The sequence below is a fragment of the Zea mays genome, chromosome 3, assembly GCF_902167145.1.
Source record: "Zea mays cultivar B73 chromosome 3, Zm-B73-REFERENCE-NAM-5.0, whole genome shotgun sequence".
Lineage (NCBI taxonomy): Eukaryota > Viridiplantae > Streptophyta > Magnoliopsida > Poales > Poaceae > Zea > Zea mays.
The window spans coordinates 34,817,431-34,889,283 of record NC_050098.1 but is presented as its reverse complement, the minus strand read 5'-3'; the positions used below and the strand labels follow the sequence as shown (position 1 = coordinate 34,889,283).

General features: G+C 46.9%; 4 protein-coding genes across 4 annotated transcripts; 1 reads left to right on the top strand and 3 right to left on the bottom strand.

The window, feature by feature from the left end:
- Positions 1-31,853: 31,853 nt before the first annotated feature.
- On the top strand, positions 31,854-32,859 carry LOC542405 (MFS18 protein). Its single transcript, NM_001138443.1, has one exon. The coding sequence runs from the start codon at positions 32,015-32,017 to the stop codon at positions 32,399-32,401; it is 387 nt and encodes a 128-aa protein (NP_001131915.1). The 5' UTR covers positions 31,854-32,014; the 3' UTR covers positions 32,402-32,859.
- A 5,591-nt stretch (positions 32,860-38,450) lies between these two features.
- On the bottom strand, positions 38,451-43,810 carry LOC103649949 (protein TRIGALACTOSYLDIACYLGLYCEROL 4, chloroplastic). The gene is made up of 5 exons (XM_008675640.4): positions 43,362-43,810; positions 42,609-42,843; positions 41,987-42,341; positions 39,673-40,010; positions 38,451-39,030 (listed from the first exon to the last, which is right to left on the bottom strand). Exons 1-5 carry the CDS (start codon positions 43,628-43,630, stop codon positions 38,833-38,835), a joined length of 1,395 nt encoding a protein of 464 aa, XP_008673862.1. The 5' UTR covers positions 43,631-43,810; the 3' UTR covers positions 38,451-38,832.
- Positions 43,811-44,883: 1,073 nt separating this feature from the next.
- Positions 44,884-47,936, bottom strand: LOC109944976 (uncharacterized). Its single transcript, XM_020550746.1, has 5 exons — positions 47,663-47,936; positions 45,973-46,322; positions 45,203-45,363; positions 45,006-45,072; positions 44,884-44,925 (listed from the first exon to the last, which is right to left on the bottom strand). Exons 1-5 carry the CDS (start codon positions 47,934-47,936, stop codon positions 44,884-44,886), a joined length of 894 nt encoding a protein of 297 aa, XP_020406335.1.
- A 4-nt stretch (positions 47,937-47,940) lies between these two features.
- Positions 47,941-48,833, bottom strand: LOC103649948 (protein ILITYHIA). The gene is made up of 3 exons (XM_020550684.1): positions 48,745-48,833; positions 48,149-48,300; positions 47,941-48,062 (listed from the first exon to the last, which is right to left on the bottom strand). The coding sequence occupies exons 1-3, from the start codon at positions 48,759-48,761 to the stop codon at positions 47,971-47,973; spliced, it is 261 nt and encodes an 86-aa protein (XP_020406273.1). The 5' UTR covers positions 48,762-48,833; the 3' UTR covers positions 47,941-47,970.
- Between the last annotated feature and the right edge of the window lie 23,020 nt (positions 48,834-71,853).

Below are 71,853 nucleotides of genomic sequence, written 5' to 3'. Positions count from 1 at the left end.
GAAGCTGAAAAGCCAACCAAGCCAACCTTGCTGCCAGAAGTCGCAGAAATGGCCGAAGCGCCAACAAGGATAGAATTGGAAGAACCGAAGATATTGTGTCCTAGAAACCAAAGAGATGGCCGAAGCGCCATCCACAGAAAAAATGGAAGAAGTGAAAAAACCAACTGAGGAAAAAACATCAGAAGTTTTGAGTCCTGCAGCAAATGTTGAGACAGTAAAAAATCAAAAGGTGCCAGCAGCGACTCCAAAAAGAAAGAGAATGGTCAATGTGCTAGATGTTCTGGAAACAATTAAATCTTCAAGCACACCTCCGAAGAAAATTGTTGCCATTCCCGAAGCGAAAACTGAAATTTCTGATACTAAAGCTCCAGAGCAAGAAACTGAAGCCGAAGCTGGGTCCTCAGAGCCCACGAAGATGAAGTCCTTGGAAACCGAGGAAGAAAAAATAACAGAGCCAACTTTTGTTGAAGAAATCAGTGTCATTGCCCCCGAAGCATCCCCCAAAGTCCTTGATTATATTGTTCGTCATGCTTCGGGGAAACAATTATCAGAAAAAGAAAAACAAGAGGCCCAGCTTTACGCCCAAAAACTGAAGTATCCAAAGGGGCGTTAATATTCAATGGCAGTGGAGAAGAAGACTTTTTGTATTGTCTCCCTGACAGCAAGGAGATTTCTGTCTGTCGGGAGATGAGCAAGAGCTTTGGATTCCCAACACTAGAAGACGGGCTTTCGGTGCTGTCGAAAAACGATCTGGCCGACAGCCTGGCATACAATAGCTTAAAGGTACAAAAAATGAGATCTTTGTACTTTTTCTTTGAAACCAAAATGTTTCATTTACTTAAATCTATTGACGCACACATATCCTTCCCCGCAGGGCCTTATACTTAGCAATGCCCTCAGGGCCCAAAAAGATACCGAAGACGAAGGGTGCGCTATTGCCCTGAGCAACCTTCGTTCCGAAGTAATTGAACTAAGGAACGAAGGTCTCGAAAAAGATAAAATATTACATTCATTAATAAATAGAATAAAAGAAGACGAGGCTACTTTTAAGGGTCAAGCTGAGGCTCAGAAACTTGAAATTGAAGATCTTCGAAAACAACTGGCCAGAGCCAAAGAAGAACGCATACTTGAAGAAACGAAGCGAGAACTTAGCGACCAATGGGCAAATCATTTAGAGGGAACTGTTGAAGAGCTTCGTTCGTCCAAGAAAAGATGCTACAACAAATCTATGGAGTGTGTCAAGAAGTTGAAAGCTAGCTTCGCCAGCGTCGGCGCATTCTCAAGCGAAGAAAACTTTACAAGAGGCAACCCCGAAGGTCCCATCGAATGGATCGATCACGAAGCTGAGGCCTTCGAGGAAATTTTAAATAGCCGCGGAGACATATGTGCTTTCTCGGGTGCCAGGGGAATTGCCACCATTTTAGAGAAAAAGGGCTGCGAGCATGTAAAGATTTTAGCGCAATCCGAAGCTGCCTTGTCCTTCGAAGATGCAAGAGATCCTTCGGCCGAAGCTAGCATGGTTGGTGGAAATTTTTTCACCGATGTATGGGATAATGGTGGCCGAGAAATGGCCCGAGAAATTATTCGAAAAAGCGAAAAGGGCATTCACGATGCTAGAGAAGTAGCTGAGGCTGCTGAGAAGAGCGCAGAGCCCGAAGGGCAACTAGGTATTAACTAATGGTTTTTATTGTGTTGTAATTTTTGGTTTTAAACTTCGTTTGCAATTTGTAATAGCAATGTAGCTGTGTCCTGTCCTCCTTCAGATCCTGCTAAAGCGTCTCCGGGCTCTCAGCCGAAAGGAGACGACGAAATTAAAAAGATGGCTGAAGCTATTATGGACGAAGTTGTCAATCGGCTCCTGAATGAGGCTGCAGAAGTTGTTCTGAGAGAAGATTAAATACTATTGTAAAAAAAACTTCTGAAATGTAATATGTGTGACATCTTGTAGCCCTGAATGTAATATACCTGCTTTTATTGCTTAATTCTTTACGATGCATGAAATTTTACATACGTACCGTTTTTGAGTCTTTGACGAAAAAACACCTTCCCTTCTTTTCATGCTTCGTGAAGAATAATTTTCATTTGTCACAACAATATTCGTAGTGTTATGATGAATAATATCCAAGCTTCGTGAAGAAGTTCTCCGAAGCTACACTTCCGAAGATCAATAGTGTATCTGCTTGCAACTTAGCATGATTTTCCCCTTTCAAAACATTCTTCCGAAGATCGATGCCATGTCCCCTTCTTGTGCCATATGCAGCATGATGTATGATGCTTATGCTATGCGAAATGATGCGATGATGTTATGTTGTGTAAGATGGTGTTTATTCCGAAGATACACACACATTCCTGCGATAAAACACATAGTCTTTTTAAATCAGCGTTGTCTTTTTACTATAAGCCTCCCTTAGGAGCTTCTTCGCCTTTTACTTCAGCGGAATCAGCGTTTATTTTTCGCTGTAAGCCTCCCTTAGGAGCTTCTTCGCCTTTTACTTTCAGCGGTATTCGCGTTGACTTTTCGCGCTTCGCCTTTTACTTAGGCGGTATCAGCGTTGACTTTTCGCTGTATGCTCTGCATTCCCTTTGGAACGACTTTGGAGCAGAAAACTTACACTGCGCTCCCTTTGGAACGGCTTTTTGTGACTTCGGCAAACTTACTCTGCGTTCCTTAGAACGACTTTTTGTTGCTTCGAAGAATTTTCGATAATTCGAAGGTCCTCTTTGTTATCACAAATCTTTAAACTTCAACAACTTAAGCCTGTGAAGAAAATATATTTTCCTTGTGGGAATCAACGAAACTATTTACATGAAACCTAAACAATGTCCTTTATTACACAGAAAATAAAACTGAATGAAAAAGATTGCTATTAAGGTAGGATATTTGTCAATAGATGTGCTTTGACTCTGGCACAGTGCTGTTGACTGTGCGAGCTTCGGACTGTTCTCTGAAGTCCCTTTGGTGTGGAGCATATTGGCTCCCTTTTGGCTGCTGGCCTTGTTGCAGCGGTGGTGGAGGCGGAAGCTGTTGCCAGGAAGCTTGAGGTTGACTCGGCGAAGCAACAGAAACTGCAGGGTGATTGCCTACATACTCTGGGATGTAAGGCGAATGATACGAAGCAGTGTGCATGACCTGCTTCGGCTGAGCCTGTTGTGCTGCAGCTTCGGCTATTTCCTTTTGCTTCTGGATGGTAACATGGCACATCCTGGTGGTATGGCCTTTGTTCTCACCACAGAACAAGCAAAAAATTCTTCTTGGCTGATCGCCAAATCTTTCGCCGAAGCCCCTGGCACCTCTGCCTCTCGGAGCTGGTGGTCGGAAGGAGCCTTGCTGTTGCCCCGAAGCCTGTGAGGAACACTGTGGCCTTTGCTGTTGGCTCCCTCTATCATCATTTTGGGTAGAGTTATGAATTGATCTAACGTGCCTCGGATAGAACCTCCCTCCGAAGCCCCTGGTCATTTCAGAAAACCTGAAAGCCTCCTCCCTTCTTTGGCGAAAATCATTATCGGCCCGAATGTACTCGTCCATCTTCTAGAGCAGCTTCTCCAAAGTTTGAGGAGGCTTCCTAGCGAAGTACTGAGCTGACGGTCCTGGCCGAAGCCCCTTGATCATGGCCTCAATGACAATTTCGTTGGGCACTGTTGGTGCCTGTGCCCTCAAACGCAAGAACCTCCGGACGTACGCCTGAAGGTACTCTTTGTGATCCTGGGTGCACTGGAATAGAGCTTGAGCCGTGACCGGCTTCGTCTGGAACCCTTGGAAGCTAGTTAACAACAAATCCTTCAGCTTTTGCCACGAAGTGATCGTTCCTGGTCGAAGGGAGGAGTACCAGGTTTGAGCAACACTCCTGACAGCCATAACAAAAGATTTGGCCATGACCGCAGCATTGCCACCATACGAAGATACTGTTGCTTCGTAACTCATCAAAAACTGCTTCGGGTCTGAGTGGCCATCAAATATGGGAAGCTGAGGCGGCTTGTAGGACGGAGGCCAAGGTGTAGCCTGCAGCTCAGCGGACAGAGGAGAAGCATCATCAAAAACAAAATTCCCATGATGGAAATTGTCATACCAGTCATCTTCATTGAGGAAACCCTCCTGATGAAGGTCTTGGTGCTGAGGCCTTCGGTGTTGCTCATCCTGAGTAAGATGACGAACTTCCTCAGAGGCTTCGTCTATCTGCCTTTGCAGTTCAGCTAGCCTGGCCATCTTTTCCTTCTTCCTTTGCACCTGTTGATGAAGCATCTCCATGTCTCTGATTTCTTGGTCTATCTCATCCTCTGGCGGTGTCGGGCTAACAGCCTTTCTTTTCTGGCTTCGGGCCTCCCGAAGAGAGACAGTCTCCTGATTGTGGTCCAGTGGTTGGAGAGCTGTAGTGCCAGTTGCTGAAGCTTTCTTCGGCGCCATAGCGAAGGTTTATGATCGCCGAAGGTGTTCAAAAACTTAAAGAGTGGAAGTGAGTTCACCGGAGGTGGGCGCCAATGTTGGGGACTTGTTCTCAAATGTTATGAGTTAAGAACAAGGCAACATAGAAAATGTTAATCGATAAAGTCCTTCGTCCTTCGAAGCATTATTTCGCTTAGGATATAATGATTTTCGGACGAAGGTTATGAGGGGCATACCTTCATAAATACACTATACAGTGACGAAGGATGAATCATAAGGAATATGTAGGATAACATAGACAATTGTATATTATTATTAACTTATTTTTGCATTATTATTATGTAGAAACAGAAATAATATCGAATTACAAATGTACCTTCAGCTTGAAGGAGATGAAAGTACAAGCGTGACGCAAAAGCGAATGTCAAAATCAGCGTGAACAGTACGGGGGTACTGTTCACCTATTTATAGGCACGGGACACAGCCCATACAAAATTACATTCATGCCCTTTACATTTGATAATAATTCTATAGTAATTTATCGAGGTCTGAATAGCCTTTTCATCTTTAAGTCGGTTTCATTTTCTGCTACCATGCCGAAGCTTTCTTGTTCACATCTTCGGCGCTGTATCAACCTTCGTATTATTCTGGTCTTCTCCTGCTGTGATACCGAATTGAGTCCGAAGATACCTGCTCACACATTATACTGCAGAAATATTGTTAAATCCTGTTTTTGAGGACCTTCGTAAGCCGAAGGCCCCCAACAGGTGGAATGTCAAATTCCAGACTAAATAACCTACAATATTTTAAGAAATAGTTAGAGACACCCATATAGAGAATATTTTAAAGGAAGATAGTAGAATATATTAGATAGTACAGAAAATGAAAAAAAAATGGAGAGCTGGAGACGGCCTTATAAAGCCCATTATATGAAACTATATTATTAACCTTGCTCTTAGCTGAAACCGCTTCTTAAAGGAGTCAACGCCAATGTTATTTTTAGACGAGCAAAATGAAGCGCTATGAAACAATCTAAGGCTGTTATTACGCTGAGAGTCGCTGACTCCAATTATTCCTCCTAAAAATCTCCCCTCATCAGTATTTTATAATATATTTTACTCTACATTACTTTAAAAGACTCTCCCTCTATATATATACATATGCAAAACTGTTAGCTAGGGTTAACTAGCACCTAGCAACGAATTGAAGACATACGTGCCGGCCAGTCCCCAGCTAGCCTGCTGGCCACAGGCGGAAGAAATGCGAATGAAACACCAGCTCGACGCCTCGACCATCGCTGATGCTGCTGAGGTGGCGTGTTCGGTTAATCCCGTTAACTATGGATTGGATGAGATTGGAAAAAATTGTGAAGAAATTTGACTTTGTTGGGATTTAAACCCACCCAATCTCACTTAATCTACATGGATTGAGAGCTAACCGAACAAGCCCTTAGTTGGCTGGTGACGAGATTGAGGGCGGTAGCTAGCTAGCCGGAAAGCATGAGCACTACTGTTCATCTGCTACACTACACCACTGTTCGTGCTGGGCATATGAACCACTGCTTTCAGCTCGCAGCTGCTCTGCTAGCTGGTAAGTGCAGTGCATGCAGTACGTGGTCACTCACTCACTCACGCGTTTGGCGTTGGCGAGCAATGCAAGCTACGTACTGATGGCGCTTGCACATGCATCCATCCATACGCGGGACGGGAGTTATTCCGATCCACGGATGCATGCACATGGTAGATACAGACGTATATATCACTACCGGAATCCGACCCTATGCCGAGTGCCGGAGTCTTTGTCGAGTGCTTTTTATCGAGCACTCGGCAAAGTCCGCCGCTCGATAAAGAGTTCGTTTACCGAGTGCTGGACACTCGGCACAGCAAAGCACTTGGCAACGACTCCTTTGCCAAGCGTTAAACACTCGACAAAGACGGCTCTCGGCAAAGGTCCGTTAGCGGCCGTCTACAGCTGACGTCCGTCAGTCTTTGCCGAGGGCCGCCAGCCGACAATCGGCAAAGCAGATTCTTTGCCGAGTGCCACATAGCTGGCATTCGGCAAAGAGAGTATTTGCCGAGTGTCTTCTGTGGACACTCGACAAAACATATTTGTATTTATTTATTTTGGCCACCAAACTTTTTGTAGTATGTTTCTACACTATGTAGACCTACATGTACTATTTTGGGATAATTATAACTGTGTTTTCAATAGCTAGTAGATTTAATTCGTTTATTTGAATTTCTTCGGAAAATTCAGATTTGAACTGCAGGTCACTCGAAACTTGGAAAACCATGTATGCAAAAATGATATCCATGCTACTTAGCACAAGTTACGACCGATTTCAGGAGCGGACCGGAAACTTCGAGCACCATGCTCAGTCAACATGCCCGTGAACTTGCCATCCAGGTGTTTAAATTTTTTATAAAACACAAACAAACTCAGAAAATCATGAAACCTGTCCACGTGTCATGATATCGTATGTAGAGGCTGTGATAAATATTTGACAAAGTTCCGAGAAAGCTGTGACGCACTATGTGTACAAACCTAAGAGATCCACATTGAAACTCTATGATTTCATGTGTAGTTCTCTTAGGTTTCTACACATACTGTCTCACAACTTTCTCCAAACATTCTAAATTTTTTATCACAGACTCTACATATGATATCATGACACGTGGATACGTTTCATAATTTTCTGAGTTTGTTTGTGTTTTATAAAATTTTTAAACAACTGGATGGCAAGTTCACGGCCATGTTGAGTGAGCATTATGCTCGAAGTTTCCGGTCCGCTCCTGAAATCGGTCATAACTTGTGCTAAGTAGCATGGATATCATTTTTGCATGCAAGGTTTTCTAAGTTTCGAGTGACTTGCAGTCCAAATCTAAATTTTCCGAAGAAATTCAAATAAACGAACTAAATCTACTAGCTATTGAAAACACAAATATAATTGTCCCAAAATGGTACACGTAGGTCTACATAGTGTAGTAATATACCACAAAAAGTTTGGTAAACAAAATAAAAAAATAAAAATATATTTTGCTGAGTGCCCCAACTTGGACACTTGACAAAGAATGCTTTGTCGAGTGCCTGCCGTGCGGCACTCGGCAAAGTTTTTTTTAAAAACCCTAAGTCTAGTCTTCGTCAAGTGCCAACAGACAGGCACTCGGCAAAGAAGCCTTTGCCGAGTGCCAGATCAAAGGCACTCGGCAAAGTATATTTTTAAATTTTAAAAAAATCTTTGCCGAGTGACAGATCGCGGGCACTCAGCAAAGACGTTAATTATACAGACTGTCAGCCTCTTTTTCTCCTTCCTTCTCCTTTCACTTTCACACCGTGACACCGACGACCGCCGCCGCCCGTCCTCGCCCGAGCGCCACCAACGCCGTCCGCGGCCGCCCCACGCGCTCGGCCGGCCGCCGGCCACCACCCTGCGCCCGCCACCGCTCGGCCGCCGCCCCTCCATCGTCGTCCGACGGCTCCCACGCACTCGGCCCTCCGCCGCCTGGCCGCCTACGCACCTCCCTGCGCCCGGCCGTCCACGCGCAACCGCCGTCCGGCCACCCGCGCGTCCACCATCGTCGCCGGCCCCGGCCTCGAATAGGTATGATTTTTTTTCTTGATCAAAGCTTGTACTACTACTCTATAATTAATTGTATATATGATGTTCGAAATATTGCATATGCATTTTGTTATTCGACTATATCTATAGGAAAATAACAATATTTATGATACTAATTTGAGTCTAAAATTATAAACCATGTGATAGATGTGGTTCGACTACTTGTATATATGATGTCCAATGCATTGCATATATGCCATAGTGTCGTTGATATACTTGTGAATATCAGCCATCGTGCTGCTACTTTTATTTGCAGGTTTTGGAAACCTCCCCGTGCAGGGGAGGTGCTGCCGATTTTTTTGTCGATATATGTTAGAGGATGGAGGACCGTGAGTGGATGTACACGGGCCGTAGAGGAAGGAACGATGTCACCACTGAATGGATTAGAAAGACTGATGATTTCGTGGAACAGGCATATGGCGAAGCTGCTAAAGGAGCGAGTCTAGTCACATGCCCTTGCAGCAAATGTGTCAACCGGAAAAGAAAACCAAAGAAGGCCATGGTAGAACATGTTTGGAAGAATGGATTTACGCTGGGCTATACTCGGTGGATATTTCATGGTGAAGCGCATCGTACGAGAGAGGAGGTGCTGAGACAACGTGTCAAGGATTATGACGCGGATGCGGGGGTAGCGGATATGTTGAACGACTATCAGGAGGCACAGTACACGGGAGGATGTATGGATGACGAGCCAGAGCCGACTACAAAGGCGTTCTACGACATGTTCGATGCGGCATAGAAGCCCCTTCATGGCCAGACAAAGGTTTCTCAATTGGATGCCATTGGGCGTGTAATGGTGTTCAAGTCGCAGTATAGCATGAGTAGAGACGCATTCGATGGCTTGTTGACGGTTATTGGGAGCCTGCTTCCGGATGATCACGTTATGCCAAAGAGAATGTACGAGGAACAAAAACTTCTTCGTGCACTCAAGATGACGTATGAGCAGATTCATGCTTGTCCGAAGGACTGCGTGCTATTTAGGAAAGAATACGCGGAGGCAAAGTACTGTCCCAAGTGTTCATCGTCTAGGTTCATGGAGGTAGACTCTAGTGATGGACAGAAGAGGCAGCTCGACATCCCCTTGACAATCCTACGACACCTTCCGTTCATACCGAGGATCCAGCGTCTGTACATGACAGAGGAATCCGCGAAATAGATGACATGGCACAAAAATGGAAAACGATACAATCCTGACAAGATGGTGCACGCATCCGATGGTGAAGCATGAAAACACTTTGATGCCATTCACCGTGAGAAAGCCGAAGAGGCTCGTAATGTGCGTGTTACGTTGGCCACAGATGGGTTCAATCCCTATGGAATGAGCGCTGCCCCGTACACATGTTGGCCCGTGTTTGTTATCCCAATCAATCTCCCCCCTGGTGTGTGCTTTCAAAGGCAGAATATATTCGTGTCGTTGATAATTCCCGAACACTCGGTGAATAAAATGGGCGTGTACATGGAGCCTTTGATAGATGAATTGGTACGTGCCTGAGAGGAAGGGGTATGGACGTATGCCCGAGCTACGAAGACAAACTTCAGAATGCATATTTGGTACCAGTACTCCATGCATGACTTACCGGCGTATGGGCTATTCTGCGCCTGGTGTGTTCACGGTAAGTTCCCATGCCCAATTTGCAAGGAAGCTCTCAGGTTCATTTGGTTGAAAAAGTGTGGCAAATATTCGTCCTTCGATAAACATCGACAATTTCTCCCTGCTGACCATCCATTCCGCCTAGACATCAAGAACTTTACAAAAGGTGTCGTAGTGACAGACCGCCCACCTGCAACGATAGACCAAACCTAGAGATGAAGCCGCCAAGTAGCGGAAAGACGTGGAGAAGGCCTAAGGCCGATTTCTTCCTAAGCAGGGCCCAGAGGAAGGAAGTACTTCAGTGGATCAAGATGTTGATGTTCCCTGATGGGTATGCAGCTAACCTGAGTAGGGGGGTGAACTTATCTACTATGCGAGTCTTAGGAATGAAGAGTCATGACTTCCACATATTGATTGAACGGATTCTTCTTGCGATGGTTCGAGGCTATGTCCCTGAGCATGTCTAGCTAGCGCTTACAGAGTTGAGCTATTTCTTCCGTCAGCTTTGTGCAAAAGAGTTATCTTGGACCGTGGTTGTAGACTTGGAAAGATTGGCACCCGTGTTACTATGTAAGCTTGAGAAGATATTTCCACCCGACTTCTTCAATCCAATGCAGCATTTGATTCTTCATCTCCCCTATGAGGCACGAATGGGGCCCCGTGCAGGGACGTTGGTGCTATCCAATCGAGAGATGTCTAAAGACTATTCGAAAGAAATGTAGAAATAAATGCAAAATCGAGGCTTCCATTGCAGAGGCATACATTCTAGAGGAGGTCTCAAACTTCACAACAACTTACATATGAAGAGTGGCGGTATATCATGATATACGTATTGACCAACCTTGAAGAGGTGACGCCATACATGGAATAATTTCTTCATGAATTCTGGCGTTGATCAAGGGACCCCACTCCACATGAATATGACACTCTTCTTAGAAAGGGTGCGAGAAATGGGTTGCCCGATTTCATTTTCTGGTTCAAACGTAAGGTACATGCTTAGTTTGTAAAAGAGATACGTCTTTGAACTCAATTTAGCGTCTTTTAACTTGCGAATACTTGCAGGGCCAAAGAGATCCGTCTATGAGTGCCGAGTTGAGACAAGTAGCCAACGACTTTGCTTATAGGGTCAAGAAATATTCTGGGTATGACGTCAATGGATACCGTTTTCGCACAACAAACTATGACAAAAGTCGGCCTAATCGGAAAACAACGTGTTCTGGAGTCTTTACGCCCGGCCTTGACAATGTCGATTATTTTGGATGAATCGAAGAAATATATGAGCTCAATTTTTATGGTTCCAAACCTCTTACTCCAGTGATTTTCAAATGTCATTGGTTTGACCCTCAAGTTACGAGACGGACACATTCTAATCTTGGGATAGTTGAAATTCGACAAGATTCCACCTTAGTAGGAGACGATGTCTATATCGTGGCCCAACAGGCCACACAAGTGTATTATCTCCCATATGTGTGCCAAACGAAAGAACATCTTAAGGGTTGGGATGTTGTGTATAAGGTATCGCCGTACGGGAGGTTACCTGTTCCTAACGATGAAGATTACAACTTAGACCCGGACACATATGATGGAGAGTTCTTCCAAGACTATGGCTAGAAGGGCGATTTGAGATAGACTTAACCGAAGCTATCGAAATGGATGTAGATATTGAAATGGTTGTTGATGATGAGGATGATGAGGTGCAAAATGATAATGACTTAGTAATCCTTGAAGGCAATGACATTAATGACGAAGTTGCGTCTTCCGATGGTGTTGAGATTGAAATGGTTGATAGTGATGATGAGAGTTATGATCCGGCTAACCCGGACACATATGAAGATTATTTTTAATCGATGTAATGCTATATGACTTTTTATTTCGCACCTGTTTTTAATTTATCTTTTTATATGTGCTTATTTGTTTACTCTTAATTGCAGGTTTTTGGACAAATATGGTCGGCGGTAATTGGCTGAGTAGGAGGAGGAGGGGGAGGAGTAGGACGGCAGACGAGGCAGACCAGCAGCACACGGCGCAGCAGGACGACCTTGTCCAGCAGCACGCGGCGCCTCAGGTTGACGATGACCAGCAGCAGGACGGCGACGACCAGCAGCAGTGAAAGGGAAATAGGCTTACACCTTTTCCTAAATTGATTTTGGTGGTTGAATTGCCCAACACAAATAATTGGACTAACTAGTTTGCTCTAGTCCATAAGTTTTTACAGGTGCCAAAGGTTCACAACAAGCCAATAAAAAAGACCAAAGGTGGGTTCAAATAAAGAGAGCTAAAGACATCCCAAAGGCACACTGGTCTGGCGCACCGGACTGTCCGGTGCACCAGGGAACTTGACGCTGAACTCGCTATCTTCGGGAAAATGGGAGGCCGCTCCGCTATAATACACCGGACTATCCAGTGAAGCACCGGACAGTGTCCGGTGTCACACCGGACTGTCCGGTGTGCCAGCGGAGCAACGACTACTTCACGCCAACGGTCGACTGCAACCGCATTAAATGCGCTACAGTGCGCGCCAGAGTCAGAGCACGCGCAGAAGGGGTACCGGACAGTCTACAGGACCTGTCCGGTGCACCACCGGACAGCCCAGAGGCCCCACCAGTCAGAGCTCCAACAGTCAGAACCCAACGGCCGACTGACGTGGCTGGCGCACCGAACAGTGTTCGGTGGCGCACCAGACTGTCCGGTGCGCCATGCGACAGACAGCCTCCCAACTGCCACTTTTGGTGGTTGGGATTATAAATACCCCCAACCACCCCACATTCATTGCATCCAAGTCATCCACCTTCAACACATTACAAGAGCTATAGCATTAAATTCTAGACACAACCAAAGAGATCAAATCCTCTCCCAAGTCCGGAATCACTCCAAATCAAATAGTGACTAGAGAGAGCGACATTTGTGTTCATTTGAGCTCTTGTGCTTGGATTGCTTCTTTTTTTTCTCATACTTTATTGTGATAAACTCAATTGTAACCGAGGCAAGAGACACCAATTGTGTGGTGGTCCTTGCGGGGACTTTGTGTCCCGTTTGATTGAGAAGAGAAGCTCACTCGGTCTAAGTGACCGTTTGAGAGAGGGAAAGGGTTGAAAGAGACCCGGTCTTTGTGACCACCTCAACGGAGAGTAGGTTTGCAAGAATCGAACCTCAGTAAAACAAATCCTTGTGTCTCACTCTTTATTTGCTTGCGATTTGTTTTTGCTCTCTCTCTCGACTCGTTCATATTTCTAACGCTAACCCGGCTTGTAGTTGTGCTTAAGTTTATAAATTTCAGATTCGCCCTATTCACCCCCCTTTAGGCGACTTTCAATTGGTATCAAAGCCGGTGCTTCATTAGAGCCTAACCGCTCGAAGTGATGTCGGGAGAACACGCCAAGAAGGAAATGGGGACCAGCGAGAAGCCCGCTACAAGCCACGGGAAGGCTCCATCGAGGGAGTCCGCCAACAATAAGAAGGATGGATCCCCTTCACGCATTCGATCACACAAGAGTGGCGAGAAAAAGAAGAAAATGAAGAAAGTGGTCTACTATGAGACCGACTCTTCCTCGCCCTCTACATCCGGATCCGACGCCGCGTCCGTCACTTCTAAGCGCCAAGAGCGCAAGAAGTATAGTAAGATCCCCCTACGCTACCCTCACAATTCCAAACGTACTCCATTACTTTCCGTCGCATTAGGCAAACCACCTATGTTTGATGGTGAAGATTATAATATGTGGAGTGATAAAATGAGGCATCATCTAACCTCACTCCACACTAGCATTTGGGATGTTGTTGAGATTGGAGTACAGGTACCATCACCGGGGGATGAAGATTATGATTCGGACGTGGTCGCCCAAATCCGGCACTTCAACTCTCAAGCCACCACTATACTCCTCGCCTCTCTAAGTTGAGAGAAGTATAACAAGGTGCAAGGGTTAAAGAGCGCCAAGGAGATTTGGGACGTGCTCAAGACCGCGCACGAAGGAGATGAGGTGACCAAAATCACCAAGCGGGAGACGATCGAGGGGGAGCTCGGTCAGTTCCGACTCAACCAAGGCGAGGACCCACAAGCCATGTACAGCCGCTTGAAGACCTTGGTGAACCAAGTGCGCAACCTCGGGAGCACCAAATGGGATGACCATGAGATGGTCAAGGTTATTCTAAGATCCCTTGTTTCCCTTAACCCTACGAAAGTTCAATTAATTCGAGGTGATCCTAGATACAAGCTAATGTCTCCCGAGGAGGTCATAGGTAAATTTGTGAGCTTTGAGCTAATGATCAAAGGCTCCAAAAAGATCATCGAGCAAGGCGACTCCTCCACGCCCGAAGCACAACCCATTGCATTCAAAGCAACAGAGGAGAAGAAAGAAGATTCTACTCCAAGTAGAATCCCCATTGACGCCTCCAAGCTCGACAATGAGGAGATGACGCTCATCATCAAGAGCTTCTGTCAAATCCTCAAACAAAGGAAGGGCAAAGATTACAAGCCCTATTCCAAGAAGGTGTGCTACAAGTGTGGTAAGCCCGATCATTTCATTGCTAAATGTCCATTATCTAGTGATAGTGATAGGGGCGACGACAAGAAGGGAAAGAGGAGAGAAAAGAAGAGATACTACAAGAAGGGCGGCGATGCCCATGTGTGCCGCGAGTGGGACTCCGACGAGAGCTCCACCGACTCCTCCTCTGACGAGGACGCCGCCAACATCGCCGTCACCAAGGGCCTCCTCTTTCCCAACGTCGGCCACAAGTGCCTCATGGCAAAGGACGGCAAGAGGAAGAAGGTAAAATCAAAATCCTCCACTAAATATGCAACCTCTAGTGATGAGGATAATTCTAGTGATGAGGAGGATAATTTGCGCACCCTTTTTGCCAACCTAAACATGCAACAAAAAGAAAAATTGAATGAATTAATTAGTGCTATTCATGAGAAGGATGAACTCTTGGACTCCCAAGAGGACTTCCTGATTAAGGAAAATAAGAAGCATGTTAAGGTTAAAAATGCTTACGCTCTAGAAGTAGAAAAATGTGAAAAACTATCTAGTGAGCTAAGCACTTGCCATGATATTATTGCCAACCTTAGAAATGAGAATGCTAAAATAATTGCTAAGGTTGATTCAAATGCTTGTGATGTTTCAATTCCCACTCTTAGAGATGATAATGTTAGTTTACTTGCTAAGATTGAAGAATTGAATGTCTCTCTTGCTAGCCTTAAAAATGAGAATGAAAAATTAATTGCTAAGGATAAAGATTTAGATGTTTGCAATGTTACCATTTCCAATCTTAGAAGTGAAAATGACATTTTACATGCTAAGATTGTTGAACTAAAATCTTGCAAACCCTCTACATCTACCATTGAGCATGTTTCCATTTGCATTAGATGTAGATATATTAATGTTGATGCTATTCATGATCACCTAGCCTTAATTAAGAAACAAAATGGTCACATAGCTCAACTTAATGCTAAGATTAATGAGCATGACTTAGAAAATGAAAATTTTAAATTTGCTAGAAGCAAGCTCTATAGTGGGAGACGCCCTGGCATCAAGGATGGCATTGGCTTTCAAAAGGGAGACAATGTCAAACTTAATGCCCCTCCTAAAAGATTGTCTAACTTTGTTAAGGGCAAGGCTCCCATGCCTTAGGATAACGAGGGTTACATTTTGTACCCTGCCGGTTATCTCGAGCACAAAATTAGGAGAATTCACTCTAGGAAGTCTCACTCTGGCCCTAATCATGCTTTTATGTATAAGGGTGAGACATCTAGCACTAGGCAATCAACCCGTGCAAAATTGCCTAAGAAGAAAACTTCAATTGCATCAAATGATTCTAACATTTCATTTAAGACTTTTGATGCATCTTATGTTTTGACTAACAAATCCAGCAAGGTAGTTGCCAAGTATGTTGGGGACAAGCACAAGGGGTCAAGGACTTGTGTTTGGGTACCCAAAGTTCTTGTATCTAATGTCAAAGGACCCAAAACCGTTTGGGTACCTAAAATCAAGAACTAAATTTGTTTTGTAGGTTTATGCATCCGGGGGCTCAAGTTGGATCATCGATAGCAGGTGCACAAACCACATGACAGGGGAGAAGAAGATGTTCTCCTCTTACGAGAAAAATCAAGATCCCCAACGAGCTATCACATTCGGGGATGGAAATCAAGGTTTGGTCAAAGGATTGGGTAAAATAGCTATATCACCTAACCATTCCATTTCCAATGTTTTTCTTGTAGATTATTTAGATTACAACTTGCTTTCAGTTTCACAATTATGTAAAATGGGTTACAACTGTCTTTTTACGGATATAGGTGTTACTGTCTTTAGAAGAAGTGATGATTCAGTAGCATTTAAGGGAGTGTTAGAGGGTCAGCTATACTTGGTAGATTTTGACAGAGCTGAACTCGACACTTGCTTAATTGCTAAGACTAACATGGGCTGGCTCTGGCATCGCCGACTAGCACATGTTGGAATGAAGAATCTTCACAAGCTTATAAAGGGAGAACACATTTTGGGACTAACAAATGTTCACTTTGAGAAAGACAGGATTTGTAGCGCATGTCAGGCAGGGAAGCAAGTTGGTGTTCATCATCCGCACAAGAACATTATGACGACTGACAGGCCACTCGAGCTCCTACACATGGATCTATTCGGTCTGATAGCTTACATAAGCATCGGCGGGAGTAAGTACTATCTAGTTATTGTGGATGATTATTCTCGCTTCACTTGGGTGTTCTTTTTGCAGGAAAATCTCATACCCAAGATACCTTAAAGGGATTCTTGAGACGTGCTCAAAATGAGTTTGGCTTAAGGATCAAGAAAATAAGAAGCGACAACGGGACGGAGTTCAAGAACTCACAAGTCGAAGGCTTCCTTGAGGAGGAGGGCATCAAGCATGAGTTCTCTTCTCCCTACACACCACAAAAAATGGTTTAGTGGAGAGGAAGAATCGAACTCTATTGGACATGGCAAGAACCATGCTTGATGAGTACAAGACTTCGGATCGGTTTTGGGCCGAGGCGGTCAACACCGCTTGCTACGCCATCAACCGGTTGTATCTACACCGAATCCTCAAGAAGACATCATACGAACTCCTAATCGGTAAAAAGCCAAATGTTTCATATTTTAGAGTCTTTGTTAGCAAATGCTTTATTCTTGTTAAAAGAGGTAGAAAATCTAAATTTGCTCCTAAGACTGTAGAAGGCTTTTTACTAGGATATGATTCAAACACAAGGGCATATAGAGTCTTTAACAAGTCCTCTGGACTAGTTGAAGTTTCTTGTGACATTGTGTTTGATGAGACTAACGGCTCTCAAGTAGAGCAAGTTGATCTTGATGAGCTAGATGATGAAGAGGCTCCGTGCGTCGCGCTAAGGAACATGTCCATTGGGGATGTGTGTCCTAAGGAATCCGAAGAGCCTCCTCAAACACAAGATCAACCATCCTCCTCCATGCAAGCATCTCCACCAACTCAAAATGAGGATGAGGCTCAAGATGATGAAGGAGAAGATCAAGAAGATGAGCCACCTCAAGATGATGACAATGATCAAGGGGGAGATGCAAATGATCAAGACAAGGAGGATGAAGAACCAAGGCCGCCACACCCAAGAGTCCACCAAGCAATCCAACGAGATCACCCCGTCAACACCATCCTCGGCGACATTCATAAGGGGGTAACCACTAGATCTCGTGTTGCACATTTTTGTGAGCATTACTCTTTTGTTTCCTCTATTGAGCCACACAGGGTAGATGAAGCACTCCAAGATTCGGATTGGGTGATGGCGATGCAAGAGGAGCTCAACAACTTCACGAGGAATGAGGTTTGGCATTTAGTTCCATGTCCTAATAAAAATGTTGTAGGAACCAAGTGGGTCTTCTGCAACAAGCAAGATGAGCATGGTGTGGTGACAAGGAACAAAGCTCGACTTGTGGCCAAGGGATATTCACAAGTCGAAGGTTTGGATTTCGGTGAAACCTATGCACCCGTAGCTAGGCTTGAGTCAATTCGCATTTTACTTGCCTATGCTACTTACCATGGCTTTAAGCTTTACCAAATGGACGTGAAAAGTGCCTTCCCCAATGGACCAATCAAGGAAGAGGTCTATGTTGAGCAACCTCCCGGCTTTGAAGACAGTGAGTACCCTAACCATGTCTATAGACTCTCTAAGGCGCTTTATGGGCTCAAGCAAGCCCCAAGAGCATGGTATGAATGCCTAAGAGATTTTATTATTGCTAATGGCTTCAAAGTCGGAAAGGCCGATCCTACTTTATTTACTAAAACACTTGCAAATGATTTGTTTGTATGCCAAATTTATGTTGATGATATTATATTTGGGTCTACTAACGAATCTACATGTGAGGAATTTAGTAGGATCGTGACACAAAAATTCGAGATGTCTATGATGGGGGAGTTGAAATATTTCTTAGGATTTCAAGTAAAGCAACTCCAAGAGGGCACCTTCATTAGCCAAACGAAGTATACTCAAGACATTCTAAACAAGTTTGGGATGAAGGATGTCAAGCCCATCAAGACACCCATGGGAACCAATGGGCATCTCGACCTCGACACGGGAGGTAAATCCGTAGATCAAAAGGTATACCGGTCGATGATAGGTTCTTTACTCTATTTATGTGCATCTCGACCGGATATTATGCTTTTCGTATGCATGTGTGCAAGATTCCAAGCCGACCCTAAGGAAGCTCACCTTACGGTCGTAAAACGAATCTTGAGATATTTAGTTTATACTCCTAAGTTTGGACTTTGGTACCCTAGGGGATCCACATTCGATTTAATTGGTTATTCGGATGCCGATTGGGCGGGGTGTAAAATTAATAGAAAGAGCACATCGGGGACTTGCCAGTTCTTGGGAAGGTCTCTGGTGTCTTGGGCTTCGAAGAAGCAAAATTCTGTAGCTCTTTCTACCGCCGAAGCCGAGTATATTACCGCAGGCCATTGTTGCGCGCAATTGCTTTGGATGAGGCAAACCCTTAGGGACTATGGTTACAAATTAACCAAAGTTCCTCTTCTATGTGATAATGAGAGTGCAATCCGCATGGCGGATAATCCCATTGAACATAGCCGCACTAAACACATAGCCATTCGGTATCATTTTCTAAGGGATCACCAACAAAAGGGGGATAACGAGATTGCATATATTAACACCAAAGAACAATTAGTTGATATCTTTACCAAGCAACTAAATGAACAAACATCTACCAAACTTAGGCATGAGCTAAATATTCTTGATTCTAGGAATTTCTTTTGATGTTTTGCACACATAGCTCATTAATATACCTTTGATCATATCTCTTTTATATGCTATGAATAATGTGTTTTCAAGTGTATTTCAAACCAAGTCATAGATTTAAAGGGAAACAGAGTCTTCATCGAAGACAAAGGCTTCCACTCCACTCCATCAAATTACTCATCCTTCACCGTCGCTCCGCGCCGCTCTCCAACTTTGGTATAATCTTCACTCATATTTTGTTCGCCAAAGGGGGAGAAAGTAGTTCCAAGGGCTTATATTTCACTCAAGTATCTATTTTTGGCGATTCATGCCAAAGGGGGAGAAAGTATTTGCCCAAAGCAAAAGGACCACACCACCACCACCTATATTTTCAAAAATTTGAGTTTCCATGATGTTTTTCCAATTGGTATCTTATTTTTGATAGAATTTCAAATTGGTACATCCTCTTCAAAACTAATAACCAAAACCCTCTTGAACACTAAGAGGAGGATTTTATTAAGGGGGAGTCTTGTTTAGTCAAAGGAAAAGCATTTGATACAAGGGGAGAAAATTTCAAATCTTGAAAATGCTTCTCAAAATCTTATTCATGTACCTTTGACTATTTGCAAAAAGGACTTTGAAAAGAATTTACAAAAGAATTTGCAAAAACAAAACATGTGGTGCAAGCGTGGTCCAAAATGTTAAAAATAAAGAAATCAATCCATGCGCATCTTATGAGAATTTATTGGTTCAATTCTTAGTATCCATTGCACTTACATTATGCAAACTAGTTCAATTATGCACTTCTATATTTGCTTTGGTTTGTGTTGGCATCAATCACCAAAAAGGGGGAGATTGAAAGGGAAATAGGCTTACACCTTTTCCTAAATTGATTTTGGTGGTTGAATTGCCCAACACAAATAATTGGACTAACTAGTTTGCTCTAGTCCATAAGTTTTTATAGGTGCCAAAGGTTCACAACAAGCCAATAAAAAAGACCAAAGGTGGGTTCAAATAAAGAGAGCTAAAGTCATCCTAAAGGCACCCTGGTCTGGCGCACCGGACTGTCCGGTGTGCCACCGGACACTGTCCGGTGCACCAAGGAACTTGACGCTGAACTCGCTATCTTCGAGAAAATGGGAGGCCGCTCCGCTCTAATTCACCGGACTATCTGGTGTGCCAGCGGAGCAACGGCTACTTCGCGCCAACGGTTGACTGCAACCGCATTAAATGCGCTACAGTGCGCGCCAGAGTCAGAGCACACGCCGAAGGGGCACCGGACAGTCTACAGGACCTGTCTGGTGCACCACCGGACAGCCCAGAGGCCCCACCAGTCAGAGCTCCAACGGTCAGAACCCAACGACCGGTTGACGTGGCTGGTGCACCGGACAGTGTCCGGTGGCGCACTGAACTGTCCGGTGCGCCATGCGACAGACAGCCTCCCAACGACCACTTTTGGTGGTTGGGATTATAAATACCCCCAACCATCCCACATTCATTGCATCCAAGTATTCCACCTTCAACACGTTATAAGAGCTACAACATTCAATTCTAGACACAACCAAAGAGATCAAATCCTCTCCCAAGTCCGGAATCACTTCAAATCAAATAGTGACTAGAGAGAGTGACATTTGTGTTCATTTGAGCTCTTGTGCTTGGATTGCTTCTTTTCTTTCTCATACTTTCTTGTGATAAACTCAATTGTAACCGAGGCAAGAGACACCAATTGTGTGGTGGTCCTTGCGGGGACTTTGTGTCCCGTTTGATTGAGAAGAGAAGCTCACTCGGTCTAAGTGACTGTTTGAGAGAGGGAAAGGGTTGAAAGAGACCCGATCTTTGTGACCACCTCAACGGGGAGTAGGTTTGCAAGAACCGAACCTCGGTAAAACAAATCCTTGTGTCTCACTCTTTATTTGCTTGCGATTTGTTTTTGCCCTCTCTCTCAGACTCGTTCATATTTCTAACGCTAACCCGGCTTGTAGTTGTGCTTAAGTTTATAAATTTCAGATTCGCCCTATTCACCCCCCCTCTAGGCGACTTTCAAGCAGGACGCCTCAGATTCTGGTGGCTCAGGTTCGAGGAGCATCTACCTGCGTGGTCCCGCGAGTCTTCCTCAGCGTCCCATACTTTGGGACAGGCGGCCGCTGATTCGGCCGGAAGTGGAGAGGTATGTAACTTTATGTTCTTCATTCTTGTTCATAATATGTGTCCAAAATCATAATATAAACTAATACTTTTTATTTATCACTTGGACAGGTCTTGGACGGTTGTGGATTATGCTGGGGTCATCATCGCCCCCCCAATGGCATCCTCGGCCTGCTGTGCAGGGAACACTTCCCTGGACTGGTGGAGTACGCTGGAGTGACAGGCCCAGCCTTCACCTTCGACCACTACGCCATCGCCCCCGATGCAGTAGACCGGGATGGCCGGGAATTCAATAACAAGGCGGAGCGGGTGAAGCAAGAGCTGTGGGTAAGTCTTAGTATAATGTAAAATATGTCGCATTCGTTGCAAATTCTTGAAATAATATATGGATACATTGTTTTTGTATGCAGGATTTCTTCAGATGCGAGGCTGGATACAAGGCTAGGGCGGATGTGGTGGCCACCACGAGCTGTAAGAAGCTCGTCGTGGACATGCACTATGAGGCCCGAATCCAGGCCATCGTCACCTACCACGACTCCGTCCTTGGGAGAGGGTGACCAAAACTCAAGCCCGAACCATGTCGTTGACCAGGGACCAGTACCTGCAGGTAAAGTCATGCATGTTTGGTACTAGTACTCCATGCATGAATTTTATTTTATCTTCTGATATGCACTTTACGTGTTTACTTTGTAGACGATTCCACATTGGTGCGCCGCACATCCTCTATGCTGGGAGCAGATGGTGGATAGGTGGTGTTCGGCTGAGTGGGACGAGGCGCACACCGCTAGCCGGGAACGGCCTATGATGATGTAAGGTCCCTCCCACCACCAAGGCAGCCAGAGCCTGGGCCAATATGCCGAAGCATGGGTACACCCTCTTTTTTATTTAGGTATATAGCAGTGGATTAGATATTATTTCTAACTATATCGTTGGTTTTCTTGCAGTCGGCGTCACATGGTGGCCGGCCTTGCTCCACCTTCTCGGCCTATGCTATGGCCCATAAGGGCAAGGCGATGTCCGACGTCACCTACAACCCGGATGACGGGCCCGATGCCTACACCAACCCCGCCGTCTACACCGCCATGGCGCAGGAGGTCCATGGCCCAGATTATGATCCGAGCACTGAGCCGATCGACCCCGATGTGCTCATGAGGGTCGGAGGAGGCAAGAGGCATGGGCGGTACTAGATTGCCGATGGGGCAATCGACTCGTCCTCCACTCCCACTCTGTCTCAGGTGCGGGCAAGGAGCACGCGCTTGAGTCCAGCCATACGACCTCGGCACGACAGCTCACAGCTTCGCATACAGCAACTCGAGGTTAGTGCTTCAGTAACTCGTCATTCCTTGAGTTATATACCTTCTCTTTGAGTTACTATAACGTTGGCTTGTAATATTACAGACCCAACTAGAACAAGAGAGGAGGGAACGTCAAGAGATGGAGGCGAGGATAATGGCGGAGCGAGCGACGACTGATCAGAGGATGGCAGATATGTTCCAGTACATGCAGAGCCTTAGCGCGTCACAGGGTTTTGCTCCGCCACCTCTATTGTTCCCTACAGTTGACCCTGCTGTGTTCCATACTCCTGTGAGTATCAAAATTGTAGTTAGATGTTGGTAATGCATCTGGTATAACACATGCAATCTCTTCTCTGTGCAGGACCAATCTGGTGCTGCATCCAACAACCCTCCTGAAGGGTTCAGCCCAACGCAGCACCAGACCAACCGCCCACCTCCATGAGTTTTATGTTTTAAGTGTTGAATACTTATGTCTGTGTGTTTGAAGACTTCAAAACTTGTGTTAGTCACTTATGTTTGTGTTGGATACTTATGTCAGAGCTTGAGACGTATGAGACTTATGTTTGTGTTGGATACTTGTGTTGAACACTTATGTTTGTGATGGATATATATGTTTGTGTTGGCTATTTATGTTTGTGATGATATCCGTGATGTATATATGTGATATATATGTGATATCTTTTGTTTGTGTGGATGGAATACAAAAAACAAATAAAAAAGGTGCATACTGGTCACTTTGCCGAGTGTAACACTCGGCAAAGAGGTTCTTTGCCGAGTGTCAAGACCATAGCACTCGGCAAAGAACCAAGACCTGGGCACCGATATAGGTTCTTTGCCGAGTGTAATGTCTCTGACACTCGGCAAAGAGGCACGCTTGGCCGAGTGCTGTACGTAGCACTAGGCAAAGAACCTGACATGGGGACCCTCCCTGGCGGGTTCTTTGCCAAGTGTCCCAGGTGGCACTCGACAAAGAAGTTACCTTTGCCGAGTGCTGCCGGGCAGACACTCGGCAAAGGAGTTACCTTTGTCGAGTGTCATCCGTGACACTCGGCGAAGACGCCGTCTCCGTCACCTCGTCGCCGTAACGGCTGCTTTTCTTTGCCGAGTGCCCGAGAAAAAGTACTCGGCAAAGAAGGTTTTGTCGATGCACTATTTGCCGAGCCTTCTTTGCCGAGTGCGACACTCGGCAAAGCCTTTGCCGAGTGTTTTTAAGGCTTTGCCGAGTGCTTCGGAAACTCAGCAAAGCGCTCGTTTCCGGTAGTGTATGGATATATATGCATCGTCGTGACTCGTATCATATCGTATGGCATAAAGCAGTTGCGTCATACTTCCCTCGTTTTCCCCAAATACTCCACTGCTTTTGTTTGTTTGTTTGTCAAAACTTCGATTTAATTTGCTTTCTTTTAGAGTTTTAGAGTAGTGCCCTAGCCTTTCAATTAAAATCAACATCTCAAAAATCGTCCACGGACACCCTCAGTTTTTTGTGTGGTCAATATGCTAATTAATAGGTATATATATAGACTTGGTTTTTTCATACTTTGTTGTTCTATAATGAAAACCTAATGCTCAACTATTATCGCCGCCCAATTATGATTTGAATTTGGGACCTTTGAGGAGCCGACTGTAATAATTAGCAGGATCGGCTTTTGGTGTAGGAGGAGCAAGAATCACCTCTATCTTGTTAGGCACATAAAGTTTCATATAGGTACCTTTCCTTGAAGAGTCAAAGTTCTCGATTGTAATCACCTGACCTTGACTTGCACTACTCGAGCTCATTTGAGCATTGGCTACTCGGCTAAATAAGGGGTGTATGTTTCAGCTTAAAATCGGATGCTGACGGTCAGAATTGGTTTCTAGCGGCCAAACACGCCTCGCTTCTGACCTCGTTTTTGTGAGAATCGCTTTGGTAAAAATCGTCTGAATCATCAAAAAACAAAACCCGTCGAGTCATCACGATGAGAAAAATCTGTCACTTCCTAAATCTTAAACCATATAGACTTGTTCATCTTCCTCCGCATGTAAGCACCACGAGTCCACGATATTCAGATTCTCCTGACGTCCAAATTCTGCATGAATCTAGATCCTAAGAAAAACTCGTCAGAAAAAAAGCTGAACTAAACAAGCCCATGGAATATCGTGGATCATGATCAGTAGACTCTACCTACCTTTGTTGATGATACATGGGTGTCGCTGGAGGATATGATGGCACCCAAACTCAATAGGGCCCACATTGGTTATGTAGGATGTGTAATTGGAGGACTACAACGAGACACATGTGGAACAACCTTTTGCTGCAATGGAGCCACCACGATATGTTTAGATTAATCATCTTTCTTGGGAGTAGGCTTTCTCTTCTTTTTAGTGCCCGATTCATAGAATCGCCTTTAATTGCATATATTTGCTTATGAGTCTATCAAAAGTGTATTGTTATTTCACCGTATTCTCTTCATTATTCTTCTTAGCATTGGATTTCCATGTACTTATCTTTGGTCTTTTGGCACATATAGGTAAGCGATATACAGGCGACAATCTTATACCAATAGAAAACAACTATAAACACATTTTTTTTTCAAATTTTCTAATAAAAAACAAATTCGAAAATGAATTGATTCGGAAAGCGACTTAGAAGTCAGCCTAAGCGACTTAAAAAGTTGGCTAATAGACAGGATTTCACAGGAATCGATTGCTTAGCCGGTTTGGCAACATGAAGTCGGCCAAGCCGGATTCGAGAAGCGGTCGAGCCAACTTTGGAGATCCAAACTGGTTAGGTTCTACAACTGTACGTGGACCTGTAGAATCTCCAATAGTTATGTAAATTTAGCACTCTAAATTATAGATTTAGAAAGTTGCTAAAATATTTTGAGGAGTAAAAAATGTTCGTGCACTAGCACTTCACTATTTATTGGCGGCTAATTTTTAAAGTTGTCCATGTCAACAAAAAAGCCCGCTTTCTATTTTTAATTGAGGTGACGGTGGAAATCAGTATCGACAATCTTCCATGACATCTTGAAAGTTTGAAGTTGTTGATGGAAGACCAGACCCTCGCGGTGACGACGTAAAGACATCACATGAGGTGCTCTGACGATGTCTCGGCATAAGAGGTTGTCTGGTGATGGCGATGTCAAGGCGTCTGGATGCTAGAGATAGATTTATAGTCAATGGGGCGCTAGGACGACACGAAACAGTGGATGAAGTATGCTTTTCGTGATGGACTTAACACTAACATTTATTTAGGGAGTCACAACAAGATTGATAAATTTATGAATAAAATTAGGTTTTGTAGGGAATTTATAAATTAGAAACCTGTTAGCTTTACATAAGTGTTGGAGATAAATTTTACTCGAAAACTTTTTAAATTCATATTTAGGTAGTTATTTACATAACTATTGGAAATGCTCTTATAGATCTAACCTGACCGGGTTTGGTGGCCGACCTGATCAACTCTGGCATATGTAACATAATTTCTTTGTCAAACATTTTAGCGTGTCGACACCGTTACTTTAAGCCTACCATCAGGGTAGAGCAGCAGTACAACATACTCGAAGGAAGATAATAGGGTAGCTAGAGCAGGCGGCTGGTCTCGTGAGGCAATCCCCAAGTTCACTAAAGGAGTAGAATTGGACGAAATGTTCGGTGGCTTATTGGCTCACTCGGTTCTTAGTCAACTCGGTTCGATTCGTTTGAATTTTTTCACGAGCTAGGGAGTCACAACAAGATTGATAAATTTATGAATAAAATTAGGTTTTGTAGGGAATTTATAAATTTAGAAACCTGCTAGCTTTACATAAGTGTTGGAGATAAATTTTACTCGAAAACTTTTTAAATTCATATTTAGGTAGTTATTTACATAACTATTGGAAATGCTCTTATAGATCTAACCTAACCGGGTTTGGTGGCCGACCTAATCAACTCTGGCATATGTAACAAAATTTCTTTGTCGAACATTTTAGCGTGTCGACACCGTTACTTTAAGCCTACCATAGGGTAGAGCAGCAGTACAACATATTCGAAGGAAGATAATAGGGTAGCTAGAGCAGGCGGCTGGTCAACGAACCCTAGTTCCATGCAACTAGCTCGTGAGGCAATCCCCAAGTTCACTAAAGGAGTAGAATTGGACGAAATGTTCCGTGGCTTATTGGCTCACTCGGTTCTTAGTCAACTCGGCTCGATTCGTTTGAATTTTTTCACGAGCTAAACTAACATCTCAGCTCGGTTTGTTAATGAGTCAGCTCGCGAGCTAAACGAACTATCATATTTTGGCAAAATGAAAATATATGCATATCATTTACACATTAAATGATGAACACAGTTGAAAGGGAAATGACCTCAACATTTTCTATAATCGATTTTGGTGTTTAACGACCATCACAGACCTTATGTACTAACTAGTTTGACCAGTTGATCATTTGTCAGATGGATAAGTTCATCTACAACTACTCTAAGTCGACTGTCTGGAATACCGTAGATTATTCCGGACAGGAGAAGCTTTTTGGAAAAACACATATGCATAAATAGAGCTAATTACCAAAGCTAGAGCCATTATAGCACTCGTGGTTACCGTAGATTATTCCGGACAGGAGAAGCTTTTTGGAAAAAAACACATATGATAAATAGAGCTAATTACCAAAGCTAGAGCCATTATAACACTCGTGGTTGCACTGTTATCCTGGGTGGTCACTCCATGTTCCATTTAATACAAAATCTTCTTGTTTAACCATCGAGTTAACATCATAAATAAAACTTCATTTCTGAAACATAGTATCATTAAAAGAGTGACATCATATTTATCAAGTTGAGCAATAGCAAAAATTGCTAAGCATAGAATTTATCCTAGAGTAATCAAGAAATAGGGTTGGTAATTCTAGGAAATCCTTATTTAGGCAAATCCCACCAAATTATGTAATATCCGAAAAGTAAACATTATTATATGCATTATTTAGGTACAAATAGAAATGTAGAGGGAGAATCCACTTGCCTTGATCGAACGTGTCCTGTGGGTCGTCCTCGAACGAGTTTGGTTCATCTACCCCACAGTCAACTTCTAATCATCGATTCGTGTATCGTACATACAAGAGAATACGTACGCCAAATAAATAAACATACACCATTAAATGAGTAATCATTCACCATTACATAAACATTCATATATCACACAACTATACTCATAAATATGTCTAAAGCATAAATATTTTATTAATCCACTACATTCTCCACTTTGAGTTATCATTGGTGAAAATATAAGCAGGTGACTACGAAGCTATTTTATCTAATATAGCGTAGATAAAATGACTTTATAATTTTTTACGGTAGTCCTTTGGGTTTTATCCTTTCCTTTCTAAATAGAAATTATACGTATTGCTAAAATGTTTATTTATAAATCACATAACATTGATATTCTAAGAATTAATGTAATTTACTAATTTTGGACTTTAGTACCATAATCATAGTTATTTTGACATAAATAAATATTTTATTAATTCTAAGTAATTAAGTGATATACGTATGAACACATTTATCATGACTAGTAAAAACCTATATTTTTAATCTGTCGAAAAGATGTGGCCTAGTACCTCTTTCATTTTCTTATATTAGTAAAACTATACTTAAACCACTACTAACATAATATTGTTTTATATGCTAAAATGAGAAGTTAATCGAAAACGATTCTAGTAATTAATCACAAAATTACATAATCGTAACATAACTTATGTATTTTTCAAATTATAAAAATAATGTCCATATTCAAAATACTATTGCTGGGGTTGATTCCAAATTACACGTATACTTCAGGGTGTAGCACATAAGGTTTTTGGATATCTTTTACAAACATGTGTACTGCATAAAACATAGAAACAATTTTCAGAAATTTGGAGGGCCAAAACGCAAAACGACTTTCTTCTACCTTGAGCTCTTGCTCGTGTACAGGGAGGGGTTCGGCGAGGGGGAACGGGACGGGGCGGTGCGGCGAGGTTCGGGCGGGGCTCCGGCGAAAGTCGGCTGGGCACGGCGGCGGACGGCGCAGCTCCGGCGAGGCGCACAGGGCACGGGCGCGGCCGAGCAAAAACACGGTGGTGGATGGCGAGCTCGGGCGGTGAAGAGAGGAGAGGGAGGCAGAGCTTGGGCGAGGGGAGGGGAGAGAGGTCCGGTCGGCCGGTTTATATAGAGGCCGAGGGGAGCGGGAGGGACGCCGGGGAGGGAGAGAGGACGGCGGCGGCGCCATTAACGCCATCAATGGGAGCGAGAATGGGGGCAGAGGAAGGGAGAGGGCCGGCCGTTTCGGACGTGGAGGGAGGTGAGAGGGCGCGATGCGGGTTGGTCGGGGTCGGCTCGGCTGGGTGCCCAGGGAGGGCGAGCGGCGTGGGCGCGCGCGCCTGGCGTGGCGGCGCGAGGAGGGAGAAGGGGAGAGGCCGCGGGGCCAGGGGTGGGCCCACGTGTAAGAGAGAGAGGGAAGGGATGGAGGGGAAGCGGCTTGGCCGGTTGGGCCCTGGTGGTCCGATTCGGCCATGCGGCTAGGGTTTTGAAATTTGTTTTCTTCTTCTTTTCTATTAAAAATATAAATAAATATATTTTTAAATATTTCTAAAAAGTCATAATAATTATACTAAAATATGTACACTAAAATATTTATTTTTGGACCCATGTTTCTATATTAATTAATTCGTTTTTCCAATATAAAAGAAATTCTATAAAACAACCATAAATCAAATATGAGCAAACAAAAATTATTCTAAAGGCAAATACAATCAAACACTTGAAGAAAAAAATTCTTTACTATTATTGCTACTAATATTCTAAATATATTATTTTTAGTTGATGGTTTTGAGGTGTTACAGTTGTGCTTTTGTGAATGACTAATGTTAAATCTGTTTATTTGAAATCTAGGGAATCAATGCGAATTCTGTGAATTTTCTGTGAATTTTAGTATTTTTTGTGATTTCTGGGTTTTAGGGCATGCTGGGCCAGTGGGGGCACGACCTGTAGTGGCCCAACAGGCTGTCAGGCCAACCCGACACGATTTGGACCTGTCCGAGCCGTGCTCGGACACACGTCCTGGCACGTGACCCGGTCCGGCACGACCTGGGTAAATATCGTGTCGTGCCAGGCACGAGCCTGTTCGTGTCGTGCCTGAGCGTGCTCGGGCCAGATCGACATCTATAATTTCTCCACACATAACTCTTTCTTAGTCACTGTGCCGAGAAGGTATACACCGAAGAAAAATGGACAGAGAGAGTATTAGTAGGTGTTAGCTGCTTCAACCTAGCTAAAACCAGGTAACAATTTTTTAACTGACTAACTATCAACTCTAGAAATTTGAAACAGTGGCCTTATTCCTCCTAGAGCATGTTGCCCGTGCCCATAGCATTATGTCGTCGCCAACGACTACCATCCCTACAACAAACCATACTTGTGTTTAATGCTCATGAGAGCGCACCGGCCGATCCATCTTGCATGCATCAACAGTGCTGCCGCCGATCACTTGCTTATCCTATGTTCCCTCGCTCATGGTCGTCGTGAATTACGCAGAACAGAAGCATTAGTTAATCTACTTTCCTTTTAAGGAAAAAAAAGAAAAGAAAACAGGCACGCCACGCAAGCAAATAAGAACCTCTGATGCTGCTCCAAAGACGCGCCACAGCCACAGCCTAGCTAGTTATTAATTAGACCCCACTTCAACAGTAAAACACAATGACAAACTGATGACAGTGTACGTATCTGGCACGAAGCGCCAGAGTAAAAACGGCTCGGACTGATCCACCGGCGCCGCCCGTAGTACTTACACGCTTAACTGTCATGGCGAATAGCAGCATTACCATTCTAGGCTAACAGAAATGCAATACTCTCCAATAATGGCAAGTCATTGACGACTAAGTAGAAGAAAAATCTTACTATAATTGTGGCTATAAACTAAACACATATCTAACTCGGTGAAATTTGGATGTGAGCGTGACAAACTGTGACAAGTGAGACAAAAAAAACTTAGGGCTTGTTTGCAGGGTTGATCCTGACATTTTAGGGCCCTTGAGCGAAAGCTAATTTAGAGGGCCCTCTCATCATCCTCTCTATATATATGTATGTATGTAATATATATTTATATACAAAGTTTTTTAAAAAACATGATCATTGATCACAAATGATTTTTCAATAAATTTAGTTTTTAAAAGTTTTTTTAAATGGAAAAGTCACTGAGATTCAATATGCAATAGAGAGATTAGGATAAAAATCCATATCTATTATATTTAAAAAAAAATATGTAGCAGATAATACTCCATTTAAAAATCTCTTATCTTGGTCTTTTGCTCGCTTGGTGCCAAAGTAAAATAGATAAAATTCCGCTTTAAAATCCTATATAGAATATATTAATAATCAACCATTAGTTCGTGAGATTGAAAAAATATACACATATAATATAAGAACTAGTACAACATACACTATGGCTACAATCACCTAATGAACACACACTCAGCGCCTCGCCACATCGCGTTAGGAGTCTGCGACGATTTGTTTGCTCTGTGACTGCAATAGACTCATCGATTCGTTTCTCAGATTTTCAACAAGCTACAGCTAGCGAAAGGACTACCGAATAGTGTCTCAACTAAGACCAATTACTAAATATCCATAGCACATATCATATACTTATATTTAGTACATATTTGGGGGGCCTATACCTTCGGGGCCCTGGGCGGCTGCCCACCCCTAGGGCCGGTCCTGCTTGTTTGGCAGCAATGTTTCTCAAAATCATGGCTTTACAATACTATACTTGCAATTGTTATGATAATACCGTGGTTTTGATAGCTCCAAAAATAACATGGTTTTGACAAACATTGTTTGGATAGAACATTGTAAACCATGATATTAAGCAAGAGCTAGTCATATCATGAAAATACTTTGGATTGGAGTGGAGTTTTCAATACTCCAAAAATACTTTGGTGTCTACAAAACCATGGTTTTGAAAATATACTTTCCAGGAATGCAACTAAACATTTCATGACATAAAATACTATGGTATTAGCCAAACCCCAAAAAAAACTTCACTCCAATCATGTCCTTTATAGTACCACCCACCATGCATGTGTCACGCATGCATTGCAATTGCATGCATGCAGCCGTAGCTAGCAGAATGCCAATGTATGCAATGCAAGCTTCCACTGGAATTTCAATTTCAAAGGCATGCACTGCACAACCACAGCCCACAGCTAGGCGTCACCGTACCATTTATCAAACCGCGTCGAGATCTGAGAGAGAGAACAAAAAAGAAAAAAAAATCCGCCTTTACTTCGTCGTCTCTCCATGCACGGCGCCATGCATATGCATATGCGTCGTATGCAAGGCCAGCAAGGGTGGTGGTGGTGGCTGGTGAAGTGACCTGGGGAAATTTTAATGGCGGTCACAGGATGGCATGCAGTAAAGAGCAGCAGCAGGTACCCTGCCTCTCCTTTAAGCCAGCCTCTCTCCTCCTTAACGCCCGCCACCTACCGCGCTGCTGCTACCCCGCGCGGCCGCGCCCCTCTGTCCGACTGTCCCGGCCGGCCGATGAGCTCGCTGCGCCGTCTTCAATACCGCCCAGCCGTCTCCCCCGCTATAAAAGCACCTGCCTCGCCACCTCTCTCTCCTCACGATCACACACCACTCCACAGCAGTAGCAAGAGGGATAGAGCAAGGCCACACACACACACACACCACTAGGCTAGGTTAGCCTTTTAATCGTCGTCGAGAAGCAAGAAGGGCGCGCACGCAAGCAGGCAAGCAAGAAGAGAGCCGATCGACCGAGAGCTAGCACGCGATGGCGAGGTCTTCCAAGATGATGGTGGCGGCAGCTCTGCTGGCCTTGGCCCTGGCCGTGTCGACCGCCGAGGCGAGGAACATCAAGACCACGACGACGGAGAAGAAGGACGACGCGGTGGTGCAGCCGCAGACCTTCCCGCCCTTCGACCGCCTCGGCGGCGGCGCGTCCCCGGCGTTCGGCGGCCTCCCCGGCGGCAGCATTCCTGGCAGCAGCATTCCCGGGTTCAGCATGCCCGGCAGCGGCAGCAGCCTACCCGGGTTCAGCTTGCCCGGCAGCGGCAGCATGCCCCTCTTCGGCGGCGGCTCCCCGGGCTTCAGCGGCTTCGGCGGCATGCCCGGGTCGCCCACCGCCGGCTCCGTCCCCGAGCACGCCAACAAGCCCTGAACGCCAACAAGCGTGGTAGTAGAGTGGTGCTACTGTTACTGTAGTACGTCGTCGTCTTCATGCATGCGTGGTTCGTGGTTTCCCCTAGCTCCATACGAGCAGTAGTTGGGCCTTGCACGTACCGTACGTCTAGCTAGCTATATATATATAGCTTGTGTTCTACTGCCTTTTAGTTTAATTACCTGCCTGCATTGGAGAGTTGGATCTGTTTCATTTGGTGGTGTTTGCTTTACTATTAGGTCAGTATCTGTTTGTGGAGACTTGGTGTTTAATTTATTTAGCCGTTTGTGACTGGTTGTAGCTAGCGGTGGTGCGGTGGTGATGTTCTTGAGGCATGAATAATGCTACATGCATGTGATGTATCCATGTTTTGTGTGTGGTAAACCTGTTGTTTGTATAAGCTGTATGCATGGGTCTTTAATTTGTTTTTGAAGCAGGGTTCACGTTATTAATTTGTCACTACTTTGTTCGGTTCGCATCATTAATTTGTCACTACTTTTGTTTTGAGTGACTTTCGGAATCTCTGAAAAAAAAGGTCATTCCAACGTACTACACAAGTTAGGAAGCAAATGCAGCAGATAACATATGCAAGGCATATATATTACACACCCAGACACGAACGAAAGCATCAAACAGCTGGACAGTACAGTTTAGGATAAACTAATGAAGAACCATTTCAAACGAAGTGGGAAGAAAAATAGTCAATAATAATAAATTACGAGCAAGCTTTTAAGTCACGGACATGTCAGTGTACTGCTGCGGCAATTTAATGCTCTATATGTGGTGTAGTTACTGCTTATGTCCTCTGGGCTCTCGGATCCCTATCTAAACAAACCGTCGTCCGTGGAGACGAGATAAATCGATCAAACACGCAGTAAAAAAATGGTATTTTCTAACCGTTTCGAATGCGTCATGCTTTCAGAATGCTGAATGCCATTTTTTCTACTCAGTTCCCAATCTATCTTCAGCAATCAGTCAGTGACTACCCTCCACGCAAAATGAACGCTCGGCCTCTCTGTATTCTCAAATCCACGGGTTTCTCTCTTCTTTGGGCTGGATTGGTGGACAGATAAATGGAGAGATCCATGAGAAAGTTCGAATAGAGAGGCGATTCTCCATACTTGTACACCAAATCAATCCTAAGAGCTTGTTTGGGAGCAAATGTAATGGATGGAATTGGGGGCTATAATTTCTCACTATTCAACTTTAAGGGGGTGTTTGGTTTCTAGGGACTAATTTTAGTCTCTCTATTTTATTCTAATTTAGTTTCTAATTTTCTAGGCTAAGTTGATGAGCCTTGTTAATGATGCACTGTAACAAGTCTGCTACGAGAACAAAAAGTAGCGGTGAGACAGTTCATCACATCTTTATTCACTGTGTCCTTCCGAAATATGTTTGGAGATATCCTCAAGGAGGGTTCTGATCCGAAAATTCAACCAAACTCGGAGTATCCTGAATGGTTGTGGCACTTGCTCGACAAGCTTCATGTGCTAAGGGTGTGTTTGGTTGTCTGCATCTGCGCGTGTTTGCATCGCGGAATGCGGGTAACTGTTGTTTGGTTGCTGTGAGCCAGGCTATGCGCGTGCGAGATCTGTGTTTGGTTGCCTGCATGCAGATTTGGATCCAAGCTCGCACGATCCTCAAAGCACCATGAGCCAGGCTCACCAGATACGAGCAGATTGGTCGCATCTCTAGAGCCAGCCTTCAGTGATCCTAGCTCACACAGCCAGTGAATGAGTTATGGAGGAAAGAACCCAAGACACTCTCTTATGAAGGCCTGAAGTGTTTTGTTTAAGAACTGATCTGGAATCGCAGAACGAAACAAGACATGTTCTATTGTTCTTTTTTTATTCATATAGTACTAGACAACATGAACACTTTTTATGGTTTTTTTGGCAACTACCTGGGATGTTAAAATGTTTCTATTTGCTTGGTTTCGTACTGTTTTAGGCAGCTACGACACTGGCATTCTTTTGGTTCTTCCATCTTGGGAGGATGCTGGATGCAGCTTCCCAATTACTTAGCAAATTATCAAGTTTCAAGGTTCTACAACATTATTTGATTTACCAGCATACGATTCACGATTTATATATCTTACAGTTCATCTGAATCTTTCTGCGTTATCGTAAATTTGGATTTTTCATTGCCTGTGTTAATTGGGTCTTACTGCATAATCGATTGTCATTCTTCATGACTTAAAAATTCAGCACGTAGTCTTATCTGTATGGATGTTCTTCATGAAGCCAATATCTGTCGTTCCAGTTTTTTTTAACGCATGGAGTCTAATTCACGTTTATTTCATTTGTGTTTGTCTTATTTTTTTTTTTTACTTTTTAACAAATTCTAAAGTACCTCACTCACAAAATAGTCTTAATAGTCCGAGACTATAGTCCAAACTATTTTCATTGATCGAGTTAGGATTATTATCACACATTACGATTTCTTTACGCAGGCGGAGCACGTTCTATTTATTAGTATTAGGGATGAAAATGGGACGGATACGGTCGGATATAGGGTCATCTCGTATCCTACCCTAATGTATTTCTCTCGGATACGGGTAGTTAAGGTTCAGGACGGATACAGGACAGGACCGGGTAATAATTCGGGCGGGTAAGAAACGGATAACGGATACTACTCGGGTAGGTACCGGATAGTTGTCGGGTAGTTCGTACCGATGATATTAATTGCCCAAGTACTGTCTCATAAAGGATTTGGACCCAAATGGCTCAACTGGACTCGAAGTATCCTTCAATCTGGCACCTCATTGGTATTGCTTAATGGTGTCCTAGGGAAAACCTTTCATTGTAAGCGAGGAGTCAGACAGGGAGATCCTCTCTCACCTCTGTTGTTTGTCTTGGCGGTAGATCTTCTTCAGAGCATTATCAATAAAGCTAGATAGCTGAATTTGCTTCAGTTACCTCTAACTAAAAGATGTGGGCAAGACTTTCCTATTGTTCAATATGCTGATGACACTCTATTGATAACGGAAGCCTGTCCAAAGCAATTATTCTTCTTAAAAGCAATTCTTAATTCCTTTGCAACTTCAACTGGTCTCAGGGTAAATTATAGAAAATCAAGTATGTACCCGATCAATGTTAACCCTGGGAAAATGGAGACTCTATCAAGAACCTTCAACTGTCAGACAGGGTCAATGCCTTTCACTTATCTTAGAATGCCTCTGGGGCTTTCAAAACCTCGATTCAACACTTTTTACCCCTAATCCAAAGAATTGAAAAGAGACTGTCATGTTCCTCTAACTTTCTTTCCCAAGCTGGGAGATTGGAGTTGGTTAACTCGGTTTTCTCATCTTTACCAACCTTTTTTATGTGCACGCTTAAAATCCCTACTACTACCATTAAGCAGATAGACATATTCAGGAAACATTGCCTTTGGAGAGGGAATGACATGAACACAAGGAAGCCACCGCTAGTTGCATGGAACAGGATTACTAGGCTAAAAGACAGTGGAGGACTCGGGGTGATTAGGTTGGAGACCTTAAATGAAGCACTTCTCCTGAAATACTTGCACAAGTTCTTCAACAATCATGACTTGCCATGGGTAAATATCATTTGGAATAATTATTATACGACGGGCAGACTTCCTGGGCATAGAAGAATTGGTTCTTTTTGGTGGAAAAGTCTACTAAAACTGCTACAAAAATTCAAGGGTCTGGCTTTCCCAACCATTGGCAATGGTAGAACCATTCTTTTTTGGGAAGACATGTGGAATAGGGGCATCCCAACACAACAATATCTAGAATTGTTTTCTTTTGCTTGCAACACAAAACTTTCTATTGAAGAGGCTAAACAACAAGAGCATCTATCTCAAATTTTTCAGCTACCCCTCTCTGAGCAAGCTTATGAGCAATATTTGGAGCTAAATGAAGCCTGGGAACAAATTACCATAAATAACTTGAAGGACAGATGGAGATATATTTGGGGATCCGATATTTATTCAACAAAAAAGACTTACAGACACCTAATGGGGCATGCTTAAGTTCATTCTATTTATAAGTCGCTGTGGAAAAACAAATGTCAACCAAAGCATAAAGTTTTTTACTAGTTATGGCTTAAAACAGACTGAACACAAGAAACTTACTGAGAAGGAAAAACATGACACTGGAGTCGTATTCGTGTGAAAACTATATTTGGCAAAAGGAAGAAACACTTTATCATCTATTTCTTAGATGTAACTTTGCAAAGGCTTGCTGGAATTCCATTGGAATGACACCTCCCAGAATTCCTAATCTGGAGGAGGCATCAGCCAACCTAAAGCAGCAACTCAATGTTCCTTTCTCTATGAAGATAATTATCCTCATGACTTGGAGTATCTGGAAATGCCGAAATGCATGGTTATTTGAGAACAAGGACCCAACGGTGCAACACTGCAAGAATGAATTCGCAAAGGAATTACTCTTGGTCATCCATAGAGCGAGAGGAAGATATGATACCTCAATCTCGAACTGACTTGTTCAATGGCAGTCATAATTAGAATTTCTCAGTGCATATTTATCTATTGTACATACGATGTGTTGTAATTTAACATTAATAATAAAAAATTTACAATAGGGGTCTCCTCTCCTGATTTTTCAAAAAAAATATTAATTGCCCAACCATCTAACAACCACATAAATTAAGCAATACATAATCATATATATGATAGATCAAATGTAGGAAAGGAAACCAATAAAATTAGTATCATGCAGTTCAAAGTTACTAATCACAAGGACATTATAGAACCAACACCACAATATTAAAAATTCATAAAATATTCTAGTTTCACTCAAAAATTGCAAATAAGTTACAAAAACTAATAAACATTTTATATAAAGATAATTCAAGTCCTCATATGAAAATGATAAAGTAAAAGTACTGATTACGTTAAAACTTGGATACATACAGTGATTTCACATGCAACTCATACAAATAAGTGAAAGTGGAATGGAAGAAACCAGGGATCTTCTAGATCTTATAATCTAAACATTTTTTATGGTTATATATCGATATATGTTGTGCCTCCGTAAAATTTCACGATTTTTTGAGGCTATTTATATATTATTAAATTCTTGTCGTAGAAACTCATCAAAATACAATTAAATCTATAAAATATTGTAGCGTTGACCGAACATTACAAATAAGTTACCAATACTAATAAATAGTATATAAAAAGATAACCGTAAGTCCCCACATGGAGATAAGCTTAAGCCTCCCACATAAAAACGATAAAGTATATTAATTTGATATAAATTTGGACATTATTTCAATGATTGTTTGGCCTAAAGATGCGTTTAAACAAAAAAAATGATGTACTACAAAGTTGTAGATCTCTTCGAGCTCTACAATTTTTGTATAAACTTTATCTTTATCCGATTTCATACGTAAAAGTTATGATTTTATAACTATTTTATGCAGAAAAAGAAAAAACGGGTACCCGAATTCTGATCTGTATCCGACCCAAATATCCGGGTACTTACCGGGTAGTGCTCGCTCCGTATCCGATACGAAGCGCTCCGTATCCGAAGCTGCAGTATCCGGATATTACCCGTATCCGTCGCGAATATAAAAATATCCGAATCCGTATCCGAAAAAACGGGTATTTGCACTATCCGTATCTGATACCCGACGGGTATACCCGACCTGTTTTCACCCATAATTAGTATGGATTGAGAGTAAAATAAACAAGTCCTTACTGAGCTGGAGCAAGCAAGGGGAATGAGTGGCCCAATTAGGGCAGAGCGAACGCGGGCTCACTTGCGAGTGGGCCTGAACTCTACTCCGGTTTCAGCTTTTACGATTTCTATTTTTGAACGCCGCAACGCGAGCACCCAAATTCAGCTAAACACCACATATGTAGAAATTGAGTCACACTGATTTCAAGGTTTTGAGGGCAAGTACCTAGAAAAGAGAATACGAATTCGCTTCAGGTTTTATGATTCATAGCAACCCTCCTACGAGGGTTATCACTATCACAAACAAATGGTAAATCTTCAGGATTCGTGTTGCATAATTCAGCTGTCTTGAGTTTTGTCAAAAAGATGAACAAATGGATGTCTAAAAAAGGATTAATTATTTAATAAGCTCACCCTAAAATTCATATATTTAAAGAAATAAAAATGGTGGGGGCATGGTTTTTGTACACTGACAAAAGGCAATCAGAAACTCAGACTGGTTCACCTAGCAAGTTCACTAAAGACTCAAACAGTATTAACTTCCTCTGTTAACGCCGAGAACAGCACAAGCTACATCACCTGAAGCAAAAAAAACTGATGACTCAAACCGGTAAAGCAGGATATGAATAGATATTACACGGGGGTTGATTCATTTGACCATCACGGCGTCAGCCATTCATACCATCTGATCCTAGTGAAATCAGCGACCATAGCAATCATGAAGTCCAGGCATTATTTTATACAACGTTCACGATGAACAGCTTCAGGTTTCGTAGAACCGGAGCTCCATCATGGCCTCCTGATGCTTGGGTGAATACCACGCTGTGGCCTTTGCTGAACCCAGGACTTTGAGAGCCCAATCAATTGCGAAGATCGGATCATCCACTCGAACAAAATGGTCCTGGCTTCTGGGGTCAATGGCTACAGAGGATTCAACACGAAAACTGAAGGGCCCAACTATCTGCAGCAAGAACAAGGAAGAGCTTTATTAAGATGGGATAAAAATTTCATATGATACTTTTCACATCAACGATTCTTGTCTACTCTTATTATAATTTATAGATGGCAGGCCATCAGAGAGAAATGGCCGAAAGATAACAAATCCTATCTTCTAAACTGATACCATCTATTACTAGCATCATCATTGGCAATGCTGTATTCATCACAACAAATTTACCCCCTGGCATTTCAGAGACAGGAATTTGTTCCTCAACAAGAGTAAACAGTGGCTGAAATCTTGCACTAGGGTTTGCATCAAACTGTAACTAATAAACCATAATTGGGCCACCGTTTACATTATGGTACAGAAGATAAAGAGTTGGGTGTTTGCATATCTAAACCATAGCCTAGACTTCAAAAAACATTAAGCTCTCCTGCAATGCAGTCATTTATATTATTAATATATAATACGAAACTTTCCTGAACTATCGTGATTAGTCCCAAATATCTCAGTTTTTTTCATAACTTTCGAGCACAATAGATTGAAGCCGTAATCAGTAGCTACTAAAGTACCCATAGGAAAGAAGCCAACACCCCACCCAGTGGATAGAATTTCTAGTTAACAGGTATCAGAGAACAATGAAACGAAAAAAAAATGAATTACCTGTTGTTGAAAGGAAACTGTCACATCAGGACAAATATCGCAGAATGTCTCTACATCAGGTCTTCTAGAGAAGAAGAAATCTTGTGCAAGGCGAGAAGCACCACATAAGAACAATGAACCAGAGGTGATATCAAATCGGGCACTTGCCTTAGTCAAATCCAGAAAAAGCCTCTGAAAATTCCCGTATTGAGCAGTGAAAGTAACAGAAGCAAAGAGGTCTGCAAAGGCAGCACGTTTATTCCTCTCGTCAAACATTATAAAAGCATTACTCTTGTGTGTTTCATCTCGTATAGCCACTCTCCTTGAACAGTCTCCCAAATATCCACTGGCTACTCCACCTGAATAAAGGAAAGGAAGAAAACATGAGAAACGTTGCTGATTACCTATAAATCCAATACAGTGCTACTAAACTGATAACCATTTATACCAGTGGAAAACTAGGAAGTAAAGCATACTGGGAAATCAAGGCATTCATGATACTGTATACCAGCATCTATATGAAGTGGAGGATATTATTGCCTTTCAAAGTCTAGTAATATCACAACAAAAATTTGAAAAGGCGGCAGGCACTGGTTGGGTGGAAAACAGTGTTATTAAAACTACGTTTAAACATCAAAACGCTAACTAGAGGTTGAAACCGTTTTTTGGCGTTCTAAACTGTAAAACGCAGTGTTTCATTCGTTATAGATCATTAGCTACTTTTGGGCCCAGTTTGTTAGTTAGGTAGTGTTTGGTTCTAGAGTATAGTAGAATGGAACCGCTCCATTCTAATACTGAGACTGTTTAGTTCAAATCAAAGTAGAACAGAGCCGCTCTAATATAGGAATATTCTCTCAAGATGCTGGATCCCTGGGCGCCTAAAAAACAGTCAGACCCGAGCGCTCACTCGGCGAACGACCCGTCACTGCTGCCTAGGCTCTCGCGTGCTTATATATTCGGAGGCCAATTAAATTAATTTGTGTAGACCATTCTCTGCATGCAGCACCATGTGTCCTTGTCATATATTAAAAGTATTAAAAGTAATATATATATTGTATGAATGTGTTATAGTTACGAAATTATCTATTTTCACTCATCAACCAAATACAGGGTAGAGTCGTTCCGTTCTATTTCACTCTAGAACCAAACAGAAAACAGAATGGCTCCATTCTGACTGCCAAACATAGAACGGAGCCATTCTATATTCAGAATCTGGAACAGAGCCACTCCATCCAAATAGACTCTGGAACCAAACACTACCTTACTTTTGGGTCCAATCTGGCACAGTCTCCATACGCTTGCCCTACTCACCTGCCCTGAAGCCCAATGGCTAGTAGCAGACCGCTCTGCTCTTTATCGTCGCCACCGCCTGAAGCTGTTTTTGCTGTCGTCTACTGCGCCTTGTGTGCCCTCTCCCTCTCCCTCCGCACCGAGTGTGCCCTCCTTCGCGGCGTGTGCAGCCGCTTCTCCGCGCTGTGAGCCATCCGCGCCACTCCTCTCCCTCTCCCTCTCCCTCCGCACCGAGTGTGCCCTCCTTCCGCGGCATGTGCAGCCGATTCTCCGCGTTGTGAGCCGTCCGCACCACTCCTCTCCCTTCGCGCTGCCCTCTCCCTCCACGCTGCCCTCTCTCTCCACGCCTCTGTTTGCTACCAGCCGGTGGCCAACACCCAGCAGTCGACTCCTCTCATCCTCTCTGTCTCTGTTTTAAGAAGCTACTGACCTCTCTGTTTTGGTATTTAACTTCATGTTATTGTCTGAAATTATGATATATTGGTATTTTTCCTATGTTGTTTAAAACTACGTTTAAACTTAGTTTAAACGTTTAAAATTCGAAACTTAACCCATGCGCGTTTCAACGTTTTATCGTTTTAATAACCTTGGTGGCAAAGTGTCAGGCTACTTGGATCCCTAGGCAGTCTAGGAAACAATTAGACACTAGCGTGCTGTTTGGTTCCTTAATAGTAACGCAAATAGAAATGAAATTTAGTTCAAATTGCATGTCCTGCGGTAACGTCCACAGCTCTAATTTGTTTCCATTTGCTACTATTGACGAACCAAACAGCACCTAGGCTTGAGTGAGGTGTCTAGTACAGTAGTACCTAGGTGCCACCTAGGCAAGGGTTAGGTATCCGATTTTTTGTACAGTGAGCTGAGCAACAGGAAACAGAAGGAAGTTACGATCAGGTTACATTCGGGATGTCCAGGAAATGAATGGTGTGTCAATGAAAAAATTTCTAGAAAAGTTTGAAAGACAGCAATAGAACCTCCAAGCAAGTGGATGCAAGGAATTATCGTTAAAAGGAGTCTCAACGTCAAATGTAAAGTGGACACTTACCAACAATACCAGTTAAAGAAACATGTGAATCCGAGAGAAATACATCATATGGCTGAACTTTTTTTAGCTTATCTTCTTTTTTCCTCCAAGCATCAATGCTTTTCTTCATGGAAATAGCCACTTTAGCACATAGGCCAGGTAACAGAGCAGTAGGAACATCATCTGTTTCATCACCCCCAAAACATTTTGGTTCCCCACTATTCTGCTGCAATAATAGATGATAACTCAATCCAGAACTGGAGCCAACTGAAGCAAGGTCAGCCGATAATGATAATGGCACATCCCAATATGTTCCCTTCTTATCAACAAATAATCCAGGCCAAGATGCTTGGAATGTAATATTATGATGAGGAAGCTGCAATAGGTAAAGGGGTGTCCTTTAATCCAAGCATTTAGAACAGTAACATACAACAGAAACTAGTTAAGTAAACTAAACATTCCCAAAAGAGAAAAGAAAGAAAAAACAGGATAAACTTCCACAAACCATTATCAACAGCTAGATGCTTTAATCAATCTACTGAAACGGAATGTGATTTGTAGAGAAATAATAACACAAGCAACAAGAATACCCACAAATAACTAACTGTATACCAAATAGGTTAAGAGCATCCAGATTTTTTGCCTCGTGGTGAAATATTGCTTTTCCTCGATTGCCTTTCTTGATATCAAATAACTCCAGCAGCAAAGTGGTGTCTGGTGTGATCAAGATCTCCGTGCCTACACCTAAAGACATAACATCATGCAAGTGGTTCTTTAAATCTTTGGTCCAAGAGGCCTCTTCCTGCCGATTTGCTAATTTCTCTTTCACGACAGACACAAGCTTCTTAACATTGATTTTCTCCAAGATGGTAGAAGACCTGAACAGATCACATCAGATTGTTCGTTAGCATAAGTTTGGTGAGAAACTTATTGAACATAAGTGTAACCTCTACTAGATATCTATATTGAGCAGGATATTTAGTCCATTAAATTAACCAGGGAGAAACAAAAAATTGGACGGTACTCTACTCCTCTCCCTCTGAGCCGACAATGGTATGCATAACAAAGAAGACACGGAAATGATAGCCCATTTCAGGTCACTTAAAATCAACTACTAATGAAATCGACTCACACTCCATCCACTGAGACATCAATACTAACGTTTATTGACGAGGGAGGCACAAAATCCTAGTGTTGACATAATGATCCACGATTAACAAATCCAAATTCGTATGTGTATCAAATCCAGTGTTATCTCAATCACACTATGCACACCAATCCTGCATTATCGTTGGAGCCTGACGCTACAAGATTGCAAGCAAAACATTGAGTGCCTCCCAACCGCAACATCCTCGGAGCAGTAGAAATATGTAATGGGTCTGGTTCGTTACCATACCAGTTGTCTGTCATGTAGAAAATGTGGGCGTGGTTAACAGAGAGGCCGTCGCGCATGGCGGAGAAGGTGGGTACCAGAGGGGACGCCATGAACCGGTGGAAGAAGTCTAGCTGCTTGGGACGGGTGATGCGGTAGCCCCGTGAGAGCCCCAGCGGCAGGGGGTCCCCCGGGACGGGGCGCGCCGTGCCCTCCATCGTCACCGGGGTCTCCGCATCCAGCTCCCACCGGCCGTCCCCCTCCGACATCCATCGCATCCGCCGCAGCAACATCGGCGCCGGGCGGCGCTTTTTTGAGCTTGGTGGTCCTTCCGATTTCGCGTCGGCGTCGGAGTGTGTACAGATTGGTGGGCGAGGAGCCGGATAGGGATAGGGACCTAGGCTAGGGGGGCTCTCCTAGCCAGCCAGCTTCAGCGATGTTAATTGTTAAGAGCGTCCCATTACATTACCACTATTTTATCGGATATTTGCTCCATATTCTAATTAACAAAATAATCTAATCATGTATAATAAATAACCAATAATAATAAATTACAATGAAACATGATCATGAATCATAAGTATCACTAGATTAGTGCCCGTGCGTTGCAACGGGAACGTATAATAATATGATAACTTATGTACAAATGTGTGTTATACTGTTATGAGAAAATGTTTCGCAATCCGTTGTGATCCTACCTATATATAAATTTTGTTATTTTAATCTAGTTATTTTATCATTACATTGCAACCATTAGTAACATATTGATCTCTATATATGATTTTAATAATGTCATTGAGTTATAATGATAGCACAATTGAGGAAGTGTTATTTACAACTCAAATATCAGAAAAAGGTACTAAGAAAGCACTGAAATAAGGTAATTAACTCTATCACAAGAACCAAGTGAACAATGAAATATCTTCATTCCAGCAAACAACATGATATCCTAAAACTCGGAAAAAGATCAATACAATGTTGACCATATATCATGGCCATCACCATTGTCATCATTTATCATGCATGGATAATGTTGATCACATCGTGCACCTCCAGTATGCATTGAAAGCTCGGTTTCCACCCCTAATGATGAAGAGGTCAAAGTAGAGGCCCTTGACGGAGCAGACGTAGTGCGCGGCGACGATGCGGGCATACCGGATGAGCTTGCCGCACCAGGCGAGGCGGAACTCCGTTAAAGTGTGGATAGAAAAAAGCTAGAGCTCAGAGCGGCTTATAATATTGAATAATTCTATGGATAATAGGGTTGTTTCTTAATTTTTAATGATAAATTTATGATATTTCATAATTTAGATTACTCATAATATTGAATGATGATGGTATATTCCACATTTATATATTTTTAATTATGTTATAATGCAATATATTTATTACGGTGCGGCTCACGAGCGCTCGCCAGCTCGCGAGCCAACTTAGAGCCAAGCCGAGCATCATTCTTGAGCTCGTGCAATGGGCGAGCCGATTCGGCTCGTTTCCAACCCTAGTCAGGGGTTCTAGTAACTCAACACCTACATATTTCTCCATTACATTATCGGATAATCATATTCCTCCACTTATCCTTCAAGTCCACCTACAATACATCAAACAAACAACCCGTCAGTACCTTGACTGGAAACCACATGAACTTCACTGTAATAACCAAATACCCACCGGTAATCTGCAGATAAAAACATCAAGATTGTTATCTAATATTTCCTTCCAATTGCCCCTACCATACCTACACATGAAACAAGCACAATATACCCATGAGCATACAACAACATCAACTAAATGCGATTGTTTTAGAATAAGAAAGCTGAGATGTCAAACAAGAATAAAATAAATCAGAACATCAAGACAAAACATACTGTTCAACACCCTTTCTTAGTGTTTCTTCTAACAAGCACCACCTCCTTGCCTTCCTACGTCCATTCTTATTTTCTCGCGGTGCCAAAGGAGAAACCGGTACTATCGGCAAGGGCGGTCTACGTAACGATGATTCTGAACACTCAGGACCTGACTCCTCCCACTGCGAACAAGTGTTTTCTTTTCATAAACATGACCAGAATCTAACATTTTGCGGTTGTGATACTAAGCTATCCTATAGGTTAACTAAAAAGTTATGAGATATCTTGATTGAGCTTAAATTAGACTACAGTGAGTTTGCGTTTGAGTGTAACACAAGGAGGGGCTGTAGTAGAGCATTCATGATCCAAAATCCAAATTTCAGTAGTTACCTTACTAAAATGAAACAAAATCCTACAACTATTAGGTTTTGTGACACCATTTGATTATTTCTTGTCATGGTCACAGCATCTTATATCTTACCAAGAACACATATATCCTCAAAATATTTCATAACACATACCATCAAAAAAAGGAAATGTAGACAAGAGCAGAAAGTTGGCAACGTAGAGAACAATTTGTACTGAAAAGTCAATCAACAGAGAAATGAATAAAATGTACACACACTGTTTAATGCAAAATATTGACACAATATATGCACTGATATCATTTTCAATCAAAACGGGAACAAAAGCTAGCTATTACAGTCACAAGTTCAATTTAACAATGAAAGCATGTCCATTGTGAACAAAGTTCAAAAGCAAAGATAACTCATTTAAAAACGAATGCTCACCTGAAAGGTCTGTGCTGTTGGGTTCCAATTCATAAGGCTGCGAGGTTTACCTATACTTGGACCCCTGTCTTTATCATTAAGAGCACATAGGCCTGCAGTGCCACAAGTTGTTCGTTGACCTCTTACTTCTTCAGCTTTCAAACTAACGCCTTTCTCCATCCTTGCAGCCAATATATCATCTACAACTGCCTTTGCGGATGGAAGCAGATCCCCCACAACACTGTGAAGGTCAGTACAGCTTGTTTTAAGCTCGAAAAAACCCTTCTCAACAGCTGGTGTTGAAATTAGATTTGCACTGGAGGTAGGTTCTTCAAGTTTGCCCAGAATCTCATGTGTCTTTTCTTCTCCAGCTGTAAATTTCATTTCATATAACCAATTATTATAGACTATGAAGCCCTGACCTTGTGAACATCAGAATCACAACAAATTGGTAAAGTAAAATATCTAGCAGCTAGCAATGCACCAGGAGACATTTTTGTGTTGATAATAGGTCCCCATTGATTAACAAACCCGCGGTCATTAAACTCAATGTACAAATGTGTGTTCGCCCAAACATCTGCACTATGGTAGCCAACATATGTAGGCATGTCACCCATGATGTAGATACCCAGCTTTTGTGCATATTTATGAATTCGCTGCCATTGCCTTTGAAATAAGAACTGCTGAGCCATAAATGTATCTGTCTGCATAGCACATGGAGCTACTCAATCTAATGACACTTTTACTTTAAAGAAGTGATTACTGAGCAAGTACTATAGTTTCAAATGCTTACAAAATCCTTATGTTCTGATATATATCTTCCAAGGCTCCAAGATGGCAATTTTTCAGAGGTTAAGGCCACTCATACCAAGAGAATGCATTTGTCAATTATGGCCCATGACTCGAGGCTGTTACATAATTGATAGTTAATAATTGAAGCATAGCAAGGCGCTCATGACTATCAAATACTGACAGAATAATTCATCGAAGAGGTAAAAAGGGCACAAATACAACTCTTAAATAATCATGTCTGTTCTACCAAAGCTCTCAGGACTTTTGGATGGCAATGACCCTACACAGAATGACAACATTACACAGTTTGAGTACATAAAAAGCAGCATGACAAACAATGTAGTATACCAAGTTAAATTTTCTAACATCCGGTTTGTTTTGATAACAAATAGTTTCCAGTCACATCCTTCAAAAACCATACAACCGGTGGCCCTGATTTTTATTTCTGTAGAAGGAGCAGTGAGACAACAAAGTAGAATGCAATACAATGATCTGATGAGCTTGTAAAACACTCCCTACCACATAAATGCCAGATAAAGTACTTGGATCTAGATAAAACAGTTACATCTACAACCTGAACTTGAGTGACATTAGTTTATCTCATTAGTCAGCACTAATCAATACGTTCCAAGTGCACACAAACACTTACACAGCAGCAATGTAGCACCATTAAGACAAAACGAATACCTGAGTAATCAGGCCAAGCTGGCATGGGCTGAATCTAGGGAGGACCATGATCTAGTAATTCTAGGATTGGACAGGTGTATAAGTACTTTCAGTCAATGCAGCAGAACAACAAGTAAAAATGTAGTAGAATGCAAAATCACAAGAGCTAAATCTAGTACGGGTAATTCTAGGAATGTACTTGATAGTGAAGCCCATCATCCTCAACGCGGGTCTTCACAAGGGAGTCTGGAACCCTCTTCTGGAGCTGTCAATGCAGCAGAACAAGTAAAAATGTAGTAGAATGCAAAATCACAAGAGCTAAATCTAGTCCGGGTAATCCTAGGAATGTACTTGATAGTGAAGCCATCATCCTCGACGCGGGTCTTCACAAGGGAGTCTAGAACCCTCTTCCCGAGCTCCTTGAGCACATCGGCGAGCGGCTTGCCGATGCTCTCGGTGAGGGCAACAACCTCGCTGCCGATGAAGTCGCAACATCCTAGCCGATAATAAAGTATTCTTAGTGTCATTTTGTGGGATAATAAAGTATTCTTAGTGGAAAACTCAGAACAACAGAATTACCAACTGTAAAGAGATTAATGAGGGTTCATTTTGAGCAATCAATGTCCACAGTTCCTCCTTCAGAATGGCACCATCTGCATATTCATCAAACCATATTTAAGGCAAAATGTGCTAGCAAGCATACAAAAAAGGCACGTGGATAAAAGAAATTGTGGAAAACCTGCTTTTGTATCAACAACAGCAAGCCTCAATACTGCAAAGAGTGCATAGATTCCATCCAATTGTTGTGTTGTCTTGCTGATGCCTGGGTGCGGACGGGGTTGTTGGCGGTCTGGAAGGAGTCCATGCTGTAGAACTGGGCAGGAGTCCATGCTGTAGAACAGGGCAGGACGTCAACTAGCAAACTTGTGCATTGGTGACCCATTATTCCACATGCGAATCATACAGGTAATTCAAGCTCAAATTTAAACTGAGGCCTACTTTATGTTGCATATCCTTTGATTGTACTAAGCTAAAAAAAGGTAGAAGAATATAAAAATGAATTCATTTACGGTAATAAGATGTGACACTTTTATCTATATTTATCTATAAAAAGATAGAACTGAAAGTCAACACAGGTTCTGTTCTTGTTAATTGGGACAAAAAAAGCAAAACAAAAACATATGTATATACTAAAACGTGCAAGACCAAAGGAACAAACGTACAAGGGATGATAGTCACCACAAAGCAAAAAATGGATTTTATTAGTAACTTGGCACTGAATTAACCAACTTGCTGACTGAAGTCAGGTTTAGAGAAAAAGGAATGGGTCAATACCTGCTTGAATTGTACATCTTCTTCCTCCATGCTAGTAGTTAGAACATGATTAAAGATAGAAGAAAGCTTAAATTCAGTGTGCTCGTAATCTCATATGGGCATAACAAGGCATTACCCAGGTCTTCTTTCCCTACATAGGACAGACATGATTTGATGCCTGAAAATAATATCCTCGATTATTGAGAGCCTATGAGTAGCCAAATGGCGAGAAAATTATAGTATCAGCCATCCTCGCTATTCACTACTCTGCATGGTCAATCTGCAACTGGCATGATTATAACAGCCAACAAAAAAGTTCTTGTACAAATAACTGAAGCACATGCGCTGGACTACTGGAGAAGCACCAAGGGTTAGCTGCATTTAAATGTTGTAGCCGAATCAACCCAGTATTCTTCGAAGAAGACACCGTGCAACATTCAGAGCAACAATAGTCTATGTGCAATAGCCAAACCATTACCAAAGTAAGCAAGGGATTATCATCGAATGACATAGGGGGATTAGTTGAACGCGAAAAGAATTTCACCTTTGATGTCGCGTTCGTGACACCGTTGCTGCCTGAGACAACCAAACTGAACCCTCAGATCTGAACAGGGAGAACGAGCGCAACGCCAATTAACTGGATCAGGCTGTGTCGGGTCCGTTCAGTGCCTACCTATGCTTTGCCTCGCCATTCCCTCCGCCAGAGACATGGGGTTCATCTGTCATACTGCCGGTGGGCAGAACAGGGGCCGACGGAGACGAGGCCTCGTCAGTGGCGATGGTGGCATTGAGAGCGAGAGTGCGGGACGGTGCCGAGACAGAGTGTGGAGAGGAAGGAGAGCGCGGCCATGAGATTCACCAAAAGTTAGGGTCTTAGCTCTTGGCCACGCCCATCCATGCTTGGCACCCCATCCACGCTTGGCACTCGCGCAGCCACCTGGTGGGCCTTCCTTTGCCTGGCGGACTGCGGAGGTAAGAGGTGGCGCCATCTGCCATGCCCTGCTGTGACGGAGCTGCTGCATCACGGTGGCTTGGTGAGATGACCTAACCCTAGCCGAGATGTGAGAGAGGATGAAGAGAGGGAGATGAGGTCGCGGTACTCACCGCCGGCAACTGTTCGGCTACGGTAATTGGTGGAGGCAGATGGAGAACGATTTTTGGGATTCATGTGGGAGCGCTGGGAGATGGGATCTCCGATTGTGGGTAGTAGCGACATCGCGCAGGTTGATGAGGGAGAGGTTGCGTCTGTGGGATTCGCGGAGGCGGGAGGTCCGTGTTCGGTAGTGGCGGGATTTGCGGCGGCGGTCGTGCTTCGCGGCGTGTGGCGTGTGGCGTGCGGGTGGTGGGCGAGCGGTTCGGTAACGGTGGGCGTGCGGGATTCGCGCAGCGTGCGCTGCGGCGGGCGGGCGGACGGGGGCAGTCTACAATACGTCCTTAATAGTTAGTAGAGATTAACCTAAAACTGAGGTAGAGCACAAGCAAAACTACTTGAAAGGAAATGTGTCCTAATTGTTTTGGTGATTAAATGTTTAACACACCATATTGGACTAACCACTTTGATATGAGCATGAGCACAAGGACTAGCAAAGGAAGGTGAAAGCAAGAAGTCCATATGCACTATTACAAATATGCTTATTTAAGACGTACATCTTACAACGGATATCAGTGCATTTTATAGAAACGTCTTTTATCATATGGTGATATGGTGATAAGTAACGTAAAACGGTTTGTCGGAGATCCGTCTTTAATAAAGAAGTTTTTTGAGACAGGTATTTTCGGGGACCATAATTAGGGGTACCCTCAAGACGCCTAATTCTCAGCTGGTAACCCCCATCAGCATAAAGCTGCAAAGGCCTGATGGGTACGATTAAGTCAGGGATTAGTCCACACGAGTGACTCGATCACGCTTCACCCGAGCCTAGCCTCGGCCAAGGGCAGCCGACCTCGAGAGACTTCCGTCTCGCCCGAGGCCCCCTTTTATGGCGGACACATCACCGGCTCGCCCGAGGCCTTGGCTTCGCTCAGAAGCAACCTTGGCTAAATCGCCACACCGACTGACCAAATTGCAGGGGCATTTAACGCAAAGGTGGCCTGACACCTTTATCCTGACACGCGCCCCCGGCAGAGCCGAAGTGACCGCCGTCACTTCACCGCTCCACTGGCCAGTCTGACAGAAGGACAGCGCCGCCTGCGCCACTCCGACTGCAGTGCCACTCGACAGAGTGAGTCTGACAGGCAGTCAGGCCTTGCCAAAGGCGCCACGGCGAACTCCGCTCCGCCCGACCCCAGGGCTCGGACTCGGGCTAAGACCCGGAAGACGGCGAACTCCGCTCCGCCCAACTCCAGGGCTCGGACTCGGGCTAAGACCCGGAAGACGGCGAACTCCGCTCCGCCCGACCCCAGGGCTCGGACTCGGGCTAAGACCCGGAAGACGGCGAACTCCGCTCCGCCCGACCCCAGGGCTCGGACTCGGGCTAAGACCCGGAAGACGGCGAACTCCGCTCCGCCCGACCCTAGGGCTCGGACTCGGGCTAAGACCCGGAAGACGGCGAACTCCGCTCCGCCCGACCCCAGGGCTCGGACTCGGGCTAACACCCGGAAGATGACGAAACTCCGCTTCGCCCGACCCCAGGGCTCGGACTCCGCCCTGGCCTCGGCCGAACGACTTCCGCCTCGCCCGACCCCTTGGCTCGGGCTCGGCCACGGCAACGGAAGACAGACTCAACCTCGGCTTCGGAGGAACCCCCACGTCGCCCTGCCTAGGGCACAGACCACCACGTCAACAGGAAGCGCCATCATCATCCTACCCCGAATCGACTCGGGTCACGGAGAACAAGACCGGCGTCCCATCCGGCCAGCTCCGCCGGAGGGGCAATGATGGCGCTCCACAAGCTCTATGACGACGGCGGCCCCCAGCCCTCTTACGGAAGCAGGACGACGTCGGCAGGGACTCGACCGCTCCAACAGCTGTCCCTCTGCCAGGCTCCGCCGCACCTCCGACAGCCACGACATCACGCCAGCAGGGTGCCCAGATCTCTCCGGCTGCCACATTGGCATGTACCTAGGGCGCTAGCTCTCCCTCCGCTAGACACGTAGCACTCTGCTACACCCCCCATTGTACACCTGGCTCCTCTCCTTACGACTATAAAAGGGAGGACCAGGGCCTTCTTAGAGGAGGTTGGCCGCGCGGGACCGAGGACGGGACAGGCGCTCTCTTGGGGCCGCTCGCTTCCCTCACCCGCGTGGACGCTTGTAACCCCCCTACTGCAAGCGCACCTGACCTGGGCGCGGGACGAACACGAAGGCCGCGGGACCTCCACCTCTCTCACACTCGACTCCGGCCACCTCGCCTCTCCCCCCTTCGCGCTCGCCCACGCGCTCGACCCATCTGGGCTGGGGCACGCAGCACACTCACTCGTCGGCTTAGGGACCCCCCCTGTCTCGAAACGCCGACAGTTGGCGCGCCAGGTAGGGGCACGCTGCGTGCTGACGAACAGCTCCCTGTAAAGCTCCAGATGGGCAGTCTCCAGCAACCTCTCCGGCCCGGGACGGTGCTTCGTTTCGGGACTCTTGAGTTCATGTCCTTCGACGGCAGCTACGACATGATACTTCTTCCACCGCCGCGCGACTACGACAATGGCGGCCGACAACCCGCCCGCCGGCGGCGGAATCGACGACGTCTTCCCCGCGTGGTGGAAAGGCAACATTCGGGCTCGCTCCGTTCTCTCCCCCGCCAACGGAGGAGGTGGCGGGGCCGTCAAGGCCAGGTGGGAGACCGCGCTTCGTCGGCCGTCGAGCGAATCGACGCCCCCGACGCCCCGACGGAAGGCACGCCGGACGTCGACCTCGCGTTCAAAACGGAGGCAAGCGCCGTTCCCCCGCGGCACGCTGACCCCGAGCAAGAAGACGACGCCGGCGCGCTCGCGGAAAGCCTGCAGGACGTCGCCCTCGAACCAGAGAAGACGGTGCAACCAGTCCCCGATGTGACTACGTCGCTCCTCGTCGACCAAAAGGTACCGACTAACTCCCATCTTGCGTCATTTCGACTCGGCCTCAACCCGCCAAACGACCTCGTTTTGGCGGGCGCTCGCATTGAGGCGAGTGCAACCCCACTGAGGTTCCGTATGCGGTCGCCTTGGGACCGACTGATGGACGTCTCGACCTACGGGCCCTCTGGGTCCGAGGAAGATGACGATCCCAGCATCGGATGGGATTTCTCCGGACTTGGCAACCCCAGTGCCGTGCGAGACTTCATGACCGCATGTGACTACTGCCTATCCGACTGTTCCGATGGAAGCCGCAGCCTTGGCGACGAGAGCTGCGGCCCAAGCCGCGAATGTTTCCACATCGAGCTAGGGGATCCCTCCGAAGGCAACCATCTTGGCATGCCGGAGGACGGTGATCTCCCTAGGCCGGTGCCTCGCGCCGACATCCCACGGGAGCTAGCTGTGGTCCCCGCTCTGGCGGGGGGTTACGACCCACAACTCGAGCAAGTCCGCGAGGCGCAGGCCAGGCTCAACGAGGGAACAGGAGCGCTTGAGCCGATCCGTCGGGACGTCGGACAGGCATGGGTGGGCCAACCCCTGGCCGGAGAAATATGTCACCTGCCCCAAGGTCTCCAGCACCGCGTCGCCAACGATGTCAGGATCAGGCCGCCGCCCGCATCCAGCGGGGTTGGTCAGAACCTGGCAACCGCAGCAATGCTCATCCGCGCGATGCCGGAGCCGTCAACCACCGAGGGTCGGCGAATCCAGGGGGAACTCAAGAATCTCCTGGAAGGCGCTGCGGCCCGGCGGGCCGAGAGCACTGCCTCCCGAAGGCAAGGATATCCCTCGGAACCTCATGCCGCGACTTCCCGATTCATGCGGGAAGCCTCGGTCTACACCGGGCGCACGCGCAACACCGCGCCTGCGGCCCCGGGCCACCTCGGCAACGAGCACCATCGACGCGACCGTCGGGCTCACCTCGACGAAAGGGTGCGCCGAGGCTACCCCCCTAGGCGTGGGGGGCGCTACGACAGCGGGGAGGATCGGAGTCCCTCGCCCGAACCACCCGGTCCGCAGGCCTTCAGTCGGGCCATCCGACGGGCGCCATTCCCGACCCGGTTCCGACCCCCGACTACTATCACGAAGTACTCGGGGGAAACGAGACCGGAACTGTGGCTCGCGGACTACCGCCTTGCCTGCCAACTGGGTGGAACGGACGACGACAACCTCATCATCCGTAACCTCCCCCTGTTCCTCTCCGACACTGCTCGCGCCTGGTTGGAGCACCTGCCTCCGGGGCAGATCTCCAACTGGGACGACTTGGTCCAAGCCTTCGCTGGCAATTTCCAGGGCACATACGTGCGCCCCGGGAATTCCTGGGACCTTCGAAGCTGCCGGCAACAGCCGGGGGAGTCGCTCCGGGACTACATCCGGTGATTCTCGAAGCAGCGCACCGAGCTGCCCAACATCACCGACTCGGATGTCATCGGCGCGTTCCTCGCCGGCACCACTTGCCGCGACCTGGTGAGCAAGCTGGGTCGCAAAACCCCCACCAGGGCGAGCGAGCTGATGGACATCGCCACCAAGTTCGCCTCTAGCCAGGAGGCGGTCGAGGCTATCTTCCGAAAGGACAAGCAGCCCCAGGGCTGCCCATCGGAAGGAGCTCCTGAGGCGTCTGCTCCACGCGGCGCCAAGAAGAAAGGCAAGAAGAAGTCGCAATCGAAACGTGACACCGCTGACGCGGACCTTGTCGCCGCCGCCGAGTATAAGAACCCTCGGAAGCCCCCCGGAGGTGCAAACCTCTTCGACAAGATGCTCAAGGAGCCGTGCCCCTACCATCAGGGGCCCGTCAAGCACACCCTCGAGGAGTGCGTTATGCTTCGGCGTCACTTCCACAGGGCCGGGCCACCCGCCGAGGGTGGCAGGGCCCGCGACGACGACAAGAACGAAGATCACCTAGCAGGAGAGTTCCCCGAGGTCCGCGACTGCTTCATGATCTATGGAGGGCATGCGGCGAATACCTCGGCTCGGCACCGCAAGCAAGAGCGCCGGGAGGTCTGCTCGGTGAAGGTGGCGGCGCCAGTCTACCTAGACTGGTCCAACAAGCCCATCACTTTCGACCAGGCCGACCACCCCGACCATGTGCCGAGCCCGGGGAAATACCCGCTCGTCGTCGACCCCGTTGTCGGCGATGTCAGGCTCACCAAGGTCCTGATGGATGGGGGCAGCTGCCTCAACATCATCTACGCCGAGACCCTCAAGCTCCTGCGCGTCGATCTGTCCTCTGTCCGAGCAGGCGCTGCGCCCTTCCACGGGATCATCCCTGGGAAGCGCGTCCAGCCCCTCGGGCGACTCGACCTCCCCGTCTGCTTCGGGACACCCTCCAACTTCCGAAGGGAGACCCTGACGTTCGAAGTGGTCGGGTTCCGAGGAACCTACCACGCCGTGCTAGGGAGGCCATGCTACGCGAAGTTCATGGCCATCCCCAACTACACCTACCTGAAGCTCAAGATGCCGGGCCCCAACGGGGTCATCACCGTCGGCCCCACGTACAAACACGCGTTCGAATGCGACGTGGAGTGCGTGGAGTACGCCGAGGCCCTCGCCGAGTCCGAGGCCCTCATCGCCGACCTGGAGAACCTCTCCAAGGAGGTGCCAGACGTGAAGCGCCATGCCGGCAACTTCGAGCCAGCGGAGACGGTCAAGGCCGTCCCTCTCGACCCCAGTGGCGACACCACCAAGCAGGTCCGGATCGGTTCCGGGCTCGACCCCAAACAGGAAGCAGTGCTCGTCGACTTTCTCCGCGCAAACACCGACGTCTTTGCGTGGAGTCCCTCGGACATGCCCGGCATACCGAGGGATGTCGCCGAGCACTCGCTGGATATTCGGGCCGGAGCCCGACCCGTCAGGCAGCCTCTGCGCCGATTCGACGAGGAGAAGCGCAGAGTGATTGGCGAAGAGATCCACAAGCTAATGGCAGCAGGGTTCATCAAAGAGGTATTCCATCCCGAATGGCTTGCCAACCCTGTGCTTGTGAGGAAGAAAGGGGGGAAATGGCGGATGTGTGTAGACTACACTGGTCTCAATAAAGCATGTCCGAAGGTTCCCTACCCTCTGCCTCGCATCGACCAAATCGTGGATTCCACCGCTGGGTGCGAAACCCTGTCCTTCCTCGATGCCTACTCAGGGTATCACCAGATCCGGATGAAAGAGTCCGACCAGCTCGCGACTTCTTTCATCACGCCGTTCGGCATGTACTGCTATGTCACCATGCCGTTCGGTTTGAGGAATGCGGGCGCGACGTACCAGCGGTGCATGAACCATGTGTTCGGCAAACACATCGGTCGCACAGTCGAGGCCTACGTCGATGACATCGTAGTCAAGACAAGGAAGGCTTCCGACCTCCTCTCCGACCTTGAAGTGACATTCCGGTGTCTCAAGGCGAAAGGAGTCAAGCTTAATCCTGAGAAGTGTGTCTTCGGGGTGCCCCGAGGCATGCTCCTAGGGTTCATCGTCTCCGAGCGAGGCATCGAAGCCAACCCGGAGAAGATCGCGGCCATCACCAGCATGGGACCCATCAAGGACTTAAAAGGGGTACAGAGGGTCATGGGATGCCTCGCGGCCCTGAGCCGCTTCATCTCACGCCTCGGCGAAAGAGGTCTGCCTCTGTACCGCCTCTTAAGGAAGGCCGAGTGTTTCGCTTGGACCCCTGAGGCCGAGGAAGCCCTCGGCAACCTGAAGGCGCTCCTTACAAAGGCGCCTGTCTTGGTGCCCCCGGCGGACGGAGAAGCCCTCTTGGTCTATGTCGCTGCGACCACTCAGGTGGTTAGCACCGCGATTGTGGTCGAAAGGCAAGAGGAAGGGCATGCATTGCCCGTTCAGAGGCCGGTCTACTTCATCAGCGAAGTGCTGTCCGAGACTAAGATCCGCTACCCACAAGTTCAAAAGCTGCTGTATGCTGTGATCCTGTAACACCCCGTCCAATCTCTGGACCGGCGGTACTTACTCCTGGCAGCTCTCTAGGATTATATATTGTCCCCACAGACCAACACGAGTCTTTTGTGCGCACTTTGTCCTCACTCATGCGCACCCGAGAAAACTTCCCGGTCGGTCACCCATCCCAAATTGCTCCAAGCCAAGCACGCTTAACTTGGAGGTTCTTTCGAGACAGGCTTCCGAAAAAGAAGATGCACCTTGTTGGTATGATTACACTATTAATTCTATTAAGCCTTGGGCCAGGACATCCCATCCCAGGGGCCAGGATATCACAATCCACCCCCCTTAGAAGACCGACGTCCTCGTCGGTCAACCCCAATCCAGGAACCTCCCCTCTTGGCCACGTCTGTATGTCTAGTGTCGTCATATGCCATGCCATGTGACCACTCTGGGCCCACATGCGCCATGCGCCATATACCCGAACCCCCTAGCCCACACACGCCCGTGAAACCGCGAGGGTCGGCTCTGATACCACTTGTAACACCCCGTCCAATCCCTGGATCGGCGGTACTTACTCCTGGCAGCTCTCTAGGATCATATATTGTCCCCACAAACCAACACGAGTCTTTTGTGCGCACTTTGTCCTCACTCATGCGCACCCGAGAAAACTTCCCAGTCGGTCACCCATCCCAAATTGCTCCAAGCCAAGCACGCTTAACTTGGAGGTTCTTTCGAGACAGGCTTCCGAAAAAGAAGATGCACCTTGTTGGTATGATTACACTATTAATTCTATTAAGCCTTGGGCCAGGACATCCCATCCCAGGGGCCAGGATATCACAATCCACCCCCCTTAGAAGACCGACGTCCTCGTCGGTCAACCCCAATCCAGGAACCTCCCCTCTTGGCCACGTCTGTATGTCTAGTGCCGTCATATGCCATGCCATGTGACCACTCCAGGCCCACATGCGCCATGTGCCATATACCCGAACCCCCTAGCCCACACACGCCCGTGAAACCGCGAGGGTTGGCTCTGATACCACTTGTAACACCCCGTCCAATCCCTGGATCGGCGGTACTTACTCCTGGCAGCTCTCTAGGATCATATATTGTCCCCACAAACCAACACGAGTCTTTTGTGCGCACTTTGTCCTCACTCATGCGCACCCGAGAAAACTTCCCAGTCGGTCACCCATCCCAAATTGCTCCAAGCCAAGCACGCTTAACTTGGAGGTTCTTTCGAGATAGGCTTCCGAAAAAGAAGATGCACCTTGTTGGTATGATTACACTATTAATTCTATTAAGCCTTGGGCCAGGACATCCCATCCCAGGGGCCAGGATATCACAGATCCTGACAAGGCGGAAGCTGCGACACTACTTCGAGTCTCATCCGGTAACTGTGGTGTCATCCTTCCCCCTGGGGGAGATCATCCAGTGCCGAGAGGCCTCGGGCAGGATCGCAAAGTGGGCGGTGGAAATCATGGGCGAAACGATCTCGTTCGCCCCTCGGAAGGCCATCAAGTCCCAGGTGTTGGCGGATTTCGTGGCCGAATGGGTCGACACCCAGCTGCCAACGACTCCGATCCAACAGGAGCTCTGGACCATGTTTTTCGACGGGTCGCTGATGAAGACGGGGGCCGGCGCGGGCCTGCTCTTCATCTCGCCCCTCGGAAAGCACTTGCGCTACGTGCTGCGCCTCCATTTCCCGGCGTCCAACAATGTGGCCGAGTACGAAGCTCTGGTCAACGGATTGCGGATCGCCATCGAGCTAGGGGTCAGACGCCTCGACGCCCGCGGTGATTCGCAGCTCATCATCGACCAAGTCATGAAGAACTCCCACTGCCGCGACCCGAAGATGGAGGCCTACTGCGACGAGGTTCGGCGCCTGGAAGACAAGTTCTTCGGGCTCGAGCTCAACCACATCGCTCGGCGCTACAACGAAACCGCAGACGAGCTGGCTAAGATAGCCTCGGGGCGAACGACAGTCCCCCCGGACGTCTTCTCCCGGGATCTGCATCAACCCTCCATCAAGCTCGACGACGCGCCCGAGCCCGAGGTACCCTCGGCTCAGCCCGAGGTACCCTCGGCACAGCCCGAGGTACCCTCGGCCCCCGAGGGCGAGGCGCTGAACGTCGAGGAAGGGCAGAGCGGGGCCACGCCAGATCAAGATTGGCAGGCCCCGTACCTGCAATATCTCCGTCGAGGAGAGCTACCCCTCGGCCAAGTCGAGGCTCGGCGGGTAGCGCGACGCGCCAAGTCATTCGTCTTGCTGGGCGACGAAGAGGAGCTCTACCATCGCAGCCCCTCGGGCATCCTCCAGCGATGCATCTCCATCGCCGAGGGTCGGGAACTGTTGCAAGAAATACACTCGGGGGCTTGCGGCCACCACGCAGCGCCCCGAGCCCTTGTCGGAAATGCTTTCCGGCAAGGCTTCTACTGGCCAACGGCGGTGGCTGACGCCTCTAGAATTGTCCGCACCTGCGAAGGGTGCCAATTCTATGCGAAGCGGACACACCTGCCCGCTCAAGCTCTGCAGACAATACCCATCACCTGGCCCTTCGCTGTATGGGGTCTGGACCTCGTCGGTCCCTTGCAGAAGGCGCCCGGGGGCTACACGCACCTGCTGGTCGCCATCGACAAATTCTCCAAATGGATCGAGGTCCGACCTCTGAACAACATCAGGTCCGAGCAGGCGGTGGCGTTCTTCACCAACATCATCCATCGCTTCGGGGTCCCGAACTCCATCATCACCGACAACGGCACCCAGTTCACCGGCAAAAAATTCTTGGATTTTTGCGAGGATCACCATATCCGGGTGGACTGGGCCGCCGTGGCTCATCCCATGTCGAATGGGCAGGTAGAGCGTGCCAACGGCATGATTCTACAAGGGCTCAAGCCTCGGATCTACAACGACCTCAACAAGTTCGGCAAGCGATGGATGAAGGAACTCCCCTCGGTGGTCTGGAGCCTAAGGACGACGCCGAGTCGTGCCACGGGCTTCACGCCGTTTTTCCTGGTCTACGGGGCAGAAGCTATCTTGCCCACCGACCTGGAATACGGCTCCCCGAGGGCGAGGGCCTACACCGAACAAAGCAACCAAGCTAGCCGAGAGGAATCGCTGGACCAGCTGGAGGAAGCTCGGGACAGGGCCTTACTACACTCGGCGCGGTACCAACAGTCCCTGCGACGCTACCACGCCCGAGGGGTCCGGTCCCGAGAACTCCAGGTGGGCGATCTGGTGCTTCGGCTGCGGCAAGACGCCCGAGGGAGGCACAAGCTCACGCCCCCCTGGGAAGGGCCATTCGTCATCGCCAAAGTTCTGAAGCCCGGAACATACAAGCTGGCCAACAATCAAGGCGAGATCTACGGCAACGCTTGGAACATCGAACAGCTACGTCGCTTCTACCCTTAAGATGTTTTCAAGTTGTTCATATACCTCGCACCTACGCAAAGTTTAGTCGTCAAGGAAGGGCCAGCCTAGCCTCGGCAAAGCCCGACCCTCCCTCGAGGGCTAAAAGGGGGGAGACCCCCTCTGCGTCAAATTTTTCCTCGAAAAAGGATCTCTTTTTTAGCAGGATTTCTTTCGTGCTTCTTGACTACTTCGGAAAGCGGATCCTGGAAACGACGGAGTACACGTAAGCAGCCAAGGCTGACCGAGCCGAGGGACTCCTACGCCTCCGGGATACGGATACCTCACTCATCACCTTCTGCGACAAGTAACTTGCGCTCGGATAAAGCGACTCCGTGGACCGAACAAGTCTTCACGTTCGGAAGCTCTCCTGCCGAAGCAGTCCTTCAAGCTTTCTCGACTAAGTTGGGGACAGGGCCTCATGGACGGGTGAAAGTACGCGTAAGCGGCAAGGCCGACCGAGCTGAGGGATTCCCACGCCTCTGGGATACGGATACCTCACTCGTCCCTTCCGCGAAAAGCAACTCTCGCTCACACAAACATCCCTGTTACCAACAGAGTCCAGATGCTCGAAACAAGAGGAAAAAAGACGCAGCTTCGCAAGCGCGGCGAGGGTGTGTTTTTCTGGCCTCGGCGGCCGCAGAAAGCACACGCTACGAGATGATCTGATCCTGCAGGCTCGGGTCTTCACGCTGAAGGGAGCCGTAGCACCCTCGGCATCGACGACGTCTTCAGCAAAGTCCGACCCAGCCTCGGGCGGCGACGCGGTCCAGGGACTCCTCCGGGAATCCGGCCCGAGCAGGCGGCTCGACCGGTTACCCCTGGGGCCTCGGTCAACCGGCTTCCAAGGGCGCCAGCCCGACCCGAGGCCTCGACTGATCGACTTTGGCGTCGGCTCCGCTGACGGACAACACGGCTAGGCTCCGGCCAACCAGGTTCCCATTCTCGAGCCAACTCCGCCTCTGTTCATACTGATATCGCTACCCCTGGCCTCGGTCCACCGAAGGGCGGCCGAGGGGTCTCTTTAACTAAGCTAGAGGAGCCCCAGACAACAAGGCCGAACGGGCCGAGGGATTCCTACGCCTCCGGGATACGGATACCTCACCCGTCACCTTGACACGGGGCGACTCATGCTAGGTAAAGCGGTTCAGATAATCAACAGGCGAGACTTAGTGCTCGAAAATGAGGAAAAAACACGGCTCCGTGCCGAAATTACATACATGTTCAGGCCCCGACAGCCACAATGAACGAAAAACACTGGCATTCGAGATGCCACTACCAACGGAACTCCGGTTCCCCCCTCCGCAGGAACGAACAACCCCACTCCGAGGGGGGAGGCCTGCGGAGTAACAGAAGAACGATGAGCGGCTCGCTGCCACCCGTTCCAACCGCGACGACAACCACCCCTGCCCTAGACAGCGAAGCGGCTTAGGCAGCAGCTTTGGGGCAGGTGTCACGGCAGGAGGGCTCTCCCCCGCTGAGGACGAGAACCAGCCATTCAGGCAGGGAGACGGAGACCCAGGGCCACTAGCGCCCTACCTATCCCGACATGGCTGGAGGAAGTCTCCGTGGGGCTCAAGGACGCCCTTCACCCCCGGGCGCGGGGGGAAGAAAAGGGCAGCCGACCCACGCGGGGGCGGCCCCCCGACTCGCCTCATCCTCCATCTTGGCCTGGATGACGGAAATCCTTGAGGCCGAGGGAGGAGTAGAGGCCGCGGCCTGACCCGCTTTCCCCACCGTCGAACTAGAGGTCACCATCTTGGGTGACCGCCGGTGGCGGGGTGTGGCCAGGCTGCGTGATGAAAATCCTTGAAGCCGAACGATGGCTGAGAGGTACCAACTCCCATGGAGTTGCGTTCCTCCAACGAGGAGGCGGAAAGGCGGCGGATACCCCCCATCCGGGGGCTTGGAAGATGGGAAGACACGACGCTTAAGGGAGGAAGAAGACATGGTTGCCTTCCGAAAGGAGTCTCCCTCCTTTTAAAGGCAACTCTCCCTACGTGCGCCCCCAGGCGCCGCGGGCTGAGTCTTCTCCAACACGCTCCAAGGCCCTCCCCTGCGACTCGGAGGCTGGGTCCCGCATGTCATACAAACCAGCTCAGGGCAGAAGAAGCCAAACCGCCGCGCGTGGTGCGCACGACCGTCCAGCGGTTACAAGCGACCCCCCATTTTCGCCCAGACCAACGGGCAGAAGGGGCGGGCAGCCATGCAGGCGGCATGCAACCGTGCCAGACGGACGCGCTTCTCCGACTTCTGACACGCCAGCTTGGGAACCCAGGCCCACGTGTCGAGCAACCGGCGCGCCAGTTGCTGCATGCAAGCAACCGCACCGCCACTTGTGCCACCATCGCGCCTCTTCGGTTGCGGAGCCTATGCCGCGACTCGAGGCGACCCAACAGCGCCAGCCTGGCGCGTCGGTCAAAGCGACCGAAAGTGGGCCGGCTGTAATAGCGGTGGCAGGCGGGCGGGCGCAGCGGTCACGTCGTCAGCCAGGCTCACGTCCCATCCTGGGACAGCAAGAGAGCCTCCTCTCACGGCGTGGAGACGGTGCACCCGTGACCCGTTCCTCGAACGGATCGCACGCGCGCAACGGCCGCCCCGCCAACCACTCGCCCCGTCGCATTAACTCCGCGGCGGGACAGGCGGCGTCTCTGACGGGAGGAGCGCGCGACGCTTCACCTTCGCCATAATAACCGCGTCAGAAAAGGTACGCCACGTCGTCCGATTTCGTATCCTTTTCCGTTTTCCTCTTTCTCTATCTCTTGCAACAGGGACCGGGAAAGGAGGATACCCCGAAAGGGATCCTTCTCCGCGAAGGAACCGGGCTCCGAGCCCCCCACTACTGATCAGGGGTTCGAAGGTTGGCCCTCCGAAGGGTTCAACAGCCGCCTCAGATCGCGTGGGCCCGACACCCACTACTGGTCAGGGGTTCGAAGGCCAGCCCCCCGAAGGGTTCCATGGCCGCCTCAGGCTACTCGGGCTCCGCGCCCATTACTGATCAGGGGTTCGAAGGCTGGCCCCCGAAGGGTTCACAGTCGCCTCAGACACCGAGCGAGGGAGGACCAGGGGTACGTTCGATACATAACCAAGGCTCGGGCTGCGCTCCCGAGGTACCCTAGGACATTTCCGAGACCAGCGGGAACGATCTTGTAACGGAATCCCATCGGAGGGAGGCATCGAGCCCTCGGACCCCGTCGCCAGGGGACCGGGTCCGGCAAATCACCCGCAGGTACTTTTGGGCGTGCCTCTGGGCCCCTAGCCGACCCCCAACGAACGGGGCACGGACGTCCACTCGGATTACCCGCTTGCAGCTCACCGGAGACACCATGTTCGGTGCCCATCGAGGGTAACATGGCGTACTCCCCCCCTCCTCCTTGCGGAAAGGCGACGTAGGGGCATATGTAAAAAGTCGAGTCTGTCCCTGATCGTCCTCTCGCCCTATGCAGAGGCTCGGGGGCTGCTCTCGCAAAAACCGGCTCCGGCCAAATCGTTGACAGCGTCAACATACCAGCCCGAGAGCTTGGGCCCCGACCGTGCACCCGGGCTATGGCCAGTTCGCATGAGGGAACGACCAGACCAGCCGAAGCGTTACGCGAGGTATTAAGACCTCGAAGGAGTGTAACCACTCCTCCGAGGCCTCGGGGGCTACACCCGGCGGGTGCGCTCGCGCGCACCCACCGGAACGAAATGCAACCGAGAAAGGCTGGTCCCCTTGCAAAAAAGTGCGACAAAAGCCTCCAAGCGAGTGCTAACACTCCCTTCGAGGCTCGGGGGCTACTGTCAGGGACCATAATTAGGGGTACCCTCAAGACGCCTAATTCTCAGCTGGTAACCCCCATCAGCATAAAGCTGCAAAGGCCTGATGGGTACGATTAAGTCAGGGATCAGTCCACACGAGTGACTCGATCACGCTTCACCCGAGCCTAGCCTCGGCCAAGGGCAGCCGACCTCGAGAGACTTCCGTCTCGCCCGAGGCCCCCTTTTATGGCGGACACATCACCGGCTCGCCCGAGGCCTTGGCTTCGCTCAGAAGCAACCTTGGCTAAATCGCCACACCGACTGACCAAATTGCAGGGGCATTTAACGCAAAGGTGGCCTGACACCTTTATTCTGACACGCGCCCCCGGCAGAGCCGAAGTGACCGCCGTCACTTCACCGCTCCACTGGCCAGTCTAACAGAAGGACAGCGCCGCCTGCGCCACTCCGACTGCAGTGCCACTCGACAGAGTGAGTCTGACAGGCAGTCAGGCCTTGCCAAAGGCGCCACGGCGAACTCCGCTCCGCCCGACCCCAGGGCTCGGACTCGGGCTAAGACCCGGAAGACGGCGAACTCCGCTCCGCCCAACTCCAGGGCTCGGACTCGGGCTAAGACCCGGAAGACGGCGAACTCCGCTCCGCCCGACCCCAGGGCTCGGACTCGGGCTAAGACCCGGAAGACGGCGAGCTCCGCTCCGCCCGACCCTAGGGCTCGGACTCGGGCTAAGACCCGGAAGACGGCGAACTCCGCTCCGCCCGACCCCAGGGCTCGGACTCGGGCTAAGACCCGGAAGACGGCGAACTCCGCTCCGCCCGACCCCAGGGCTCGGACTCGGGCTAACACCCGGAAGATGACGAAACTCCGCTTCGCCCGACCCCAGGGCTCGGACTCCGCCCTGGCCTCGGCCGAACGACTTCCGCCTCGTCCGACCCCTTGGCTCGGGCTCGGCCACGGCAACGGAAGACAGACTCAACCTCGGCTTCGGAGGAACCCCCACGTCGCCCTGCCTAGGGCACAGACCGCCACGTCAACAGGAAGCGCCATCATCATCCTACCCCGAATCGACTCGGGTCACGGAGAACAAGACCGGCGTCCCATCCGGCCAGCTCCGCCGGAGGGGCAATGATGGCGCTCCACAAGCTCTATGACGACGGCGGCCCCCAGCCCTCTTACGGAAGCAGGACGACGTCAGCAGGGACTCGACCGCTCCAACAGCTGTCCCTCCGCCAGGCTCCGCCGCACCTCCGACAGCCACGACATCACGCCAGCAGGGTGCCCAGATCTCTCCGGCTGCCACATTGGCATGTACCTAGGGCGCTAGCTCTCCCTCCGCTAGACACGTAGCACTCTGCTACACCCCCCATTGTACACCTGGCTCCTCTCCTTACGACTATAAAAGGGAGGACCAGGGCCTTCTTAGAGGAGGTTGGCCGCGCGGGACCGAGGACGGGACAGGCGCTCTCTTGGGGCCGCTCGCTTCCCTCACCCGCGTGGACGCTTGTAACCCCCCTACTGCAAGCGCACCTGACCTGGGCGCGGGACGAACACGAAGGCCGTGGGACCTCCACCTCTCTCACACTCGACTCCGGCCACCTCGCCTCTCCCCCCTTCGCGCTCGCCCACGCGCTCGACCCATCTGGGCTGGGGCACGCAGCACACTCACTCGTCGGCTTAGGGACCCCCCTGTCTCGAAACGCCGACAGGTATATCGTTTCAAATGTCTTATATTGATTTAATACAGATTGATATTAAAAACGTCTCAAATAAATATACCTTTTGAGACATTAAGTTTATAAAAATTGTCTTATATTTTGGTTAGTATATTAGACACTTATGTATATGGAAACCATCTCAAATAAATATATTATTAGAGTCATCTAGACTATACAAATTGTTTTAGATGTTAGTGTAGTGAGTATACTAGACACTTGTAAACATAAAAATGTCTTCGTATGATATTTCTGATAAGACATATTGTGAAAAAACGAGTAAATAGTAAATTCTGCTTAGCTTGAACGAAGTATGTTGTATAGTGTTTCTAAAGCGCAAAATATATTTGATTCATGTTAATATATCTAGTAGAAGTACCCAGAATTTTTCGAATTTCTCGATTTTTTTATTTTTAAAAAGAAAATCTATTTATTTGAGGCAATTAAATATCTTTTTAAAAAGCTCTAAATTTTTTTAATGAGTTTATTGAATGTCAAAACATTTTTAAAAAAATTCTAGAATTTTTGAAGTCATTTGAACATTTTTGACATTTAAAATGAATTAGTTAGTTGCATGTATGTTGCTACGGTTTATATATATCATATATATAAATCTTGCTTAAATAAGATACTTATCCAAACACGATTATACGTTTCAATTATGATTATTTTTATTTTCTCATTAATAGTATATACATATTTATAATATCATGTCTTGGTACAATACAAGCAACCTGGTATTGCAGTGGTTAATATCACTGATATTTCTCTTTCTATACGTTTTGGACATGATTATTTTTTTGTTAATATATATATATTAACAATTTTGCTTATTTATATAGCACAACCAGCCTTGTATCACAGTGGTTAAAGACTCAGGGTGGTGTTGGCAACATCCTAGGTTCAATTCCCCTAGACCTCCATTTTTTTGCAAGCTGCGGGGCGAGGTCGAGGCGGGGCCCACAGGGAGGGGTCGGGATGCGCGAACTCGTATTTATCCAGATTTTTGGATATACTCAAAACACCCATATAAATACATGTCTGGCTTCAAGTGAGGATGGGAGAATCATAAGAGTATAAAATTGTCTTTAAAACTAATGAACATGGTTCAAGCTCCTTATCTCAGGGAATTTGTGATGGTGTTTATTGATGATATATTAGTATATAGTCCTACTTGCCAACTGCACTTGGAACATCTCAGGTTGTTTTTTGAAGCCATGAGACAACATTAGTTCTATTAGAAGCAAAATAAGTGTGTTTGGGAGGCAGGAGTTGATTTATTTGTGTCATGTCATTTTTGCTCAAGGAGTATCCATAGACCCAGCCAAAACAACAGTAATGTTGCAATGGCCACAACCTACTTGTGTAACTGAGCTTAGGGGCTTTTGGGGGGCTCATTAGGTATTATAGGCGTTTTGTAAAGAACTCTAGCACCGTTGCCAAACCATTAACCTAGTTACTATAGAAGGGGTAGTTTATGTGGACACAAGAAGTTATTTTGGCTTTTCAGATTCTCAAACAAGCCATGAGTGATACCCTAGTTCTATCTTTGCCAGGTTTTCACAAACCCTTTGTGGTAGAAATTGATGCTAGTGGCCATGGGTTGGGGGTAGTCTTGATGCAACAAGGTCAACCTTTACCATATTTGAGAAAAGCTTTGCGGAGAGGAACAAGCATTTACCCATCCATGACAAAGAATTTCTAGCACTAATAATGGTTGTAGATAAGTGGAGGCACTACTTACAGAGGAATGAGTCTGAAATTCATACTGACCATCGAGCTTTGAGTTTTCTGGGACAACAGGGGCTACACTCTGAACTATAGAGAAAAGTAGTGGCTAAGATGATGGGAGTGCAATTTAAGGTGGTATATAAATAGGGAGAATGAATTTGGTGGTAGACGCACTCTCACGAGTGGGGCATTTGATGGCTATGAACATTATGAGTGAAGTTTAGCCTCTATGGATCTAAGAGGTATTGAACTCTTATTTTACTGATCCAGAGGCATAACAACTATTATCTCGACTAAGTATCCACATTCCTGATAACCAAGGCTATCGCCTCAGTAAGGGTTTAATCAAAAAAGGGGACCTCATCTGGCTTGACAACAATTCTACACTAAGGACCAAACTGGTGGCTCATATGCATGACAGTGCTCTATGGGCATTCTAGGATGCATGCCACTTAATAACGACTGAAGAAACTGTTTTATTGGAGGGGTTTGAAAGTGGATGTGTAAGACTATGTGAAATAGTGTCAGGTATGTGTTGAGCGTAGGAAGTGACCGCGCGGACGGTCCGACCCTAAGGCCGAACGGTCCGCGGTGGTGGCGTGGACGGTCCACGCGTGCGCAGAATCAGTTAGGGTCCCGAGTTTCTTGCAGGATTTGTTAGCTAAAATCGTGAATTAGCTCGGTAGATGGATTGTGATGGGTCTAAACCTCCCCCTCTATATATATATGGAGGACTACAGCAGATTAAACACCAACAATCAAATCAATAATCAATTACATCTCGTTTTTACCTTATGCATTAGGAGTAGTTCTAGTTTAGCCCTAGATTAGCCTTTATCTACCCAAAATTCTCCACCTCTCTTCAGCTCTACGTCTATTAAAGGTGTCTAGGCTGGCCTGCCAACCCTAGATAAGGCCTAGGATATCTCCTCCTCGACGGGGTCCCTCCCAGGAGCGAGATCCATGCGCTGCCGGCGAACTCCGCTGCCCCTGCGCACGCGCAGACCGTCCGGCCTCCAGGAGCGGGTCGTCGGCTCGTCAGGCAGGGAACCAGCCCCTACGCCAGGTCACGGACCATCCGGCCCCTGGCCGCAGACCGTCCGTGCCTCCATAGAGAGCACCGCCACCGGTTCTCACCGCAATGATTGGCGCCTAGATCAGCTAAAAGGGAAATGGCCTCAAACCATTTCTTATATTTTGGCGCTTGATGACCTTCACAACTATTCGGACTATCTAGTTTGCCTAGTCTCTGATTCACAGGTTCATAAGATCAACAGTTTAGTTTCTAAGTCACAATCAGCTCAACTCCAACCAAATAGGGTTCATAGGATGCGAAGAGGATTGGACTAAGGCAATGAGGATGCAACACCTCAAAAGAAGACATAAAAAGAAGCAGAGAAGTCCAAGACCCAAGAACAAAATAAGCCCAAAAGAATCAGCGAAGAAATCCAAGAAAAGGGCAGTCAGCCAGCGCACTGGTGGTGCATCGGACAGTGAACAATCACATGTCCGGTGTGCACCTGACTGTCCGGTGGAACACCGGGCAGTCTGCGCAGAGAAGCCCACAACGGGCACTCTCGGGCTGTGGCACCGGATTGTCAGGTGTGCACCGAACAGTTTGGCAACGGTCGGATCCAACGGCTGACTGTCGCAGACCTCAACGGTCGGCTGGCATGGCTAGGGCACCGGACTGTCTGGTGTGCACCGGACAGTCTGGGTAGCGGTCAGATCCAACAGTAGACTGCTACAGACCCCAACGGTCGGCTGATGTGGCAGGCACTGAACAATGAACAGTGCGTTGTCCGGTGTGCCCGTCGACAGAAAGTTGCTACTTTGTGTCCAACTACTAGAAATGGGGTTGGGGCCTATAAATACCACCCCAACTGGCCATTTCATGGTGTGAGAGCCCAAGCAACATATCAATGGATATAGTAGACATATCAAAGCCCTTCCAACCACCTACATTCATTGATCTATCTCATACACAAGAGTTGGGTATTCCATACACATCAAATCCTCACAAGTGCCACAAAAGAGAGATCAAGCAAGAAAGAGCTACTCGTGTGTGTTTAGCGATAGTGCCTTGTGAGAATCATTGAGAGAAAGTGTGTGCTACCTCTTGTGATCATTTGAGCGTGGAGTTTTGACTCCCATTCATTGTAAAGCTAGCAAGAGCCCCTTATCTTTGTGGTTGGCCTTGCGAAGACTTCGGTCTTTTGTTGACAAAGAAGAAGGAACACTCGTCGGTCTTGGTGACCGTTGGAGGGAGAGAAAGGGTTGAAAAAGACATGTCCTTAGTGGACTCCTCAATGGGGATTAGGTTCTTGGTGAACTGAACCTCAGTAAAACAAATCACACGTGTCACTTGTGTTTATTGCTTGTGATTTGTTTGTCTTCTCCCTCTCTAAGTTCTCTTGCACTATTCTTTGTTGATATTGCTTTGTGTTGCTTCGGATTAAATTCTCATATATTGAAGCAATGCCTTGCAAGAAAGAACTTGTGTTATTCCTCTTCTTATTTAAGCCCTCTTGCTTTATTCTTCATATATATTTTAGTTGTGTTGCTTTTTGTTAGTTCCGCGTTCTTTGAAAGCAATACTCTTTGCAAGCAAAGGACTTAGTTTTATACTCTGATAATTGTTCATCTTGTTTTAACCGCTAATCGAGGGTTCTGGGTTTAAAGTTATATTTTTCAGGTTTCACCTATTCACCCCCCTCCTCTAGACGACTTTCATCGACACCAACATACTTTTTGGCGATAGCGCTTGGAGAGGTGTCTAGATCTACTAAAAATCAGGCCCTCAAATGACCGGTTCTAAAGATCACACCGATATCTCCCCAGATAATATCCTGAAGCCGAATGTTGAAGGTCTAACGGCCGATGAGCAACAACAATACGAGGACTACATACGTCAAGCGAAGGAGAAATTCTTGTCACAATACACGGTGGATCGCCGCTAGAAGGTTGTCAAACATGGAGAGACCGACGTTGCATCTCTTCTATCTTCGCTTCAAGTCCCCAACGTAAGTAAACCCGACGACATCCAATCTATTAAACACTATGTAGATCATCAGTAGAATCAAATAAAACAACATATTGGAGGCTTGGAAGAATCAATTAGAAAATTAACACGTTCGTTGGAGAAGTCTGTTGCTCCTAGTTTTCCATCATATGAAACTAGTAATGGGATATCTATGTCTAATACATCGGCACCAAATGGGGATTTGTAGCCCCAGCCATTATATGGTATGCCGATGAACTCATATCCAGGGAAAATACCACCACAGTCGTCCCTACTTGGCAAATCCGCGCCCCTGGACACAGTTGGATCGTCCGAGCTTTTGCCCGGACCTTCCGGCCCTTATGCAGACCGTCTGGCTTTCCCTGCCAGACAGTCGGGGGCTGCACCAGGACCACCGCGTGGCGCCCCAATAGCAGTGAACACGACCGAGCAATTCGGATTTACCACCGGACAGACCGGATACGCATACGTAGAGCCCACTATTGCGCACTTTGCACCAAATTATTACACACCACAGCAAAAGTATGTTCCGCCCCCTACATATTTAAACCATAGCGCACAATATGATCACAGGTCGATCAATATTATCAATCGGTCACGGCAAGAAGGTCGGCATAGCAATGCCCGACCAAATGTGCCACACAGCCCAAGGTCTGGTGGTCTGCCACCGGACGCAATGGAGAAAATTAGGGAAGAGATGGCTGAATTATTTCGAGATAGACTCGGAGTTAGTGTAGCCAGGGTGGGGCAATCATATCAAAATCCATATGATCACTGGTTTGACACTGTCCCATATCCACAAGGGGCAAGGATACCAGAGTTTTCTAAGTTTTCTGGTGAAAATGGGAGAAGCACACACGAACATATAGGCCAGTTCCTAGAACACCTAGACGAATTGTCCGATAGGGAAGCATTTCGTGTTCGTTTATTTTCTTTATCCCTTACTGGTACCGCTTTTGCATGGTACACCGCCCTGCCTCCTAATTCCATTAATTCCTGGAATGATTTAGAGTGAAAATTTCATGAACATTTCTTTTCTAGGGAATATGAATTAGGGCTAGCTGATTTAGCTTCAGTCCGACAGGGACGCGAAGAATTGGTTAATGGTTATATCCGGAGGTTCCGGGACACTAGAAACTGATGCTTTCAGATCCATGTCGCAGATAAAGAGCTAGCAGGGCTGACTTTTAATGGGTTGCTATCCTACTTAAGAGACAAATTAGATAGGACCCAGTTCTTTTCAATAGCTCAGCTACATTAGCGGACTTTAGCATGTGAAAGCAGATTTAAAGAGACATCAAAATTGGCCGCCCATACTATACATCTAGTAGAGCGTGATAGTTTAGATGATAAATCCGCAGATGTATATACCGATGAGTTTGTTTGGCCAACAATTGCCAAATCTTCTGCATGTTCTTCCTTACAGTCGGTTAAAAAGAATCGGCAAGAATAGATTAAATTTACCTTTAATGTTGCCAAATGCTATAGAATATTTGACGAGCTACTAAAAATGGCAACATTAAATTAACTCATACTATTCCTCCTATGGATGAATTAAAGAGACATGCTTATTGTAAGTGGCA

Coding starts and splice junctions, on each gene's coding strand:
- LOC542405 (NM_001138443.1), top strand. CDS start 32,015: ATGGCGAGGTCTTCCAAGATGATGGTGGCGGCAGCTCTGCTGGCCTTG.
- LOC103649949 (XM_008675640.4), bottom strand. CDS start 43,630: ATGTTGCTGCGGCGGATGCGATGGATGTCGGAGGGGGACGGCCGGTGG. Junction 42,844..43,361: donor TTCTACATGACAGACAACTG/GTATGGTAACGA, acceptor TGATCTGTTCAG/GTCTTCTACCATCTTGGAGA. Junction 39,031..39,672: donor CAGTTTCCTTTCAACAACAG/GTAATTCATTTT, acceptor TTCTTGCTGCAG/ATAGTTGGGCCCTTCAGTTT.
- LOC109944976 (XM_020550746.1), bottom strand. CDS start 47,936: ATGACACTAAGAATACTTTATTATCGGCTAGGATGTTGCGACTTCATC. Junction 46,323..47,662: donor ATTGACAGCTCCAGAAGAGG/GTTCCAGACTCC, acceptor TGAAATTTACAG/CTGGAGAAGAAAAGACACAT. Junction 44,926..45,005: donor TTTTTATCTGCAGATTACCG/GTGGGTATTTGG, acceptor GATGTATTGTAG/GTGGACTTGAAGGATAAGTG.
- LOC103649948 (XM_020550684.1), bottom strand. Junction 48,063..48,148: donor TGTTGTTGATACAAAAGCAG/GTTTTCCACAAT, acceptor ATGAATATGCAG/ATGGTGCCATTCTGAAGGAG.